Source organism: Coregonus lavaretus (assembly GCF_964263955.1).
Source record: "Coregonus lavaretus genome assembly, chromosome: 32".
NCBI classification, from domain to species: domain Eukaryota; kingdom Metazoa; phylum Chordata; class Actinopteri; order Salmoniformes; family Salmonidae; genus Coregonus; species Coregonus lavaretus.
In genome coordinates this window covers 11,644,039-11,716,127 of record NC_140019.1, presented here as the reverse complement: position 1 = coordinate 11,716,127, position 72,089 = coordinate 11,644,039, and the positions used below count along the sequence as shown (strand labels likewise).

Here is a 72,089-nt window from a genome sequence, read left to right as displayed (position 1 = left end):
CTGATATGAAAACGATAGCTATAGTATTACTTTCATGTCTTTCTGTCAATTTTACATAAGCCATGAAGGCACATACGTAGATAGACACCAATGTAATTTCAGCCATGGTACGATGCTAGTTTTCATTCCAGTTATTTTGTTGTCACAGTGCAGTAGCTAATTATGTGATTCTGAGGCATTGTGGGCATTGTGCCATTGTTTTAAATTTGAGTGAGTGTTGTGTTTGGTTACTCAGTGTGTGACTCTGGTCCCGCCCCTGTCCTACTTACTCCAGAAACGAGGGGAGAGCAGAGCAGATTTGGAAATAAATGATTAAATGCTAGTTGGATTAAATGCTGGGAGCGATTCATCTCTCATAGATGATCTATGTGTGTTGTGTGTGTGTGTGTGTGTGTGTGTGTGTGTGTGTGTGTGTGTGTGTGTGTGTGTGTGTGTGTGTGTGTGTGTGTGTGTGTGTGTGTGTGTGTAGTTCTGCTATCGAGTGTGTGTGTGTTTGCACACGGGCGTGTGGTGTGTGTGTGCACGTGAGGTTTAAGAACTCCTCCAATCTATCTCTGTGAATAATTTGTGGTTCTGAAAAATATATTAAAGGAATAGGCAATTGGCCCTGTAATACTACAAGAGTTCTTGGTTTAGTCTGCATGACTTCCCCTCATACAGGAAGTGTACTGTACATCATTACATATTGCTCACTGCTCACATTTCTCCATCCCCCTCTTCCTCTCCCTTCTTTTCCCCTTTCTGCTCTCTTCCAATTTCTCTCTCTCCCTCACTCCCCCTTTCTCCCTCTGTCGTTTTCTCTCCACCTCTCACATTCTCTCCCTCGCGCCCCTTCCCCTCTCTCTGTCTACTGTATTTCTCCCTCCCCCTTTCTGTCTCATTCTCTCACTTGCCTCCCTCTCTCTCTCCCTCGCTTCCTCCCCTCTCTCTCTCCCTCCCTTTCTCCTCTCTCTCTCCCTCCCTCCCTCCCCTCTCTCTCGCCCATCCCACTGTATCACTGTATCTTCGTCATTAGCGTGATGCTGCAGTAGGGTGGGGTTCTATTGATAGTATTGTTATGTCACAGTCCTGCATAGTCTCTCTATTACACAAGCCTACAGAACGCTGTATCTCTGCTGCTCTGCTCTTACAGCAGGCTGTGGACATAGAGAAGGCATAGAGCTGCGGAAGATGGATCACTATGTGCTACCGAAAGGGTATTTCTTCTGTTGGTCTTGTCCATAAGCGAGGCGTGGTACTAAAGAGAGAAAGGTAGCATATACAGTCAGGTCCAACATTTTTGGCACATTTGATAAAGATGAGGAAAATAATACTGTATAAAATCAATAATACAAATACTGAGCTATATTTATGCTCCAAAAAACTGGAAAATATTATTTTGTACTAATACAATTGCTCAGATAAAAATATTTTGATTAACAAGTAATCCTTTTTTCTTTCAAAAGATACGTGTAAAAAATATTGGTACCCATGTTTTCAATACCTTTCAATACCTCATCTTGCAAGGATAACAGCACTGAGACTTTTTCTAAAATGTTTTATGAGTTGGAGAACACATTGGGAGGGATCTTAGATCATTCCTCCATACAGAATCTTTCCAGATCCTTGATATCCTTAATCTGCACCAATGGACTGACCTCTTCAATTCAACTGGCAGGTTTTCAATGGGGTTCAAGTCCGGAGACTGAGATGGCCATTGCAAAATTTAGATTTTGTGGTAAATTAACAAATTTCTTTGTGGATTTTGATGTGTGCTTGGGGTTATTTTCTTGGTGGAAGATCCACTTGTGGCCAAGTTTCAGCCTCCTGGCAGAGGCAACCAGGTTTTGGACTTAAATGTTCTGGTACTGTGACCTTAGCAAGGACCCCAGGACCAGTGGAATAGTGATGGGGGAAAAATTGATACAGTTACATATCGCAATATTATTTTGGAGAATATTATATCGATACTTTGACTCCAAGTATCGATTTATACAAAAATAAATAAAAAACAATGTTTTTATTTTGCTAGGTAGCGTTAGCCAGTGCTAGTCCGCTGTACCTGCACGAAAACTCCAGTATTTTTTTTTGTATATCTCCATCTTCTTTTTAAATAGTGAGCCAACATGTTTTCAGCACTTTTATTTCCATGACTGATCAAAACAAATTCACAATTCCCAGCCCTACAGTGGAAACAAAACAGCCCCATAACATCAAAGAACCACCACCATATTTTACAGTAGGTACGGGGTTCTTTTCTGCACATGCTTCCTTTTTCAAAGCCAAACCTACCACTGGTGTGCTTGACCAAAGAGCTCTATTTTCATGTCATCTGACCATAGAACTAGTTCCAATCCAAGTGCCAATGCGGTTTAGCAAACTCCAGGTGTTGACATTTTTTGAAAGCTTGGGACTATAAGGTTCTATCTGCATTTTTGGCAAACTTGAGTTATTGACATAACCTTGTTCTGTTAATTGTTTTCTACCTATATAGTACTCTACATACCCCAATTCATGTTGTTCATGCTGGCACCATTCAAACCAATGAGGGTTCAGAACTTTAAAGCCAATTATCTCAAAATCATCTTGTTGCAGATATAATCTTCTAGTCCCAAGCTCTTGAGTTGTTGGATGACAGAAAAATAGAGCTCCCATACCTACTTTAAAATATGGTGGTGGATCTTTGATGTTATGGGGCTATTTTGCTTCCACTGGTCCCGGGGCCCTTGTTAAGGTCAATGGCATCATGAACTGTGCCCAGTACCAGGACATTTTAGCCAAAAACCTGGTTGCCTCTGCCAGGAGGCTGACACTTGGCTGCAAGTTGATTTTCCAGCAAGACAATAACCCCAAGCAAGCACACATCAAAATGCACAAATAAATTGTTAATTGACTACAAAATCAATATTGAAAACCTGTAGTTTGAATTGAAGAGGGCAGTCCATAAGTGCAGACGAAATATATCAATGATCTGGAAAGATTCTGTATCGATGAATGTGTTCTCCAATCTCATACAGTGGGGAAAAAAAGTATTTAGTCAGCCACCAATTGTGTAAGTTCTCCCACTTAAAAAGATGAGAGAGGCCTGTAATTTTCATCATAGGTACACGTCAACTATGACAGACAAATTGAGATTTTATTTCTCCAGAAAATCACATTGTAGGATTTTTAATGAATTTATTTACAAATTATGGTGGAAAATAAGTATTTGGTCACCTACAAACAAGCAAGATTTCTGGCTCTCACAGACCTGTAACTTCTTCTTTAAGAGGCTCCTCTGTCCTCCACTCGTTACCTGTATTAACGGCACCTGTTTGAACTTGTTATCAGTATAAAAGACACCTGTCCACAACCTCAAACAGTCACACTCCAAACTCCACTATGGCCAAGACCAAAGAGCTGTCAAATGACACCAGAAACAAAATTGTAGACCTGCACCAGGCTGGGAAGACTGAATCTGCAATAGCTTGGTTTGAAGAAATCAACTGTGGGAGCAATTATTAGGAAATGGAAGACATACAAGACCACTGATAATCTCCCTCGATCTGGGGCTCCACGCAAGATCTCACCCCGTGGGGTCAAAATGATCACAAGAACGGTGAGCAAAAATCCCAGAACCACACGGGGGACCTAGTGAATGACCTGCAGAGAGCTGGGACCAAAGTAACAAAGCCTACCATCAGTAACACACTACGCCACCAGGGACTCAAATCCTGCAGTGCAAGACGTGTCCCCCTGCTTAAGCCAGTACATGTCCAGGCCCGTCTGAAGTTTGCTAGAGTGCATTTGGATGATCCAGAAGAGGATTGGGAGTATGTCATATGGTCAGATGAAACCAAAATAGAACTTTTTGGTAAAAACTCAACTCGTCGTGTTTGGAGGACAAAGAATGCTGAGTTGCATCCAAAGAACACCATACCTACTGTGACGCATGGGGGTGGAAACATCATGCTTTGGGGCTGTTTTTCTGCAAAGGGACCAGGACGACTGATCCGTGTAAAGGAAAGAATGAATGGGGCCATGTATCGTGAGATTTTGAGTGAAAACCTCCTTCCATCAGCAAGGGCATTGAAGATTAAACATGGCTGGGTCTTTCAGCATGACAATGATCCCAAACACACCCCCCGGGCAACGAAGGAGTGGCTTCGTAAGAAGCATTTCAAGGTCCTGGAGTGGCCTAGCCAGTCTCCAGATCTCAACCCCATAGAAAATCTTTGGAGGGAGTTGAAAGTCCGTGTTGCCCAGCGACAGCCCCAAAACATCACTGCTCTAGAGGATATCTGCATGGAGGAATGGGCCAAAATACCAGCAACAGTGTGTGAAAACCTTGTGAAGACTTACAGAAAACGTTTGACCTGTGCCATTGCCAACAAAGGGTATACAACAAAGTATTGAGAAACTTTTGTTATTGACCAAATACTTATTTTCCACCATAATTTGCAAATAAAATCATAAAAAATCCTACAATGTGATTTTCTGGATTTTTTTTTTTCAATTTGTCTGTCATAGTTGACGTGTACCTATGATGAAAATTACAGGCCTCTCTCATCTTTTTAAGTGGGAGAACTTGCACAATTGGTGGCTGACTAAATACTTTTTTCCCCCACTGTAAAACGTTTTACAGTGACAGTATCCACACAATATTTCTCAGATCAATTGGATCAGTATAAAATAATATAATATTCTATTTGTTTGAGCGTACAATATAGCTCAGTATTTGTATCATTTATTTAATGCAATCATTTTTTACTCATCTTAATTAAGGGTGCCAATAATTTTAGACCTGACTGTATGTGTATATGATATAGCTGCTGCTCCTACATACTGTGATAACCTGGAGAGCAATACACAGACAAAGTGGTGTGTGTCTGTATCAGTATCTGTCCTCATAAAGGGATATGGTTACTGTATGGTCTGTGTTACCACAGATAGGAGGGGGGTCTCTGGAGCCTTGGCCCAGTGAGGGTACAGGAGGCTGGGCAGTCAGAGTGAGAAGGTCAGCCTCTCTGACGGGGTGTGGGGGTGGAGAAGGGAGCTGCTAGCTTCTGCTGCTGCTGAATATGCTGCTGTGGAGCTACATTACCTATGCATGAGAAGGCCCACTGCAGCACATTGTGTGTGTGTGTGTGTGTGTGTGTGTGTGTGTGTGTGTGTGTGTGTGTGTGTGTGTGTATGCAGTACTTTGTATACGGTATCGTTGTTGTGTGTGATTGTGTTAGTTCGAGTGTCACGTCGTGGCGAGTATGCTTTGTGCTCAGAGATGACAGGGCAGTGTGAATGTGAACAGAAGCAGATAGAAATCGCACTCTGAATAGGAGAGCTGTGTAGAAGCGAGGAGGGGATCCAGAAGGAATTGTGTTATCATTCATTCTTTCCGCTGCCTTTGAAAAATAAGCCACCAGCCGTGTATATGTTGCGTTGTCTGTGTGTGTGTGTGTGTGTCAGTGTGTGTGTCTGTGAATGTGTGTGCTCCCTCATGGTGAGATGTGGTTGCCATGGTGACCAGAGAGCTGTGCAGAAGGAGAGAGGAAGAGAGGGGGGAGGGGGACTTGCCTGTGAGTGTGTTCTGCTTACACCCCTCCCCCATCCCACCTTCATGTGCTTACACAGGCACACTCTCACACACAAATGCACACACTAACACACACACTCAAGCACAAACATACATATGCAAAGGAAGAGAAGTGCACACCCATACACCCATGAAACAAAGGATTTTTGTTCACAAAACAATCTACATAAATAGGCTAGTCACCCCCCTTCTCCTCCCAGACACACCCCAATTCCAAGATGCACAGGCACACACACATTAACTCCCCCCTACCAAACCTCTAGCTCTATCTCTCTCTGCCCCCTCCTGGTTATTAAGACAGAGAGACAGACAGAGGCAGAGTTAACCACTAGATTCAACATGCACCACTTGTCTATATTCAGGAAGCAAACATTATGTGTCTTTATTTACCAACTGTTTACTAGTTATTAATAATGTAGTAGAGCATTCAATTATCATACCCTCCGGAAATGTGAAATCTCATCAAAGGAAATGTAATGAGGAATTGGGAATGAAATGTGATTAATAGTTTGGGTGATTCCATGAAGCAGAGTTTCAGTGTCATTGATTTCTTATACAGTAAAGTATGAAAATAGGCTAAAACTGCTTCTCCAATAGAAATCCATGATCACACTTGTAGGTGATGTCATGGCGACGTTGGCTAGCTAAGCTCGTGCTTAGAAACACATCATCGAGTCTAACTGTTGTCTAGCGCCGAACTGCGTATGTGCAGGCCGTCAAATCAAAGGCTCTCCTTCGATATAAGGTTGTTTTTGACTAAAATGAAAACGTGTCAGGTTGTCACTTTCACGAGGTTGGAGTTATAACATGTTCAACTACTTAAGACATTGTCTCGAATCTAGGTTGTGCCTTTAGATTTAGAGAAAATTAACAACTAAGGAATAATTTTTCACTTCTCTCATTAACTTCTCTAAACCAAAACTCCGGCCTGGTCTGTTTGGTCTGTTTCACAACCATTCCCGGAAGTCTCGCGATCTTGTGTCTCTGGGATTAGAAACTCTGTGGTATTACTGTAAGGGTGTTCGTATTTTTACTTGTGTGCACGCCTCAGTTTGAGTTTGTGTGTGTCTCTAATGCTAATTGTTTCATTGACCCCTCTGCGGATCCTCTACCGGCCCAGCCCAGCAGTAGCCAGCAGTGGGAGAGGAAGTGATGTGGTTGGTCTGTGACATCAGCATATTTCACACCTCAGAGGAATTATCAATCTCATATGGCACAACCTTACTGAGCATGCTCTGTTTAACACTGCACTCAGGGTGGGTCAATGGCAGAGATGGATACGGGCCTCCAATGCCATCTATCAGTGGATATGACCGGATATGTGTCAGCTAGCATTTCATGTACTGTAGTGGGTTAATTGAAACATCATTAGTTACATTTTACACTTCTTGAAGAGCAATGGTAGTATGTGCAGCTTGCCATTTAACATCCTTTAGCTAGCATATTGTTTAAACTACGAGACAGGGCTTTAATGTTGATAGATCTCTAAGTGCTGTATAGAGATAAATATGAAACCCCTTTCCCCTGGTAAACTGCTACAACTTCACAATAAGCACTCATTATTGGCTTTCAGGACATACTATTGTTTTGTCCCTCTGAGCATCTGAAAGTGGGATATGAAAGCAGCTCTTCTGCTTTGACTTTCATTTGTTAGAGAGTGTAGTTCAGCTGTGTGTAAGCTGTTCACTTTGGTTTTAGCTGTGTTTGTTAGATAGTGTAGTGATTTTTGTCTTTAGCTCAGCCAGAGTGGGTTAGGGTTCAACAGGATGGTCAGTAGACTTTGACCCATAACGTAAGTCCCAAATCTGTGGATTTTGCGCTGTCTAGGAGAGCAGGTAGTGTGTGTGTTTGTGTGTTTGTGTAAGAGAGAGTGCGTAGGTGTGTGCAAGAATGATTATGTTTTTGCTCTCGTCACCCCTATTGTGACCTAGAAATCCTCTGATCAGAGACCTGCATGCTATTATTGTTATTGGGCATAGGGGGAAGACGATTATGACTCAGAATCTGATGATTATTAATATTTCAAATCATATGTTTCCCACTGAATGGAAATGGGACAGGAGCCCCTGCACACAGGGCCTAATCCTGGGATTACAAACAGCCCAACGTCCATAAGCTCATAACCGCTGTCTCCATGGAGATGCAGGGTAACACCAAAAAAATAAACCAAAATACCCAGAAATCTGTGGGAGTGCAGAGCACAGCCGGCCCTGCATCAATGAACAGAGTAACACAACGCAGGCAGGCCCCCTTTGTGGCCCACTTATGCCCATCAGAGTGTGTGTGTGTGTGTGTGTGCATCTGTGTCTCTAATGCTAATTGTTTCATTGACCCCTCTGCGGATCCTCTACCGGCCCAGCCCAGCAGTAGCCAGCAGTGGTAGAGGAAGTGATGTGGTTGGTCTGTGACATCAGCATATTTCACACCTCAGAGGAATAATCAATCTCACACGGCACAACCCTACTGAGCATGCTCTGTTTAAGGCCTGATGCTACACTCCACTCAGGATTGGTCAATGGCAGAGATGGATATAAGCCTCCAATGCCATCTATCAGTGGCCGGATATGGGTCAGCTAGCATTTAGTTTACAGTAGTGGGTGGATCGAAACATTATTAGTTACTAGTGAGTTCCTGAAAAGCAATGATATATTATTTCCATTCGTTTATCCTATTTCTGTTTGCATAAAAACCACAAGACAGGGCTTTAATGTTGATAGATCACTAAGCACTGCATAGATTTGAATACAGATGTAAGATCTTAATTTGAGCCAATTTGCTACAGCAGGAAGTTAATCCTGCAGCAGCAGGAAATTTGAATTATTATGTGGATTATAATGAATGGAAATATTTGTAGGGGTTGATACATTTTTCTTAAGGGAAATTCAAGCAGAAGCCTTTTTAAATGTCGAATACACTACAAATGTAAAATGTCCTGCACAAAGGGGGCCTGCCTGCGTTGTGTTACTCTGTTCATTGACATGGGGATCACAGTAAGATCCTACATCTGTATGAAATCCCTTTTCTCTGGTGAGCTTCTACAAAGTACTCATTATTATTTTTTTGGACTAACTATTGATTGTCCCTCTGTGCATCTGAAAGCATGGATATAAAAGCAGCTCTTCTGCTTTGAATTTCAGTTGTTAGAGAGTGTAGTTCAGCTGAGTGTAAGTAGTTCATTGGTTCAGTTAGGGCCCGATACTGACTTTCCCACGTACTTTTCAGTAGTTGGTATTCAGATTTACCTTATGAGGGTGCGTAACAGGCTTTGCAGGTGTGTTTCCCTTGTGCGCGCTGAATAAGTCTAATTCAAACGCTGAAAATCCTCCCACTTGCTGGCCAACAGATTTTCTCATGGAGTTTTCATTCAATAGGGGTTTCAGTACATTTATCTTAGTTATCCCTTTAAATATGCTGTACCTTTTAGTTAGAATTTTGTCGACAGGCTCACTAGAATATATCGAGAGAACAGGTTCAGAATATTAGGAATCAATGAAAGAAAGCCATCTAAATATATGCATATTCTTCTCCCTTTCAGCACCAATTGGTAGATTTCAAAATACTCTGATCTTGTTGATTATTTAGTGTTAGGAAAGTATTTATGAATCATAAAAAACAGGTCTGGAGAGCCTTTACGCACTAAAGAAAGAAAACAGTGGTTTAACCAATGGTAATGTTGGAAGATTAGTGTACATATAATTATAATAGGGAGAACAGTGTACAATAGTAGGCTATACCCTCATCTATTGCCTGCACTAACCATGGAACTGTGTGATGACACAGCCAAGTATTGCGCCATGCGTATGGTTCAAACTGTAAGGGCTTAATCTGCGCTCCGCTCCATAGTAATTTCATTAGCCTGTGGTTTTTTTATATTATCAACTGTTACTAATGAACCTCAGCAACAACCACATGACCGTGACGGCGTATAGAGGAAGCAAATGAAGATAAACTAAATAATGTAATTAAATGTAATGGTAATGTAGGCTATATCAACTGAAGGGAACTAACAGTAAATTGGCAGTTTAATATGTGTTGTTATTAGGCCTACTGATGGTCGATACTGATAGTGGCTAATGTTTAACATGATAGAAATAGGAAACAGAGAAAGTCGGGTTATCCTATAATTAAGACATTTTAGATTAAAACAAGTATCATTTATTTTTACAATTCCCTTATCCGAACGGATTACTCATTTACCTAGCTCTTATCAAGTTGTCAATTACAGTGCATAGAGAATGCTGTTACGTTTTTCGGAAAAAAAAATAAAAAATGTCATACACACACACACATGCACACACACATCATTACTTTTGTTTTTCCATGCAGCGTGGCTGAGTTTTTAATTATTATTATTATTATTATTATTATTATTATTATTATTGATTAAACTTCTATAGCACTTTTCATAATAGAAAAAGTTCTCAAAGCACTTCAAAAGTTTTAAAAAAGAACAATAAATACATCATCATGAGTAGCCTAGCAAAAGCTAGCTAGGTCAACAAATAGAGGCCAAGTCTTTGAGTGCATGCAAGGGATATGGTTGATGGAGATGGAGTCTGGTGACAATCATGTAGAGGGTTACTCTGGGAACCAGCCTGAGTGGTGGAGCCACTGGACTTCTCCTTCACAATATATGGCACCCACTTGGGTGATGCCTCAGCAGCTCTGGGCGCCAGAAAGCTCACCACACACAGTTCAGAGTAGTAGCCAGTCCTCCTCACTACGAGCCCTCTGCCTCAGCAATGCATTCCTCTACTGCTTCTCCCATTCCTCTCAAGCCAAGCGACTCCTCAAATAATGTTCTCAAAAGATCAGGAAGCAGCAGCCAGGTGAACCAAATATGTCCAGATGCATCATTCAAACCAAAACATTAGCTGCAGCTAAGCTAGCCAAGCCAAAAAGAGTTGACCTGCCAATCAATCTGTGGGTGAATATATATATATATATATATATATATATATATATATATATATATATATATATATATATATATATATATATATATATAGGTCAGTTAGGATCACCACTTTATTTTAACAAGGTGAAATGTCAGAATAATAGTAGAGAGAATGATTTATATAAGCTTTTATTTCTTTCATCACATTTCCAGTGGGGTCAGAAGTTTACATACACTCAATTAGTATTTGGTAGCATTGCCTTTAAATTGTTTAACTTGGGTCAAACGTTTCGGGTAGCCTTCCACAAGCTTCCCACAATAAGTTGGGTGAATTTTGGCCCATTCCTCCTGACAGAGCTGGTGTAACTGAGTCAGGTTTGTAGTGTATGTAAACTTCAGACTTCAACTGTGTATATATATATATATATATATATAAGAAAGACTCAATGTTATCAAAAACGAAAACAGCTGATTTCAAAACAACAATTAAAAACACTTCAAAAGAACATAATATGTACATTATGTATTTATGTATTTATAGGAGCTCCACTTAAGCTGCCGCTAGGGCGCCATGGCAACTGTATAGGCTACTGGTGCTGTCCATGGTGCTGTAAGCTATTCAATTTCGCCTGGAAAATACACTTCGCTTCCAGATATTCACGTTCATGGTTGTTATTTGTTCAGATTTGATTATTGGATACGTGCTATCTAGAGCTTGAATCATACACCCTATCTGCTGGGTTTTGCAGGCACTTGTACGTCACCTTTTCCACCACTTGTCGTCACTGTTGACCGTTAGTGTGAGAAATGTTCACGGATCTTTCTAGGTCCCTCCCGGTTTCAGAGGGTGAGGAGATATTTTGAGGCTTTGTTACAAAGAGACGCAGGACGTGAGAGAGACTAGTCGGAGGATAGATCAGTCCGTTTATACAGTCTACAGATGCATCCGGATTTGACAAACACCTTATTCAAAACCTTGATTTTTAAAACATAATTTCATCTCTTTGGATCTATGCTTGGCTCACGTTCGATGGAATTATGTCTTTACCGAATAGAAGGAGCTCTATTGTGACGTATGTAGTGCTTGTGCTGTTGGAGTGTTACTGGGAAGCGGTATCCGGGCAGCTCTCCTACTCTGTTTCAGAGGAGGTAAACCCGGGGACTTCTGTGGGAAATGTCGCTAAGGATCTAAACCTCAATATCCAGGATTTGGAGTCCCGTATGTTTCAGATTGTCACCGGGTCCAAGAGAAAGTATTTTGATGTAAATCTAAAGACTGGTGTTCTCTATGTGAATGAGAGAATAGACAGAGAGGAGCTCTGTGCGAAGGCTCCGAAATGTATTGTGGGTGTAGAGGCCGTTATCAACAATCCGTTGAAGCTTTACCGTTTAGAAATTAATATTTTAGATGCAAATGATAATGCACCGTCTTTCAGTGCTAAATCACAAAGTATAGACATTGCAGAGAGCACGTTGTCTGGTGTTAGATTCCCCCTACTATCGGCATATGATGCTGATGTGGGGAAGAATGGTGTCAATACATACAAGCTTAGTTCTAATGAACATTTTTCCTTAGCGGTGCATAAAGGAGGAGGGAGTGTGTCTGCTGACTTAGTGCTGCAGAAAGCTTTAGACCGAGAGAAACAGCCTGTGATCCAGCTCACACTGACCGCTGTAGATGGAGGAAATCCTCCGAAGTCAGGCACCTCGGAAATTACTGTTATTGTTTTGGATAATAACGACAACACTCCAGTATTTACAAAATCGTTGTATAAGACTCGCGTTTTAGAAAATGTTCCGACTGGGACAACATTATTAACTCTTAACGCAACAGATGCAGATGAAGGAGCGAACAGTGAAATAATATATTCTCTGAGCAAAAAAGATCAGGACCATATATTAGATGTCTTCTACATTGACCCAACTACAGGGACATTAACAGTTCAAGGCAAAATAGATTTTGAGGAACACCCTGCCTTTGAGATACGGGCGCAGGCGAGTGATAGAGGCCAGCCCCCGATGGCAGCACATTGTAAAGTGCTGGTCGAAGTGGTGGACCTCAACGACAATGCCCCTGAGATCACTGTGACGTCACTCTTAAACACAGTGAAGGAGGACGCTAAGGAGGGCACTGTCATTGCTCTCGTGTCAGTCCTCGATAAAGATGGTGGAAAAAACGGAGTTGTTCATTGTAAGGTGAAGAATAAGGTCCCTTTTAAGTTAGAGACTAACTATAACAATTATTATTCTTTAGTGGTCGATGGGCCTCTTGACAGAGAGAGCGCTTCTCAGTATAATGTCACCATCACAGCTACGGATGAAGGGACCCCGCCTCTCTCCAGCACCAGCGTTATTACTGTTCACGTTTCTGATGTGAATGACAACGCTCCTCACTTCTCAGAACCCGTGATGAATGTTTATGTGAAAGAGAACAGTCCGGTAGGCGAGATAATCAAAACAGTGTCGGCATTTGATGCTGACGTCAATGAAAATGGTCAGGTGACCTACTCATTCTTAGAGAGTAACAGCAACTCACTACCGCTGTCTACAATGGTCAATATACATTCAGTGACTGGAGATATAGTCAGCCTGCAGTCTTTTAACTATGAGGAGGTAAAAACGTTCAATTTTAAAGTTCAGGCCACAGACTGTGGTGTTCCTCCTCTCAGCAGCAACGTGACTGTGAACGTTTTTATTCTGGATGAGAATGACAACAGTCCTGGGATTCTCGCGCCCTATTCTGAGCACGGCTCCGTTAACACTGAGAACATTCCCTATTCTGCTGAAGCGGGCTACTTTGTGGCCAAGATCAGGGCTGTAGACTCCGATTCTGGCTACAATGCGCTGCTTTCTTATCACGTCTCTGAGCCGAAGGGAACCAACCTCTTCCGAATCGGAACCAGCACCGGGGAACTAAGGACTAAGAGGAGAATGAGTGACAATGACCTGAAGACTCACCCATTGGTCGTGTTAGTTTCTGATAACGGAGAACCCTCACTGTCAGCGACTGTGTCTATTGACGTAGTGGTGGTTGAAAGTACAGGTGAAATCCATACTCAATTCAGAAATGTACCGAGAAAGGAGGAGAGCTTCTCTGATTTAAACCTCTATTTGCTGATCTCCATTGCCTCGGTGTCAGTGATATTTTTACTGAGCCTCATCAGTTTAATAGTTGTGAAATGCCACAGGACAGACGACAGTTTCAGAAGGTACAGCGCCCCAATGATCACCACACACCCTGACGGGAGCTGGTCTTACTCTAAATCTACTCAGCAGTATGACGTGTGTTTCAGCTCAGACACACTGAAGAGTGACGTAGTGGTTTTCCCCGCGCCATATCCACCTGCAGATGCAGAACTGATCAGTATTAATGGAAATGACACCTTTAACCGGACTCAAACATTACCCAACAAAGACAAGGTAAGAAATTACGTTTTCAGTCATACCAGAAATCCGATTTTCTCCTATCCTAAAAATATACATTTGCTTTGGTGTACTTTTCATTGTGTTTGGATGACGTAGTCTTTTGTTTCGCTTTCTCATTGAAATTACTTCAAATGAATAATAGAGCTCTTACTGCCTTTACAAGTTGTAATAACTCCTTGCTTTTCGCTCGCTGTCAAGAGAAACATACTTGCTCTGTCCAAGGTGCTGAAACGTGTCACGGACTTTCACTGCCTGCTTTTGCCAGTTGTTTGAACTAATGTAGTAGATGCGGCTTTTGCCATTACTCCATTTAGAACTTTTCATATTAAAAAGAAGATAGCCCTACATGTGCTCTGATATTATGGTCTTCATTCAGATTTTGTGTTTGTGTGTCATGACATGTAGGCTAATATGTTTTTCTGAGTTAGTGTAAGCTCATACATTCCCCATTTGGCGTCACTGTTGACCGTGGCATTGAGATATTGTATTTGCTGTCTCGAGGCCCCTCCCAGTTTCAGAGGGTGAGGAAATTTCTCCGGGCTTTGTTACAAAGAGACGCAGGATGAAGAGAGGCTGCATCGGCGTTTACCGTGTTGAAATTCAGCTGGATTTGATACATATATTTTTTCGATGATTTGATTGTTTCACGGAAATTCATCTCTTTCGATCTATGCTTGGCTCACATTCGATGGAATTATGTCTTTACCGAATAGGAGCTCTATTGTGACGTATTTAGTGCTTTTGCTGTTGGAGTGTTACTGGGAAGCGGTATCCGGGCAGCTCTCCTACTCTGTTTCAGAGGAGGTAAACCCGGGGACTTCTGTGGGAAATATCGCTAAGGACCTAAACCTCAATGTCCAGGATTTGGAGTCGCGTATGTTTCAGATTGTCACCGGGTCCAAGAGAAAGTATTTCGAGGTAAATCTAAATACTGGTGTTCTCTATGTGAATGAGAGAATAGACCGAGAGGAGCTCTGTGCGAAGTCTTTGAAATGTACAGTCAGTGTAGAGGCCGTTATAAACAATCCGTTGAAGCTTTACCGTTTAGAAATTAATATTTTAGACGTTAATGATAATGATCCGTCTTTTAGAATAAAATCACAATCTTTAGACATTGCTGAGAGCACATTACCTGGACTAAGATTCGCTCTGTCAGAGGCCTCTGATGCTGATGTGGGGAAGAATACTGTTAGTACATACAAGCTTAGTCCGAATGAATACTTCTCGCTTGATACACACAAAGAAGGAGAGAGTGTGTCTGCTGAGTTAGTGCTGCAAAAAGCTTTAGACCGAGAAAAACAGCCTGTGATCCATCTCAGACTGACCGCTGTAGATGGGGGAAACCCTCCGAAGTCTGGTACTTCAAAGATTATTGTTAATGTTTTGGATAACAATGATAATGCTCCAGTTTTTAGCAGTTCATTATATAAGACTCGAATTTTGGAAAATCTACCCCTCGGTACAACAATCATCACTTTGAATGCAACCGATGTCGATGAAGGTACAAATAGTGAAATTGTGTACTCTCTTAGGAGCAAGGAACAGGACCATTTCTTAGATATTTTTCAAATAGACTCTAAAACAGGTATCATTACAGTTAAAGGGAATATTGACTTTGAAGAAATCCCTGCCTTTGAGATCCGTGCTCAGGCGAGTGACAGAGGCCAGCCCCCGATGGCAGCGCATTGTAAAGTGCTGGTAGAAGTGGTGGACCTCAACGACAATGCCCCTGAGATCACTGTGACGTCACTCTTAGACACAGTGAAGGAGGACGCCAAGGTTGGCACTGCAATTGCTATTGTGTCAGTTCTCGATAAAGATGGTGGGAAAAATGGAGTTGTCCATTGTGATGTTCAGAATAAAGTCCCTTTTAAGTTAGAGACTAACTATAAAAACTATTATTCGCTAGTGGTTGATGGGCCTCTTGACAGAGAGAGTGCTTCTCAGTATAATGTCACCATCACAGCTACGGATGAAGGGACCCCGCCTCTCTCCAGCACCAGCGTTATTACTGTTCACGTTTCTGATGTGAATGACAACGCTCCTCGCTTCTCAGAACCCGTGATTAATGTTTATGTGAAAGAGAACAGTCCGGTAGGTGAGATAATCAAAACAGTGTCAGCATTTGATGCTGACGTCAATGAAAATGGTCAGGTGACCTACTCATTCTTAGAGAGTAACAGCAACTCAGTGCTGCAGTCTACAATGGTCAATATAAACTCTGTGACTGGAGATATAGTCAGCCTGCAGTCTTTTAACTATGAGGAGATAAAAACCTTCCAGTTTGAAATACAGGCCACAGATTCTGGTGTTCCTCCTCTCAGCAGCAACGTGACTGTGAACGTTTTTATTCTGGATGAGAATGACAACCGTCCTGGGATTCTCGCGCCCTATTCTGAGCACGGCTCCGTTAACACTGAGAACATTCCCTATTCTGCTGAAGCGGGCTACTTTGTGGCCAAGATCAGGGCTGTAGACTCCGACTCTGGCTACAATGCGCTGCTTTCTTATCACATCTCTGAGCCCAAGGGAACCAACCTCTTCCGAATCGGAACCAGCACCGGGGAACTAAGGACTAAGAGGCGAATGAGTGACATCGATCTGAAAACTCACCCATTGGTCGTGTTGGTTTCTGATAATGGAGAACCCTCACTGTCAGCGACTGTGTCTATTGATGTAGTGGTGGTTGAAAGTACAGGTGAAATCCAGACTCAATTCACAAATGTACCGAGAAAGGAGGATAACTTCTCTGATTTAAACCTGTATTTGCTGATCTCCATTGCCTCGGTGTCAGTGATATTTTTACTGAGCCTCATCAGTTTAATAGCTGTAAAATGCCACAGGACAGACGACAATTTCAGCAGGTACAGCGCCCCAATGATCACCACACATCCTGACGGGAGCTGGTCTTACTCTAAATCTACTCAGCAGTATGACGTATGTTTCAGCTCAGACACAATGAAGAGTGATATAGTAGTTTTCCCCGTGCAGTATCCACCTGCAGATGAAGAACTGATCAGTATTAATGGCAACGACACGTTTAACAGGACTCAAACATTACCCAACAAAGAAAAGGTAAGAAATACAGTTTTCTCTAAACACAGTAATCCTTTTTCTATTTTTTACTAAACATGTTTTCCTTGTTTTATGCTTCTCAATGTTTTGATGACGCTGACATATACTTCACTGTCTCATCTGAATGTTCAGTGAAATAATGGACTTCTTATTTCCTTTACAAGTTGTTAATACGGCTTGGTTTTTACGTGCTGTAAATTCAAACTTGGGTGCGCTGTCCATGGTGCTGAAACCCATCGTGGTCAAACGTTGTTTTTTTACTAGAACGAATAGCTGTTTTGCCCTTTGTAGGCCTGTATTTAGTAGACCCTGGCATTTTGAGCAGAACTTCCATTATGTGCTCAGATATATCATTGTTATCATGCTCAGATTGTGCCTTTGTGTAATAGAATAATGTGTTTTTCTGAATTATTGTAAACTCGTTCCGGTACCACGTGGCGTCACTGTTGACCGTGGCTTTGAGATTATATATTTGAGTCTCGAGGCTCCTCCCAGCTTCAGAGGGTGAGGAGATTTCTCGGGGCTTTGTTATAAAGAGACGATGAACGAGAGAGAGACGGTTGTCGAAGGTCACATCGGTGTTTACCGTGTAGAAATTCAATTGGATTTGATTAATATATTGTTTTATGCTTTGATTGATCTCTTTTGATCTATGCTTGGCTCACGTTCGATGGAATTATGTATTTACTGAATAGAAGGAGCTCTATTGTGCCATATTTTTTGCTTATGCTGCTGGAGTGTTACTGGGAAGCGGTGTCAGGGCAGCTTTCCTACTCCGTCTCAGAGGAGGTAGCCCCGGGGACTTCAGTGGGAAATATCGCTAAGGATCTAAACCTCAATGTCCAGGAGTTGGAGTCGCGTATGTTTCAGATTGTCACCGGGTCCAAGAGAAAGTATTTTGAGGTAAATCTAAAGAGTAGTGTTCTCTATGTGAAAGAGAGAATAGACAGAGAGGAGCTCTGTGCGGAGGATCTGACATGTACAGTCAGTGTAGAGGCCGTTATCAGCAATCCGTTGAAGCTTTATCGAATAGAAATAAATATTCTAGACGTTAATGATAATTCCCCGTCTTTTCCTACGAGGTCACAGTATATAAATATAACAGAAAACACATTAGCCGGTGCTAAAGTCCCCCTAAAATCCTCTCATGATGCGGATGTTGGTAAGAATACTGTTAGTATGTACAAGCTTAGTCCCAATGAATATTTCTCTCTGGCTACACACAAAGGAGGAGAGAGTGTGTCTGCTGAGTTAGTGCTGCAGAAAGCTTTAGACCGAGAGAAACAGCCTGTGATAAAACTCACACTGACCGCTGTAGATGGAGGAAATCCACCGAAGTCTGGCAGCATGGCTGTTATAGTTAATGTGTTGGACATAAACGACAACCCCCCTGTTTTCAGTAAATCGCTATACAAAGCCAGTGTTTATGAAAACGTACCGATTGGAAACTCGATAATAACACTAAATGCTACTGATTTAGATGAAGGACCAAATGGTGAAGTATTCTTTTCATTTAGCGAGTTTGGAAAAGGCAACTTTGCTGATATTTTTGTAGTAGACGCAAAAACTGGGATGGTTACAAACAAAAGAAATATAGATTTTGAAGAAAACAAAGCTTTTGAAATCCGTCTTCAAGCAAATGATGGGGCCAACTCTCCGATGACATCTCACTCCAAATTGTTGATTGAAGTATTAGACATCAACGACAATGCCCCTGAGATCACTGTGGCATCACTCTTAGACACAGTGATGGAGGACGCTAAGGTTGGCACTGCCATTGCCATCGTGTCAGTTCTCGATAAAGATGGTGGACAAAACGGAGTTGTCCATTGTGATGTTCAGAATAAAGTCCCTTTTAAATTGGAAACAAACTATAAAAACTATTATTCATTAGTTGTAGATGGTCCTCTAGACAGAGAGAGCGCTTCTCATTACAATGTTACCATCGCAGCTACGGATGAAGGGACTCCACCTCTCTCCAGCACCAGCGTTATTACTGTACACGTTTCTGATGTGAATGACAACGCTCCTCGCTTCTCAGAACCCGTGATTAATGTTTATGTGAAAGAGAACAGTGAGGTAGGAGATGTCATTAAAACCGTGTCTGCAGTTGATGCTGACGTCAATGAAAATAGTCAGGTGACCTACTCATTCTTAGAGAGTAAAAAAAACTCAGTACCGCTATCTACAATGGTCAATATCAACTCAGTCACTGGAGATATAGTCAGCCTGCAGTCTTTTAACTATGAGGAAATAAAAACTTTCCAGTTTAAAGTTCAGGCCACAGACTCTGGTGTTCCTCCGCTTAGCAGCAACGTGACAGTGAACGTTTTTATCCTGGATGAGAATGACAACCGTCCTGGGATTCTCGCGCCCTATTCTGAGCACGGCTCCGTTAACACTGAGAACATTCCCTATTCTGCTGAAGCGGGCTACTTTGTGGCCAAGATCAGGGCTGTAGACTCCGACTCTGGCTACAATGCGCTGCTTTCTTATCACGTCTCTGAGCCGAAGGGAACCAACCTCTTCCGAATCGGAACCAGCACCGGGGAACTAAGGACTAAGAGGCGAATGAGTGACAATGACCTGAAGACTCACCCGTTGGTCGTGTTGGTTTCTGATAACGGAGAACCCTCACTGTCAGCGACTGTGTCTATTGACGTAGTGGTGGTTGAAAGTGCAGGTGAAATCCAGACTCAATTCAGAAATGTACCGAGAATGGAGGAGAGCTTCTCTGATTTAAACCTGTATTTGCTGATCGCCATTGCCTCGGTGTCAGTGATATTTTTACTGAGCCTCATCAGTTTAATAGCTGTAAAATGCCACAGGACAGACGACAGTTTCAGCAGGTACAGCGCCCCAATGATCACCACACACCCTGACGGGAGCTGGTCTTACTCTAAATCTACTCAGCAGTATGACGTGTGTTTCAGTTCAGACACACTGAAGAGTGACGTAGTGGTTTTCCCCGCGCCATTTGCACCTGCAGATGCAGAACTGATCAGTATTAATGGAAATGACACGTTTAACAGGACTCAAACATTGCCCAACAAAGACAAGGTAAGACATAATGTTTTCAATTAGTACATCAATATTTTGTTCTCCTGTCATTTACTGAGCATTTACTCTGCTTTCTTGTGCATTTTAAGGTATTTTTGATGGTGTGGTCGTTAATGTACATTTTACTGCCTATGTAAGTTGTAAAAATGCCGTTTTATTTACCTGTTGTAAACAGAAACACCAATGTGCTGTCCATGGTGCTGAAACGAAAAATTGTATTTTTCTTGGTGTTTGAACTAATGAAGTGATTGCGCTTAGTACATTTATTAGAACTACTGATATGAACTTACACATGTAATCAGATATTATGATCATTAGCCTTGACTTGTGTCTGGGTTTTCTGGAATGTAATGTCATCTAAGCTCATATATCCATGCGTACATTCCCCACGTGGCGTCACTGTTGACCGTGGCAATGAGATATTGTATTTGGTGTCTCCAGGCCCCTCCCAGTTTCAGAGGGTGAGTACATTTCTCGGGGCTTTGTTACAAAGAGACGCAGGATGAGAGAGAGAGACAGAGACTGGTCGGAGGCCACATCAGTGTTTACCGTTTATAAATTCTGGATTTGAAACGTATTTCTCGAAGCTTTGATTGTTTGACAGATATTCGTATCTTTGGATCTATGCTTTGCTCATGTTCGATGGAATTATGTTTTTACCGAATAGAAGGAGCTCTATTGTGACGTATTTAGTGCTTGTGCTGCTGGAGTGTTACTGGGAAGCGGTATCCGGGCAGCTCTCCTACTCGATCTCAGAGGAGGTAAACCCGGGGACTTCTGTAGGAAATATCGCTAAGGATCTAAATCTCAATGTCCAGGAGTTGGAGTCGCGTATGTTTCAGATTATCACCGGGTCCAAGAGAAAGTATTTCGAGGTAAATCTAAAGACTGGTGTTCTCTATGTGAATGAGAGAATAGACAGGGAGGAGCTCTGTGCAAATGCGCCTAAATGTACAGTCAGTGTAGAGGCCGTTATAAACAATCCGTTGAAACTCTACCGTGTAGAAATTAATATTTTAGATGTTAATGATAATGCTCCATCTTTCCGAGCCAAATCACAAACTATAGACATTGCTGAAAACACTTTTCCAGGGGTACGATTTCCGTTGTTAGACGCATCTGATGTAGATGTTGGAAAGAATGCTCTCAATACATACAAACTTGGCCCTAGCGAGCATTTTTCCTTAGCGGTGCACAAAGGGGGTGAGAGTGTGTCTGCTGAGTTAGTGCTGCAGAATGCTTTAGACCGAGAGAAACAGCATGTGATCCAGCTCACACTGACCGCTTTAGATGGAGGAAATCCAGCAAGGTCAGGTACATTGGAAGTAATAGTTAATGTTCTGGATATTAATGATAACGCTCCAGTTTTCGCTACGTCATTGTATAAGACACTTATTATTGAAAATACACCAATAGGAACAACTGTCATAACTTTAAATGCGACAGACTTAGATGAGGGTACGAATAGTGAAGTTGTTTACTCTATCAGCAAAAATGAGAAGGATCATATCCTCGAGATTTTCGATATTGAGCCAAAAACGGGGACAATTACAGTTAAAGGTAAAATTGACTTTGAAGAACATACTGCATTTGAGATCCGTGCGCAGGCAAGCGATAGAGGCCAGCCCCCAATGGCAGCACACTGTAAAGTGCTGGTCGAAGTGGTGGACCTCAACGACAATGCCCCTGAAATTACTGTGAGGTCACTCTTAGACACAGTGAAAGAGGACGCTAAGTTTGGCACTGTCATTGCTCTCGTGTCAGTCCTCGATAAAGATGGTGGCAAAAACGGGGTGGTACATTGTAAGGTTATGAATAAGGTCCCCTTTAAGTTAGAGACCAACTATAAAAATTATTATTCTTTAGTGGTCGATGGGCATCTTGACAGAGAGAGTGCGTCTCAGTACAATGTCAACATCACAGCTACGGATGATGGGACCCCGCCTCTCTCCAGCACCAGCGTTATTACTGTACACGTTTCTGATGTGAATGACAACGCTCCTCGCTTCTCAGAACCCATGATGAATGTTTATGTGAAAGAGAACAGTCCGGTAGGAGATGTAATTCAAACCGTGTCTGCAGTTGATGCCGATGTCAATGAAAATGGTCAGCTGACCTACTCATTATTAGAGAGCAACAGCAACTCACTTCCGCTGTCTACAATGGTCAATATAAACTCAGTGACTGGAGATATAGTCAGCCTGCAGTCTTTTAACTATGAGGAGATAAAACAATTCCAGTTTAAAGTTCAGGCTACAGATTATGGTGTTCCTCCGCTTAGCAGCAACGTGACTGTGAACGTTTTTATCCTGGATGAGAATGACAACAGTCCTGGGATTCTCGCGCCCTATTCTGAGCACGGCTCCGTTAACACTGAGAACATTCCCTATTCTGCTGAAGCGGGCTACTTTGTGGCCAAGATCAGGGCTGTAGACTCCGACTCTGGCTACAATGCGCTGCTTTCTTATCACATATCTGAGCCCAAGGGAACCAACCTTTTCCGAATCGGAACCAGCACCGGGGAAATACGGACTAAGAGGCGAATGAGTGACAATGACTTGAAAACACACCCGTTGGTCGTGTTGGTTTCTGATAACGGAGGACCCTCACTGTCAGCGACTGTGTCTATTGACGTAGTGGTGGTTGAAAGTACAGGTGAAATCCAGACTCAATACAGAAACGTACCGAGAAAAGAGGAGAGCTTCTCTGATTTAAACCTGTATTTGCTGATCGCCATTGCCTCGGTGTCCGTGATATTTTTACTGAGCCTCATCAGTTTAATAGCTGTAAAATGCCACAGGACAGACGACAGTTTCAGCAGGTACAGCGCCCCAATGATCACCACACACCCTGACGGGAGCTGGTCTTACTCTAAATCTACTCAGCAGTATGACGTGTGTTTCAGCTCAGACACAATGAAGAGTGACGTAATGGTTTTTCCCGCGCCAAATCCACTTGCAGATGCAGAACTGATCAGTATTAATGGAAATGACACGTTTAACAGTACTCAAACATTACCCAACAAAGAGAAGGTAAGAGTAACATGCTTCACGAATGTGTATAAAAAAAATTAAACACAGAAATCAGTTTCCATCCCATCCCTTTGCTAGCAATGTGTATGCTTTGGTGTGCTTCCCAATGTATATCTATGACGTTGTTCTTTGCTTTCTCTGTCTCCTTTAAGTAATCAGTTAAATAATTGGGAACTTACTGCTTTAACAAGTTGCAAAAATGTTCACAAGCCGCCCCCTATCTAGAGGATAATGTGTCCGCTGTCCATGGCTGAAACGCACCAATTTGTGTGCTGTCCGCTTTTGCCAGGTTTTTTATCCAATGGAGGGCTTTGCTTGCCCTAGTATATTTAGTAGACCTTGTTATAGTAAACATAACTTACACAAGTGCACAGATAAACACTGAACAAAAATATAAACGCAACATGTGAAGTGTTGGTCACATGTTTCATGAGCTGAAACAAAAGATCCCAGAAATGTTCCATATGCACAAAAAGCTTATTTCTCAAAAATGTTGTGCACAAATTTGTTTATATCCCTGTTAGTGAGCATTTCTCCTTTGCCAAGATAATCCATCCACCTGACAGGTGTGGCATATCAAGAAGCTGATTAAACAGCATGATCATTACACAGGTGCACCTTGTATTGGGTACAATAAAAGGCAATTTTAAAAATGTGCAATTTTGTCACACAGCACAATGCCACAGATCTCTCAAGTTGTGAGGGAGCGTGCAATTGGCATGCTGACTACATGAATGTCCACCAGATCTGTTGGCAGAGAATTGGGGGGGGGGGGGGGCTTATTGCTGAGGAGTATTTCAGGGAAAAACTAATTCGGAATGGCTGGGCATGGCTCCCAAGTGGGTGGGTCTAGGCCCTCCAAGGCCCACCCATGGCTGCAACCATGCCCAGTCATGTGAAATCCATAGATTAGTGCCTAACACATTTATTTCAATTGACTGATTTCTTTATGTGAACTGTAAGTCAGTAAAATCTTTGAAATTGTTGCATGTTGCGTTTATATTTTTGTTCAGAATAGTATAGTCATCATGCTTAGCTTGTGTTTGGGTGTCATGTAATTTATTGTGATTTTCTGAAGCTCATACATTTACCACTTGGCGTCACTGTTGACCATGACATTGAGATATAATATTTGGTCTCGAGACCCCTCCCAGTTTCAGAGGGAGAAGAGATTTCTCGGGGCTTTGTTACAAAGAGATGCAGGACGAGAGGGAGACTGGTCGGAGCGGAGTACACATAGGTGTTAAGCGTGTTGAAATTAAGCTGAATTTGACACGTACATTTTTTCGATGCTTTGATTGTTTGACGGATATTCTTCTCTTTGTATCTATGATCGGCTCACTTTCGATGGAATTATGCCTTTACTGAATGGAAGGATATCTATTGTGACGTATTTAGTGCTTTTGCTGCTGGAATGTTACTGGGAAGCGGTGTCCGGGCAGCTCTCCTACTCCGTCTCAGAGGAGGTAAACCCGGGGACTTCCGTGGGAAATATCGCTAAGGATCTGAACCTCAATATCCAGGATTTGGAGTCGCGTATGTTTCAGATTGTCACTGGGTCCAAGAGAAAGTATTTCGAGGTAAATCTAAAGACTGGTGTTCTCTATGTGAATGAGAGAATAGACAGAGAGGAGCTCTGTGCAGAGGATCTCAAATGTATAGTCAGTGTAGAGGCCGTAATCAACAATCCGTTGAAGCTTTACCGTTTAGAAATGAATATTGTAGATGTTAATGATAACGCTCCGTCATTTAGTGCGAAATCACAAACTATAAACGTTGCTGAGAGCACTTTACCTGGAGTTAAATTCACTTTATCAGAGGCCTCTGATTTGGATGTTGGTAAGAATACTGTAAGCACATACAAGCTTAGTCCTAATGAATACTTCTCTCTTGACATACACAAAGGAGGAGAGAGTGTGTCTGCTGAGTTAGTGCTGCAGAAAGCTTTAGACCGAGAGAAACAACCTGTGATAAAACTCACACTGACCGCTATAGATGGAGGAAATCCACAGAGGTCTGGCACGTCACAGATTATAATTAATATTTTAGATATTAACGATAACCTTCCGGTATTTAGTAGCTCTTTGTATAAGACTCGAATTTCCGAGAATGTGCTCATAGGAACAACGGTAATCACTGTGAACGCGACGGATGCTGATGAAGGTGCAAATAGTGAGATTGTTTACTCTCTTAGGAATAAAGATCAAGACCGTATTCTAGATATATTTGAAATCGACCCCACCTCTGGCGTTATAACAGTAAAAAGCAATATTGACTTCGAGGAAAGAAAAGCGTTTGAGATCCGTGTAGAGGCAAGCGATAGAGGCCAGCCCCCGATGGCAGCACATTGTAAAGTGCTGGTCGAAGTGGTGGACCTCAACGACAATGTCCCTGAGATCACTGTGACGTCACTCTTAGACAGAGTGAAGGAGGACGCTAAGGTTGGCACTGCCATTGCTCTCGTATCAGTCAGTGATAAAGATGGTGGCAAAAATGGAGTTGTCCATTGTGAAGTTGAGAATAAAGTCCCTTTTAAATTGGAGACAAACTATAAAAATTATTATTCGTTAGTTGTAGATGGGCATCTTGACAGAGAGAGCGCTTCTCAGTATAATGTCACCATCACAGCTACGGATGAAGGGACTCCACCTCTCTCCAGCACCAGCGTTATTACTGTAGACGTTTCTGATGTCAATGACAACGCTCCTCGCTTCTCAGAACCCGTGATTAATGTTTATGTCAAAGAGAACAGTCCAGTAGGTGAGATAATCAAAACAGTGTCGGCAGTTGATGTTGACGTCAATGAAAATGGTCAGGTGACCTACTCATTCTTAGAGAGTAACAGCAACTCAGTACCGCTGTCTACAATGGTCAATATAAATTCAGTGACAGGAGATATAGTCAGCCTGCAGTCTTTTAACTATGAGGAGGTAAAAACGTTCAATTTTAAAGTTCAGGCCACAGACTCTGGTGTTCCTCCGCTCAGCAGCAACGTGACTGTGAACGTTTTTATCCTGGATGAGAATGATAACAGACCTGGGATTCTCGCGCCCTATTCTGAGCACGGCTCCATTAACACTGAGAACATTCCCTATTCTGCTGAAGCGGGCTACTTTGTGGCCAAGATCAGGGCTGTAGACTCCGACTCTGGCTACAATGCGCTGCTTTCTTATCACATCTCTGAGCCCAAGGGAACCAACCTCTTCCGAATCGGAACCAGCACCGGGGAACTGAGGACTAAGAGGCGAATGAGTGACAATGACTTGAAAACACACCCATTGGTCGTGTTGGTTTCTGATAACGGAGAACCCTCACTGTCAGCGACTGTGTCTATTGATGTAGTGGTGGTTGAAAGTACAGGTGAAATCCAGACTCAATTCAGAAATGTACCGAGAAAGGAGGAGAGCTTCTCTGATTTAAACTTGTATTTGCTGATCGCCATTGCCTCGGTGTCAGTGATATTTTTCCTGAGCCTCATCAGTTTAATAGCTGTAAAATGCCACAGGACAGACGACAGTTTCAGCAGGTACAGCGCCCCAATGATCACCACACACCCTGACGGGAGCTGGTCTTACTCTAAATCTACTCAGCAGTATGACGTGTGTTTCAGCTCAGACACACTGAAGAGTGACGTAGTGGTTTTCCCCGCGCCATATCCACCTGCAGATGCAGAACTGATCAGTATTAATGGAAATGACACGTTTAACAGGACTCAGACATTACCCAACAAAGAGAAGGTAAGAGTAACATGCTTCACGAATGTGTAAATGTTTTTTTAAACCCCAGCACGGTTTGGTATTGCAGTTTTGGGGAAAATTACAGACATTTGTCAATTGTAGTTGTATCATGGTTTCAGACTTATAAGCCTACACGTGTTTGCATGGTCAATTTTATTTTTTATGTCGTATGAGAATATGTATTGGCATACTGTACAATGTGCAAAAGAACATCGCTGTGAAAGTACGGACGCTGTCGGTGGTGGTGAAACGGTTAGTGTACTTTGGTTTCGAAGGGCAGTGACCTTTTCGAATCAATGCTTATCATCGTTGAAAGTGGAATGGACTCATTCAAGTGGTAGAACATTTGTTTTATTTTTTGTTTGTTTCTCTCTCTGCTTTGTCTCCCCATTAACTCTCAATCTGGCAGTTTTTATGTGCATTCAAATAAGGACAGCTGTCCTTATGTCTAACCTTTATTACCACTATTTATACGTGACTATAAGAAAAACTCGTTTTAAATGTTCCCAAGTTTGTCATTTCACATTTTGCAGTTCTTATCATGAGCGAGTGTATTCGAATTCGACTCTACGGTGTGGTTGACTCTATCGTGTAGTTCATTCCGATTTGAGACAACATTGGTCGCTGGTTATACACAGTGATCTTTGCTTTTTTGCTTACTACTATCACAATAGGTACATTATATAGTATTTAAATTGAATTAAATCAAAAACGTAACACATGGTGTCGCTATAGACCACGAAAAGCAGAGAAGTCACAGATATTTTAATACTCCTCCTCTGAAGGAAAAAAAGAATAAGGTTGGCAGAGCGCTTTGTGAAGAGAAACAGTCGAGTTGTGATGAGACGGAGAGGGCTGAGCTGTGTACAGAATGTCCAACATATAACGGAATATTTCGGGTTTTGATGGATACATGACCTTACTTTTTGGATTCATTTTTTTTCTATACATGCTACAATGGATCATCGAAGACAAAGAGAAAGCGTTTGGATTCAGTGCGTCGCGTTGCTTTGTTTATTTGACTGGTCTGCAGCGCAGATCTCTTACTCCGTTTCAGAGGAGGTGGACAAAGGCACGTTTGTTGGGAATCTAGCTAAGGATTTAAACCTGAATGTACACGAACTGGAGTCAAGGGGTCTAAAGATTGTTTCCGGACAGAGTAAGAGGTATTTCGAGGCTAATTTGAAAACTGGGACACTGTTCGTTAACGAGAGAATAGACAGAGAGGAGCTTTGTCCGAATACGGTAAAGTGCTCTCTAAATATACAGGCCATATTGAGCCATCCTATGCTTCTCCACCGCATTGAAGTAAATATTATTGATGCAAATGACAATGCACCGTCATTCTTAGAACAATATCATACATTTAACATTTCAGAATCTTCTTCACCCGGTGAGAGATACCCTCTACCTATAGCTATTGACGCAGATACGGGCAGTAACTCAGTAAAGAGCTACAAGCTGAGCCCGAATGAATACTTCTCCCTGGATGTACAGAGCGGTGGAGAGCAGAGTGTGTCTGCTGAGTTAGTGCTGCAGAAAGCTTTAGACCGAGAGAAACAGCCTGTGATCCAGCTCACACTGACCGCTCTAGATGGTGGAAAACCTCCCAGATCTGGGACGTCACAAATCATAGTTCACGTAATAGATGTCAATGATAACTCGCCAACATTTAGCAAATCACTATACAAGGTCCGTGTTAATGAAAATGTATCTTTAGGGACACAAATATTGAAGTTAGAGGCTACAGATTTAGACGAGGGTCCAAACGCTGACATGTTATATAGCTTTATGAAGCGTGGAAATGTCAACTATGCAGACATGTTCTCCATAGATTCACAAAGTGGTGAGATTACTGTAAAGGCGAATTTAGATCACGAGGAAAATGCAGCATATGAGATACGTGTGCAAGCGACAGACCAAGGCCCCTCGGCCCGCAGTGGTTACTCTAAAGTGTTGGTTGAAATTATTGATATCAATGACAATGCTCCCGAAATATCTGTGACGTCACTTATGAGCCCAGTGAAGGAGGATGCTGAGATAGGGACAGTGGTTGCCTTGGTGACAGTTACAGATAAAGATGGAGGTAAAAATGGCTTCAGTAACTGTAAACTCGTAGGGTCTGTTCCTTTCAAACTAAAGTCGAACTACAAAAACGATTATTCTTTACTGGTAGATGGGCATCTGGACAGGGAGAGCGCTTCTCAATATAACGTCACCATCACAGCTACGGATGAAGGCAGCCCGCCTCTTTCCAGCACCAGCTTTATTACTGTTCACGTTTCTGATGTGAATGACAACGCTCCTCGCTTCTCAGAACCCGTGATTAATGTTTATGTCAAAGAGAACAGTCCGGTAGGTGAGGTCATTTATAAGATGTCTGCTTTTGATCCTGATTCAGATGACAATGCAAAGATGACGTATTCGTTATTAGATAAAAGTGTTCCAATATCATCGTCTGTAAATATAAACTCAGATACAGGAGATATAGTCAGTCTGCAGTCTTTTAACTATGAAGATATAAAAACTTTCCAGTTTAAAGTTCAGGCCACAGACTCTGGCGTTCCTCCGCTCAGCAGCAACGTGACTGTGAACGTTTTTATCCTGGATGAGAATGACAACAGACCTGGGATTCTCGCGCCCTATTCTGAGCACGGCTCCGTTAACACTGAGAACATTCCCTATTCTGCTGAAGCGGGCTACTTTGTGGCCAAGATCAGGGCTGTAGACTCCGACTCTGGCTACAATGCGCTGCTTTCTTATCACATCTCTGAGCCCAAGGGAACCAACCTCTTCCGAATCGGAACCAGCACCGGGGAAATAAGGACTAAGAGGCGAATGAGTGACAATGACCTGAAAACTCACCCATTGGTCGTGTTGGTTTCTGATAACGGAGAACCCTCATTGTCAGCGACTGTGTCTATTGATGTAGTGGTGGTTGAAAGTACAGGTGAAATCCAGACTCAATTCAGAAATGTACCGAGAACGGAGGAGAGCTTCTCTGATTTAAACCTGTATTTGCTGATCGCCATTGCCTCGGTGTCAGTGATATTTTTACTGAGCCTCATCAGTTTAATAGCTGTAAAATGCCACAGGACAGACGACAGTTTCAGCAGGTACAGCGCCCCAATGATCACCACACATCCTGACGGGAGCTGGTCTTACTCTAAATCTACTCAGCAGTATGACGTGTGTTTCAGCTCAGACACACTGAAGAGTGACGTAGTGGTTTTCCCCGCACCATATCCACCTGCAGATGCAGAGCTGATCAGTATTAATGGAAATGACACGTTTAACAGGACTCAAACATTACCAAACCAGGAGAAGGTAAGAGTAATACGCTTCAGGAATGTGTGAATGTGTTTTAAACTCCAGCTTCGGTACTGCAGTTTTTGAGATAATGACAGAGATTTATCAAATGGTTTCAGAGTTATCATACATATGTTTGCATGGTACATTTCGTTTTTGATATCTTATGAGAATATTTGTGGGCATAAATTGCTAGGAAATGTGCATAAGAACATAGCCGTGAAAGCACAGACGCTCTCCGTGGTGCTGAAACAGTTAGCTTTCTTTCGTTTCGAAGGGCAGAAGCCTTTTCGGATCGATGCTTTTCATCGTTGAAAGTGGAATTGACTTATTCAAGTGATGTAGAAAGTTGGTTTGAAATCTATTTTTAGCTCTCTGCTTTATCTTCCCCATGAACATTCAATATGGCATTTTTCTATTTTATATGGGCGATCAATAGGGCCTCCTGTATTTGGTTTCCTGAGTCTTCGTCAGCTGTCCTTATTACTACCCTGTATCACCACGACTTTACATGACTATTGATACTCATTTTAATTGTTCCCCAGTGTTTACCGTTTTACACGTCCCAATTTGAGCAACTGTATTCAAACTTGACTCTATCATGTGGTTGATTCATAGTTAGTACAACATTGGCCACTGGCTACGTTTACAGTCATATTTTCTATTTGCTTACTACTATCACAATAAGTTAATGATGTGGTATAAACATATTAATTAAATCAAACAAGTAACACATGGTGTCGCTATAGACCACGAATGGGAGAGGAGTCACTGATATTATATGACTCCTCCTCTCTGAATGAAAAAAGAACACCGTCACATGTCCGGAGCGCTTTGTCAAGAGAAACACTCGAATTGTGATGAGAGGAAGAGGGCTGGGTTGTGTGGATCTCTTACTTGACGGATTTTTGTGGTTTTAATGGACATGCGACTTCGATTTCTGGAATAATACGCTTTGTACAAGCAGCGATGGGTCGTCGAATACAAAGAGAAAGCATTTGGATTCAGTGCGTCGCGTTGTTTTGTTTATTTGACTGGTCTGCAGCGCAGATCTCTTACTCCGTTTCAGAGGAGGTGGACAAAGGCACGTTTGTGGGGAATCTAGCTAAGGATTTAAACCTTAATGTACAGGAACTGGAGTCGAGGGGTTTAAGGATTGTATCGGGACAGAGTAAGCGGTATTTCGATGCCAATTTAAAAACAGGGGTTCTGTACATTAATGAGAGGATAGATCGAGAGGAGCTTTGTTCGAATGCGATGAAGTGTTCGCTAAACATACAGGCCATATTGAGCCATCCTACGCAGCTCCACCGCATTGAGGTTAATATTTTAGACGTAAATGACAATGCACCATCTTTCCTTGAAAAATTCTACTCATTCAACATTTCTGAATCATCATCCACAGGCGAGCGATACCTTTTACCGATAGCAATTGATTCAGACACGGGCAGTAACTCGGTAAAGAGTTACAAGCTGAGCCCGAGTGAACACTTCTCCCTGGATGTACAGAGCGGTGGAGAGCAGAGTGTGTCTGCTGAGTTAGTGCTGCAGAAAGCTTTAGACCGAGAGAAACAACCCGTTATCCAGCTAACACTGACTGCTGTAGATGCAGGAAAACCTCCACGATCTGGGACATTGCTGATAATAGTGAATGTAATTGATGCCAATGATAATTCACCCACGTTCAGTAAGCCGCTGTACAAGGTTCGCGTTAATGAAAATGTTCCGTTCGGAACTAGAGTGATTCAGCTAAATGCCACAGATTTAGATGAGGGAGTCAACGGTAAAGTTGTATTTTCCTTTATCAAACGTGGTAACGTGAACCCCTCTGATATGTTTGATATAAATTCAGACACTGGAGAAATCACAGTTAAGGGAAGTTTGGATTATGAGGAAAGTCCTGCATATGAAATTCGTGTGCAGGCGACTGACCAAGGCTCATCACCCCGTAGTGCACACGGTAAACTATTAGTGGAAGTTATTGATTTGAATGACAATTTCCCAGAAATATATGTGACGTCACTCATGAGCCCAGTGAAAGAGGATGCGGAGATAGGGACAGTGGTCGCCTTGGTGACAGTTACAGATAAAGATGGTGGTAAAAATGGCCTCACTAACAGTAAACTTGTTGGGCCAGTGCCCTTTAAATTGAAATTGAATTATAAAAACGATTATTCACTAGTGGTTGATGGGCCTCTAGACAAAGAGAGTGCTTCTCAGTATAATGTCACCATCACAGCTACGGATGAAGGGACCCCGCCTCTCGCCAGCACCAGCGTTATTACTGTAGACGTTTCTGATGTCAATGACAACGCTCCTCGCTTCTCAGAACCCGTGATTAATGTTTATGTCAAAGAGAACAGTCCGGTAGGTGAGGTCATTTGTAAGATGTCTGCTTTTGATCCTGATTCAGATGACAATGCAAAGATGACATATTCTTTATTAGATAAAAGTGTACCAATATCATCGTCTGTAAATATAAACTCAGATACAGGAGATATAGTCAGTCTGCAGTCTTTTAACTATGAGGAGATAAAAACTTTCCAGTTTAAAGTTCAGGCCACAGACTCTGGTGTTCCTCCGCTCAGCAGCAACGTGACAGTGAACGTTTTTATCCTGGATGAGAATGACAACAGACCTGGGATTCTCGCGCCCTATTCTGAGCACGGCTCCGTTAACACTGAGAACATTCCCTATTCTGCTGAAGCGGGCTACTTTGTGGCCAAGATCAGGGCTGTAGACTCCGACTCTGGCTACAATGCGCTGCTTTCTTATCACATCTCTGAGCCCAAGGGAACCAACCTCTTCCGAATCGGAACCAGCACCGGGGAACTAAGGACTAAGAGGCGAATGAGTGACAATGACCTGAAAACTCACCCGTTGGTCGTGTTGGTGTCTGATAACGGAGAACCCTCACTGTCAGCGACTGTGTCTATTGATGTAGTGGTGGTTGAAAGTACAGGTGAAATCCAGACTCAATTCAGAAATGTACCGAGAATGGAGGAGAGCTTCTCTGATTTAAACCTGTATTTGCTGATCGCCATTGCCTCGGTGTCAGTGATATTTTTACTGAGCCTCATCAGTTTAATAGCTGTAAAATGCCACAGGACAGACGACAATTTCAGCAGGTACAGCGCCCCAATGATCACCACACATCCTGACGGGAGCTGGTCATACTCTAAATCTACTCAGCAGTATGACGTGTGTTTCAGCTCAGACACACTGAAGAGTGACGTAGTGGTTTTCCCCGCGCCATATCCACCTGCAGATGCAGAACTGATCAGTATTAATGGAAATGACACGTTTAATAGGACTCAAACATTACCCAACAAAGAGAAGGTAAGGTCTCTACATAAACCGGCCTATACATTTTCTGTTGAAGCATATTTGTTTTACTCCTTTGAACTCGCAGTCAAAGAATATTGTTTTCAAAGTTGATATTACGTTGAAAACAGCCATCAACTCATGAGTTTTCACATTGGCTTTGTTTTGCACTCTATGTATGGCCTCCTGGCTTCATAAAGCGAGTGTTGCTGTCCATGGTTCTGAATGCGTGTTAAACTTCAGAGCTGAGGGTTCCGCCAAGCGTGCAATGCTCTATGAGGTATAAATTGATTTTTATGAAGCTGTACATTTTTGTTGCGCTTCACGAATGTGTAAATGTGTCAAACCCCAGCAAAGTCATAAGTTTGTAGGGTATTGTGAGAAAATACACAGGAACGTAAACAACATATGGGAAATATACAGATGCATAATTTTTTCAGATTGATGATATAGGCCACACAACTAGTATTGACATTGTCAGCCTAAAGGTGCATATGCCTACTGCATCTGTATCCATCGCATTTTTTTCCAACGGACTATGTTCAGCAAGCGGTGAAAGCTTACCGGGTGCTTTCCGTGGTGCTGAAACAGTTTTTGCTCTCTGCTGATAGGAGCAGTGTTCTCTTTAGATTAATACTTGTCACTGGTGTAATGGAATAGATTCAAGGTGGTAATTCAAGTTTAAGAATTGTTACTTTGCGGTCTAGGGAGCATCACACTGTTAAACCCCCTTGAGCTTTGTATATCAATATCCCATCTGTCTTTTTTTATTTTCCCTTTATTTAACTAGGCAAGTCAGTTAAGAACAAAATCTTCTTTACAATGACGGCCTACACTGGAAGAGGCTTGGCCAATTGTGCGCCGCCCTATGGGACTCCCAATCACGGCCGGTTGTGATGCAGCCTGGAATCGAACCAGGGAGTCTGTAGTGACGCCTCAAGCACTGAGATGAGCTGCAGTGCCTTAGACCACTGCGCCACTCGGGAGCCTTTACTCCCCTTTGATTGTTATAGCTTGTCATTGTTATCAGAACATGACTATCTGAACATTTATTTAATTATATTAGGTTGACTTTTCTTTAGCTAGTTTGTCTGTGTTTTGCATTGAATAGAACGCTTTTCCTTTAAATACATAGGCATTTCGTGTAGTGAATGTTCAACATGAGACCGTCTACTAGAGATTATCTCAATATTCTAACTAGTCAAATAATATACACTTTTATATTACATTAGTAATATAGGCTATATACAACACACGATGTCGCAATAGACCACAGAAATTGATATTCCATGACTCCTCCTCTCTGAATGTAAAAGAGAATAGCGTCACTATTCCCGAGCGCTTTGTGACGAGAAACACTTAAATGGTGGTGGAACGGAGAGGGCTAGGTTGTGTACAGGATCTCTCTAACGGATAATTTTTTTAGGTTTCATGGATATGTGACTATATTCTATTGGATTCATTTATTTTGTACATGCAACAATGGATCATCGAAGACAAAGAGAAAGCGTTTGGATTCAGTGCGTCGCGTTGCTTTGTTTATTTGACTGGTCTGCAGCGCAGATCTCTTACTCCGTTTCAGAGGAGGTGGACAAAGGCACGTTTGTTGGGAATCTAGCTAAGGATTTAAACCTTAATGTACTCGAACTGGAGTCGAGGGGTCTAAGGATTGTATCGGGACATAGTAAGAGGTATTTTGATGTGAATTTGAAAACAGGGGTACTGTTCGTTAACGAGAGAATAGACAGAGAGGAGCTTTGTCCGAATACGGTAAAGTGCTCTCTAAATATAGAGGCCATATTGAGCCATTCTATACTTCTCCACCGCATTGAGGTGAATATTTTAGACATCAATGACAATTCTCCGTCATTCATTAAAAAGGTTGCTACTTTTAACATATCTGAAATTTCATACCCCGGCGAGCGATACCCACTACCAATAGCGAATGACGCAGATACGGGCAGTAACTCGGTAAAGAGCTACAAGCTGAGCCCGAATGAACACTTCTCCCTGGATGTACAGAACGGTGGAGAGCAGAGTGTGTCTGCTGAGTTAGTGCTGCAGAAAGCTTTAGACCGAGAGAAACAGCCTGTGATCCAGCTCACACTGACCGCTGTAGATGGAGGAAAACCTCCAAGATCCGGAACACTGCCTGTGGTTGTAAATGTCATAGATGCTAATGATAATTCACCCACATTTAGCAAGTCGCTATATAAGGTCAGTGTGCCTGAGAATGTACCTTTAGGTTCTACAGTCTTAACACTCAGTGCTACTGATTTAGACGAAGGACTACACAGTAAACTTGTGTATTCATTTATTGAGCGTGGGAATCTGAATCCTGCTGATATGTTTGCCCTAAATGTAGACACTGGTGAAATGACTGTAAAGGCCAATTTGGATCATGAGGCAAATGCTGCGTATGAAATCCGGGTGCAAGCAACGGACCAAGGTCCCTCACCCCGCAGTGGTTATTCTAAAGTGTTGGTAGAAGTCATTGATGTCAATGACAATGCTCCTGAAGTCTCGGTGACGTCACTTATGAGCCCAGTGAAAGAGGATAGTGAAATGGGGACAGTGGTCGCCTTGGTAACTGTGATAGATGAAGATGGAGGGAAAAACGGCCTCACCAAATGTAAACTTGTTGGCTCTGTTCCTTTTAAACTAAAGTCGAACTATAAAAACTATTATTCGTTAGTGGTCGATGGGCCTCTTGACAGAGAGAGTGCTTCTCAGTACAATGTCACTATTACAGCTACGGATGAAGGCAGCCCGCCTCTTTCCAGCACCAGCTTTATTACTGTTCACGTTTCTGATGTGAATGACAACGCTCCTCGCTTCTCAGAACCCGTGATTAATGTTTATGTCAAAGAGAACAGTCCGGTAGCTGAGGTCATTTATAAGATGTTTGCTTTTGATCCTGATTTAGATGACAATGCAAAGATGACGTATTCGTTATTAGATAAAAATATTCCAATATCATCGTCTGTAAATATAAACTCAGATACAGGAGATATAGTCAGTCTGCAGTCTTTTAACTATGAGGAGATAAAAACTTTCCAGTTTAAAGTTCAGGCCACAGACTCTGGTGTTCCTCCGCTCAGCAGCAACGTGACAGTGAACGTTTTTATCCTGGATGAGAATGACAACAGACCTGGGATTCTCGCGCCCTATTCTGAGCACGGCTCCGTTAACACTGAGAACATTCCCTATTCTGCTGAAGCGGGCTACTTTGTGGCCAAGATCAGGGCTGTAGACGCTGACTCTGGCTACAATGCGCTGCTTTCTTATCACATATCTGAGCCCAAGGGAACCAACCTCTTCCGAATCGGAACCAGCACCGGGGAACTAAGGACTAAGAGGCGAATGAGTGACAATGACCTGAAAACTCACCCGTTGGTCGTGTTGGTTTCTGATAACGGAGAACCCTCACTGTCAGCAACTGTGTCTATTGATGTAGTGGTGGTTGAAAGTACAGGTGAAATCCAGACTCAATTCAGAAATGTACCGAGAAAGGAGGAGAGCTTCTCTGATTTAAACCTGTATTTGTTGATCGCCATTGCCTCGGTATCGGTGATATTTTTACTGAGCCTCATCAGTTTAATAGCTGTAAAATGCCACAGGACAGACGACAATTTCAGCAGGTACAGCGCCCCAATGATCACCACACATCCTGACGGGAGCTGGTCTTACTCCAAATCTACTCAGCAGTATGACGTGTGTTTCAGCTCAGACACGCTGAAGAATGACGTAGTGGTTTTCCCCGCGCCATATCCACCTGCAGATGCAGAACTGATCAGTATTAATGGAAATGACACTTTTAATAGGACTCAAACATTACCCAACAAAGAGAAGGTAAGGTCTCTACATAAACCGGCCTATACATTTTCTGTTGAAGCATATTTGTTTTACTCCTTTGAACTCGCAGTCAAAGAATATTGTTTTCAAAGTTGATATTACGTTGAAAACAGCCATCAACTCAAGAGTTTTCACATTGGCTTTGTTTTGCACTGCATGTATGGCCTCCTGGCTTCATAAAGCGAGTGTTGCTGTCCATGGTTCTGAAAGCGTGTTAAACTTCAGAGCTGAGGGTTCCGCCAAGCGTGCAATGCTCTATGACGTATAAATTGATTTTTATGAAGCTGTAAATTTTTGTTGCGCTTCACGAATGTGTAAATGTGTCAAACCCCAGCAAAGTCATAAGTTTGTAGGGTATTGTGAGAAAATACACAGGAACGTAAACAACATATGGGAAATATACAGATGCATAATTTTTCAGATTGATGATATAGGCCACACAACTAGTATTGACATTGTCAGCCTAAAGGTGCATATGCCTACTGTATCTGTATCCATCGCATTTTTTTCCAACGGACTATGTTCAGCAAGCGGTGAAAGCTTACCAGGTACTTTCCATGGTGCTGAAACAGTTTTTGCTCTCTGCTGATAGGAGCAGTGTTCTCTTTAGATTAATACTTGTCACTGGTGTAATGGAATAGATTCAACGTGGTAATTCAAGTTTAAGAATTGTTACTTTGCGGTCTAGGGAACATCACACTGTTAAACCCCCTTGAGCTTTGTATATCAATATCCCATCTTTCTTTTTTTGTTTTTATTTTCCCTTTATTTAACTAGGCAAGTCAGTTAAGAACAAAATCTTCTTTACAATGACGGCCTACACCGGACGAGGCTGGGCCAATTGTGTGCCGCCCTATGTGACTCCAAATCACGGCCGGTTGTGATACAGCCTGGAATCGAACCAGGGAGTCTGTAATGACGCCTCAAGCACTGAGATGAGCTGCAGTGCCTTAGACCACTGCGCCACTCGGGAGCCTTTACTCCCCTTTGATTGTTATAGCTTGTCATTGTTATCAGAACATGACTATCTGAACATTTATTTAATTATATTAGGTTGACTTTTCTTAAGCTAGTTTGTCTGTGTTTTGCATTGAATAGAACGCTTTTCCTTTAAATACATAGGCATTTCATGTAGTGAATGTTCAACATGAGACCGTCTACTAGAGATTATCTCAATATTCTAACTAGTCAAACAATATACACTCTTATATTACATTAGTAATATAGGCTATATACAACACACGATGTCGCAATAGACCACATAAATTGATATTCCATGACTCCTCCTCTCTGAATGTAAAAGAGAATAGCGTCACTATTCCCGAGCGCTTTGTGACGAGAAACACTTAAATGGTGGTGGAACGGAGAGGGCTAGGTTGTGTACAGGATCTCTCTAACGGATAATTTTTTTAGGTTTCATGGATATGTGACTATATTCTATTGGATTCATTTATTTTGTACATGCAACAATGGATCATCGAAGACAAAGAGAAAGCGTTTGGATTCAGTGCGTCGCGTTGCTTTGTTTATTTGACTGGTCTGCAGCGCAGATCTCTTACTCCGTTTCAGAGGAGGTGGACAAAGGCACGTTTGTTGGGAATCTAGCTAAGGATTTAAACCTGAATGTACACGAACTGGAGTCGAGGGGTCTAAGGATTGTATCGGGACATAGTAAGAGGTATTTTGATGCGAATTTGAAAACAGGGGTACTGTTCGTTAACGAGAGAATAGACAGAGAGGAGCTTTGTCCGAATACGGTAAAGTGCTCTCTAAATATAGAGGCCATATTGAGCCATCCTATACTTCTCCACCGCATTGAGGTGAATATTTTAGACATCAACGACAATTCTCCATCATTCATTAAAAAGGTTGCTACTTTTAACATATCTGAATCTTCATACCCCGGCGAGCGATACCCACTACCAATAGCGAATGACGCAGATACGGGAAGTAACTCGGTAAAGAGCTACAAGCTGAGCCCGAATGAACACTTCTCCCTGGATGTACAGAACGGTGGAGAGCAGAGTGTGTCTGCTGAGTTAGTGCTGCAGAAAGCTTTAGACCGAGAGAAACAGCCTGTGATCCAGCTCACACTGACCGCTGTAGATGGAGGAAAACCTCCAAGATCCGGAACGCTGCCTGTGGTTGTAAATGTCATAGATGCTAATGATAATTCACCCACATTTAGCAAGTCGCTATATAAGGTCAGTGTGCCTGAGAATGTACCTTTAGGTTCTACAGTCTTAACACTCAGTGCTACTGATTTAGACGAAGGACTACACAGTAAACTTGTGTATTCATTTATTGAGCGTGGGAATCTGAATCCTGCTGATATGTTTGCCCTAAATGTAGACACTGGTGAAATGACTGTAAAGGCCAATTTGGATCATGAGGCAAATGCTGCGTATGAAATCCGGGTGCAAGCAACGGACCAAGGTCCCTCACCCCGCAGTGGTTATTCTAAAGTGTTGGTAGAAGTCATTGATGTCAATGACAATGCTCCTGAAGTCTCGGTGACGTCACTTATGAGCCCAGTGAAAGAGGATAGTGAAATGGGGACAGTGGTCGCCTTGGTAACTGTGATAGATAAAGATGGAGGGAAAAACGGCCTCACCAAATGTAAACTTGTTGGCTCTGTTCCTTTTAAACTAAAGTCGAACTATAAAAACTATTATTCGTTAGTGGTCGATGGGCCTCTTGACAGAGAGAGAGCTTCTCATTACAATGTCACTATTACAGCTACGGATGAAGGCAGCCCGCCTCTTTCCAGCACCAGCGTTATTACTGTTCACGTTTCTGATGTGAATGACAACGCTCCTCGCTTCTCAGAACCCGTGATTAATGTTTATGTCAAAGAGAACAGTCCGGTAGGAGAGGTCATTTATAAGATGTTTGCTTTTGATCCTGATTCAGATGACAATGCAAAGATGACGTATTCGTTATTAGATAAAAATATTCCTATATCATCGTCTGTAAATATAAACTCAGATACAGGAGATATAGTCAGTCTGCAGTCTTTTAACTATGAAGATATAAAAACTTTCAATTTTAAAGTTCAGGCCACAGACTCTGGTGTTCCTCCGCTCAGCAGCAACGTGACTGTGAACGTTTTTATCCTGGATGAGAATGATAACAGACCTGGGATTCTCGCGCCCTATTCTGAGCATGGCTCCGTTAACACTGAGAACATTCCCTATTCTGCTGAAGCGGGCTACTTTGTGGCCAAGATCAGGGCTGTAGACTCCGACTCCGGCTACAATGCGCTGCTTTCTTATCACATCTCTGAGCCCAAGGGAACCAACCTCTTCCGAATTGGAACCAGCACCGGGGAGCTAAGGACTAAGAGGCGAATGAGTGACAATGACCTGAAAACTCACCCGTTGGTCGTGTTGGTTTCTGATAACGGAGAACCCTCACTGTCAGCGACTGTGTCTATTGATGTAGTGGTGGTTGAAAGTACAGGTGAAATCCAGACTCAATACAGAAACGTACCGAGAAAGGAGGAGAGCTTCTCTGATTTAAACCTGTATTTGCTGATCTCCATTGCCTCGGTGTCAGTGATATTTTTCCTGAGCCTAATCAGTTTAATAGCTGTAAAATGCCACAGGACAGACGACAGTTTCAGCAGGTACAGCGCCCCAATGATCACCACACACCCTGACGGGAGCTGGTCTTACTCTAAATCTACTCAGCAGTATGACGTGTGTTTCAGCTCAGACACACTGAAGAGTGACGTAGTAGTTTTCCCCGCACCGTATCCACCTGCAGATGCAGAACTGATCAGTATTAATGGAAATGACACGTTTGACAGGACTCAGACATTACCCAACAAAGAGAAGGTAAGGTCTCTACATAAACGAGCCTATGTGTCTATTGAATTATAGCTACATGTATTACTCCTTTGAACTCCACCTATTCAAAGATAACTGTTTTAAAAGTTCCTCTTACCTTGAAAACAGCCATCCACTTCAGAGCTATCACATTGGATTTGTTTTGCACTATGCGTTTGGCCTCCTGGCTTCATAAAGCGATATTTGCTGTCCATGGTGCTGAAGTTGCGCTAAACTTCTGAAATGAAGATTCGCGCCAATTGTTCAATGCTCTTTGACGTATGAATGAATGGCTTTCTATGACACTTTTCAATAGTGTTTAAGCTTCACGAATTTGTAAAATTGTCTTACCCTAGCATTTGTATGCGTAGGGTATTGCAAGAAAATAAGCTGGAACGTATGGGAAATATAAAGATGCATTATGTTGCAGATTGATGATATAGGCTACATAATGATCATAGACATTGCCAGCCTGAAGGCGCATACTGTAGTATATTTATCAATTTCAACCGTGTACACCTATATTTGTTGTGTTCAGCAAGCGGTGAAATCTTACCGAGTGCTGTCCATAGTGTTGAAACCGTTTTTGCTCTCTGCAGATGGGGGCAGTGGTCTTTTTAGGTAAAAATTGTCACTAGTGTAATGGAATAGATGCAATTTGGGAATTCACTTTTGAGGATTGTTTCTTTGCAGTCTTGGGAGCGTCACACTGTTTACTTCTTGAGCTTTCCATATCAATATCCCTCTTTATTATGACTTCTGTCATTGTTATCAGAACATGACTATGTGAACATTTATTTTACTATATGAGGTTGATTTTTCTTTAGCTACTTTCCCTGTGTTTTGCATTGAACATAACGTTTGTCCTTTTAAATACATAGCTAGGTATTTCGGGTAGTGAATGTTCAACACGAGTATTCTCAGTTTTCTAACAAAAGTGAAATTCTAACAACAAGTGAAATACTATACGCTCTTATTTTGCATGAGTAATATAGGCAATGTATAACCGTAACACATGGTGTCACTATAGACCACAGAAATGAATGTAGTCGCTGATATTCTATGACTCCTCCTCTCTTAATAAGAAAGAAAATAGCGTTACCACTCCCGAGCGCTTTGTGATCAGAAACGCTCGAACGGTGGTGAGATGGAGAGGGCTTGGCTGTGTACAGGATCTCTTCAATAGATTTTGGGGAATTCATGGATATGTGACTATTCTACTGGAATAATTCATTTTTTACAAGCAGCGATGGGTAGTCAACGGCAAAGAGAAGGCATTTGGATTCAGTACGTCGCGTTGCTTTGTTTATTTGACTGGTCTGCAGCGCAGATCTCTTACTCCGTTTCAGAGGAGGTGGACAAAGGCACGTTTGTGGGGAATCTAGCTAAGGATTTAAACCTGAATGTACACGAACTGGAGTCGAGGGGTCTAAGGATTGTATCGGGACACGGAAGGCCTAAGAGGTATTTCGAGGCGAATTTGAAAACAGGAATTCTATACGTTAAGGAGAGGCTAGACAGAGAGGAGCTTTGTCCCAATACGGTAAAGTGCTCCCTAAACATACAGGCCATATTGAGCCATCCTACGCAGCTCCACCGCATAGAGGTGAATATCTTTGACATAAATGATAATGCACCATCTTTTCGTGAAACCGTGAAATTATTAAATATTTCAGAATCCTCATCTCCCGGTGAGAGATACCTTCTACCGGTAGCTAATGACGCAGATACGGGCAGTAACTCGGTAAAGAGCTACAAACTGAGCCCGAATGAACACTTCTCCCTGGATGTACAGAGTGGTGGAGAGCAGAGTGTTTCTGCTGAGTTAGTGCTGCAGAAAGCTTTAGACCGAGAGAAACAGCCTGTGATCCAGCTCACACTGACCGCTGTAGATGGAGGAAAACCTCCAAGATCCGGAACGTTAGAGATTATTGTTAACGTAATGGATGTGAATGACAATACGCCAGTGTTTAGCCAATCCCTTTACAAGGCACGTGTTTCTGAAAATGTTGCCTTTGCGACATCTTTAATAAGAATCACTGCTACTGATTTAGACGAGGGGGTAAATAGTGATCTAGTTTATTCTTTAATTGAATGGGGACATTTTAACCCTGCCGATACATTTTCCATAAATTCAGACACAGGTGAAATTAAAGTTAAGGGGAAGTTAGATTATGAGGAAAACGCTGCATACGAAATTCGTGTGCAGGTGTCAGATCGTGGCCACTCTCCCCGCAGTGCGCATGGTAAAGTGTTAGTGGAAGTTATTGATGTCAATGACAATACCCCTGAAATATCAGTGACGTCACTTATGAGCCCAGTGAAAGAGGATGCTGATTTAAAGTCTGTGGTCGCCTTGGTCACAGTAACTGATAAAGATGGAGGTAAAAATGGCCTCACCAACTGTAAACTTGTTGGCTCTGTTCCTTTTAAACTAAATTCGAACTACAAAAACGATTATTCTTTAGTGGTAGACGGGCCTCTTGATAGAGAGAGCGCTTCTCAGTACAATGTTACCATCATGGCTACGGATGAAGGGACCCCGCCTCTCTCCAGCACCAGCGTTATTACTGTACACGTTTCTGATGTGAATGACAACGCTCCTCGCTTCTCAGAACCCGTGATTAATGTTTATGTGAAAGAGAACAGTCCGGTAGGTGAGGTAATTTATACAATATCTGCTTTTGATCCTGATTCAGATGAAAATGCACAGATTACGTATTCTTTGTTAGATAAAAGTGTTCCAATATCATCGTCTGTAAATATAAACTCAGAAACAGGAGATATAGTCAGTCTGCAGTCTTTTAACTATGAAGATATAAAAACTTTCCAGTTTAAAGTTCAGGCCACAGACTCTGGTGTTCCTCCTCTCAGCAGCAACGTGACAGTGAACGTTTTTATTCTGGATGAGAATGACAACCGTCCTGGGATTCTCGCGCCCTATTCTGAGCACGGCTCCGTTAACACTGAGAACATTCCCTATTCTGCTGAAGCGGGCTACTTTGTGGCCAAGATCAGGGCTGTAGACTCCGACTCTGGCTACAATGCGCTGCTTTCTTATCACATCTCTGAGCCCAAGGGAACCAACCTCTTCCGAATCGGAACCAGCACCGGGGAACTAAGGACCAAGAGGCGAATGAGTGACAATGACTTGAAAACTCACCCATTGGTCGTGTTAGTTTCTGATAACGGAGAACCCTCATTGTCAGCGACTGTGTCTATTGACGTAGTGGTGGTTGAAAGTACAGGTGAAATCCAGACTCAATTCAGAAATGTACCAAGAAAGGAGGAGAGCTTCTCTGATTTAAACCTGTATTTGCTGATCTCCATTGCCTCGGTGTCAGTGATATTTTTACTGAGCCTCATCAGTTTAATAGCTGTAAAATGCCACAGGACAGACGACAGTTTCAGCAGGTACAGCGCCCCAATGATCACCACACATCCTGACGGGAGCTGGTCTTACTCTAAATCTACTCAGCAGTATGACGTGTGTTTCAGCTCAGACACACTGAAGAGTGACGTAGTGGTTTTCCCCGCACAGTATCCTCCTGCAGATGCAGAACTGATCAGTATTAATGGAAATGACACGTTTAACAGGACTCAAACATTACCAAACCAGGAGAAGGTAAGATCTATAAATAATCCGGCCTATACATTTTATATTGAATTATATATATTTTACTCCTTTGAACTCGCAGTCAAAGAATATTGTTTTCAAAGTTGCTCTTACTGACTTTGTTTTGCACTGTGCGCATGGCCTCCTGGCTTCATAAAGTGAGTGTTGCTGTCCATGGTTCTGAAGGCGCGCTAAACTTCGAAGCTAAAGATTGGTGCCAAGCGTGCAATGCTCTATGACGTGTGAATTGCTTTCCTTGATGCTGTATGCTACAAAAATGTTGCACTTCACAAATGTGTAAATCTTTCAGTCCCCAGCAAAGTGTAATGTATGTATAGGGTGTTGTGTGAAAATAGGCAGGAACGTTTACTACGTATGGGAAATATACAGATACATCATGTTGAGAATGATAATAGGCTACACAATTGCCAATGACTTTGTCACCATGAAGGTGAATTCTTTATCCATTTCAACTGTGGATATTCCTTTCAGAGGTCTATGTTCAGCAAGTGGTTAAATCCTGTAGCACAGTCCATGGCAAGGAAACCGTTTGTGCTCTGTGCTGATTACATGCACAAAATAATGTGATTATTGTGGATAGTCAGATTCATATATTAGTTCGATTAAAACGTTTACATGCTTTGCAAGAATAACGATTTCCCTAATAATATTGTTTACATGAACACATTTAAAATCAGGCTACCTGATGGCACTGATAAATGCAGAAAATCGTCAAGGAAAATAAACGTTCTACCACAGCGAAAAATGTTATTTTTGGGAAGCATATTTGATTCTGAGTTCAGACATATAACGTGTGTATGTTAAAACTACTTCTAAGATGCATACATTCAGTTGTTCTGAACACACTTCACTCGCACTACAGAGGGAGGCTCGCTCGGCTGGTGCTAGCACATGTGCAGATCAAATGCACCACTGGAAGGCCGATTAAGGTGTTTACATGTCCTAATAAATCGAAAGATTGCTCAGGAAACCAGGTGTATTAAACGGCGTATGCTTACTTCCCTACAGAGGGTAGTACGTACGGCCCAATACATCACTGGGGCCAAGCTTCCTGCCATCCAGGACCTCTATACCAGGCGGTGTCAGAGGAAGGACCAAAAAATTGTCAAAGACTCCATTCACCCAAGTCATAGACTGTTCTCTGTGCTACCACACAGCTTCTACCCCCAAGCTATAAGAATGCTGAACAATTAATCAAATGGCCACCTAGACTATTTACATTGACCCCCGTACCTACATGTACAAACTACCTCGACTAACCTCCGCATATTGACTCTGTACCGGTACCCCCTGTATATAGCCTCGTTATTGTTATGTAATTGTATTGTGTTACTTTTTTTAATTTTATTTTTTACTTTCGTTTATTTAGTAAATATTTTCTTAACTCTATTTCTTGAACTGCATTGTTGGTTGAGGGCTTGTAAGTAAGCATTTCACGCTAAGGTCTACACCTGTTGTATTCAGTGCATGTGACAAATACAATTAATTTGATTTGATTTTGACCTTACACTGATTAAGATAAGCAGAGTAGGGTGTTTACATGACTATAGCATAATCTGTCTACTGCCATAATCAGTTTAATATCGAATTATTAGTGTGCATGTAAACGTATTGTTATGTTTCACTGGTGTAATGGAACAGATGCATCGTGGAAATGTGTTCGTGAGTAGTGTGTATTTGCAGTCTTGAGAGCATTACAATGATAGACCCTTGAGCTTTCCGTATCAATGCCTTGTGTCTTTGATTGTTTTAGCTTCTCTCATTGTTATCAGAACATGACTATGTGAAAATGTATTTCATTATATGAGGTTAATTTACTTGAATGTAGCTACGTTCCCTGTGTTTTGCATGTAACAGCACATTTGTCCTTTTTAACACATAAGGGCCTTTCGGTGAGTAAATGTCCAATATGACATTGTCTACTTGAGGTTATCTCAGTATTCTAACAACACGTGAAATGCAAGTGGCACATGGTGTCGCTATAGACCACAGAAGTAAATGAAGTCACCGATATTCTATGACTCCTCCTCTCTGAATTAAAAAAGGAGCCTAGCGTCACCGGTCTCGAGAGCTTTGTGAAGCGAAACACTCGAATGGTGGTGAGACGGAAAGGGCTGGGTGGATCTTTGATATTTTACGGATTTTTAGGTTTCGTGGATATGTGACTATATTCTGTTGGATTAATGTATTTTGTACAAGCAGCGATGGATCATCGAAGACAAAGAGAAGGCGTTTGGATTCAGTGCGTCGCGTTGCTTTGTTTATTTGACTGGTCTGCAGCGCAGATCTCTTACTCCGTTTCAGAGGAGGTGGACAAAGGCACGTTTGTGGGGAATCTAGCTAAGGATTTTAACCTGAATGTACTCGAACTGGAGTCGAGGGGTCTAAAGATTGTATCGGGACATAGTAAGAGGTATTTTGATGTGAATTTGAAAACAGGGGTACTGTTCGTTAACGAGAGAATAGACAGAGAGGAGCTTTGTCCGAATATGGTAAAGTGCTCTCTAAATATAGAGGCCATATTGAGCCATCCTATGCTTCTCCACCGCATTGAGGTGAATATTTTAGACATAAATGACAATTCTCCGTCATTCATTAAAAAGGTTGCTACTTTTAACATATCTGAATCTTCATACCCCGGCGAGCGATACCCACTACCAATAGCGAATGACGCAGATACGGGCAGTAACTCGGTAAAGAGCTACAAGCTGAGCCCAAATGAACACTTCTCCCTGGATGTACAGAACGGTGGAGAGCAGAGTGTGTCTGCTGAGTTAGTGCTGCAGAAAGCTTTAGACCGAGAGAAACAGCCTGTGATCCAGCTCACACTGACCGCTGTAGATGGAGGAAAACCTCCAAGATCCGGAACGCTGCCTATAGTTGTAAATGTCATAGATGCTAATGATAATTCACCCACATTTAGCAAGTCGCTATATAAGGTCAGTGTGCCTGAGAATGTACCTTTAGGTTCTACAGTCTTAACACTCAGTGCTACTGATTTAGACGAAGGAATACACAGTAAACTTGTGTATTCATTTATTGAGCGTGGGAATCTGAATCCTGCTGATATGTTTGCCCTGAATTCAGATACAGGTGAAATGACTGTCAAAGAACATTTGGATAAGGAGAAAAACGCAGCATATGAAATACGTGTTCAAGCGACTGACCAAGGCTCCTCACCTCGTAGTGGTTATTCTAAAGTGTTAGTTGAGGTTGTTGATGTTAATGACAATGCTCCTGAAATATCAGTAACATCATTAATGAGCCCAGTCAAAGAGGATAGTGAAATCGGCACGGTTGTCGCTTTGGTTACAGTGATAGATAAAGACGAAGCGAAAAATGGCCTGACTAACAGTAAACTTGTTGAGTCTGTTCCATTTAAACTAAAGTCTAACTATAAAAACTATTATTCGTTAGTGGTCGACGGGCATCTTGACAGAGAGAGAGCTTCTCATTACAATGTCACCATCATAGCTACGGATGAAGGGACCCCGCCTCTCTCCAGTACCAGCGTTATTACTGTACACGTTTCTGATGTGAATGACAATGCTCCTCACTTTTCAGAACCCGTGATTAATGTTTATGTCAAAGAGAACAGTCCGGTAGGAGACGTCATTTATACGACGTCTGCTTTTGACCCAGATTCAGATGAAAACGCAAAGATGACGTATTCAGTATTAGCTACAAGTGTTTCAATATCATCAGCTGTAAATGTAAACTCGGATACAGGAGATATAGTCAGTCTGCAGTCTTTTAACTATGAGGAGATCAAAACTTTCCAGTTTAATGTTCAGGCTACAGACTCTGGTGTTCCTCCTCTCAGCAGCAACGTGACTGTGAACGTTTTTATCCTGGATGAGAATGACAACCGTCCTGGGATTCTCGCGCCCTATTCTGAGCACGGCTCCGTTAACACTGAGAACATTCCCTATTCTGCTGAAGCGGGCTACTTTGTGGCCAAGATCAGGGCTGTAGACTCCGACTCTGGCTACAATGCGCTGCTTTCTTATCACATCTCTGAGCCCAAGGGAACCAACCTCTTCCGAATCGGAACCAGCACCGGGGAACTAAGGACTAAGAGGAGAATGAGTGACAATGACTTGAAAACACACCCGTTGGTCGTGTTGGTTTCTGATAACGGAGAACCCTCACTGTCAGCGACTGTGTCTATTGATGTGGTGGTGGTTGAAAGTACAGGTGAAATCCAGACTCAATTCACAAATGTGGCGAGAAAAGAGGAGAGCTTCTCCGATTTAAACCTGTATTTGCTGATCGCCATTGCCTCGGTGTCAGTGATATTTTTACTGAGCCTCATCAGTTTAATAGCTGTAAAATGCCACAGGACAGACGACAGTTTCAGCAGGTACAGCGCCCCAATGATCACCACACATCCTGACGGGAGCTGGTCTTACTCTAAATCTACTCAGCAGTATGACGTGTGTTTCAGTTCAGACACACTGAAGAGTGACGTAGTGGTTTTCCCCGCGCCATATCCACCTGCAGATGCAGAACTGATCAGTATTAATGGAAATGACACGTTTAACAGGACTCAAACATTACCCAACAAAGACAAGGTAAGGGTTACAGGTCAGTTGACAATGAAATCCCCCCCCCCCCCCCCCCCCCCCGCGTTTAGGCCTTCCATGTTATCTGCCCTGGGATGCTTAAGCTGGTTATTATGACGTTGTTCGGTTATTTTCTTACTCATTTGAATGATCAGTGATATTTTAGAACGTTGTACCAGTGTGTTACAAGTTGTACCAGTTGTAACATTTGCTTACTATTTGCCTGCATGGTTAAAATGAGAGCGGTCTCGCTGTCCATGGTGCTGAAAAGCATCCCTCCCGCTTGCGAGGCGTTTTTCTGATGAAGTAGTTGAACATTTGGGATCTGGTGTCTATGTTAACTAGGTCGAATCATATTGAGTAGTTTTTATCTCCTCATAGTTAAAAGACTGTAGAACTCACTAATAACATCATATATTATCAGATATTATGGTCATCATGCATAGCTTGTGTGGTTACTGTTGCCTTTTATGTGTTTTGGGAGATTAATTTTTTGGGTCTTCACTTCCACAGAAATCTATAGCCGAGTTGTTCCATTTTCTCTGTAGATATCCACCCGGTGTCGCTATCTGCTCACACAGTGTAAATCCTCGCTAGTTGTTTGAGGCTCCTCCCTTTACAGGAGCAGTGGTCGGTGTCGAAAAAAAAGGCTTTGTTTGCTCGAGCAGCAGAACGTTGTGGATCTCGTCTGGATCTGTTTTGGATTTTTTAAAATTACACAGCTATGCGGACGACAGCCGCTTTTGGTAGCTGAAGGTTTGGTAAACAGAATACTGTCACAATGACTCACAAAGGGTTTCTTTTTCGTTCGTGGATTTACTATCTCCTCCCATTGTTCCATCTTTGGAGTATCGCATCAGCACAGATTGTCTATTCCATATCGGAGGAATCTAACCCAGGCACTGTTGTTGGACATTTCGCGAAGGACTTGCATCTTGACGTGCAGGAACTTGAATATCGTGGGTTTGAGATTTCTGGACTCAATAAGAGGTATTTCGATGTAAATACAAAGACTGGAATTTTGTCCGTGAGGGAGAGAATAGACAGAGACGAGCTCTGTGCTCGGAGCACGAAGTGTTCCTTAGAACTAGAAGCCATTGTGAATTCGCCATTGAACCTATACCGCTTTGAGGTGAATATTTTGGATATAAATGACAACTCACCGTCGTTTAGGTCGCCTAAAACATATTTGAATGTATCGGAATCTGCATTTCCAGGTGAGAGATTTCCTTTGGACAGCGCCTACGACGCAGACATAGGAGCTAACTCTGTAAAGAGCTACAAGCTGAGCACGAATGAACACTTCTCCCTGGATGTACAGAGCGGTGGAGAGCAGAGTGTGTCTGCTGAGTTAGTGCTGCAGAAAGCTTTAGACAGAGAGAAACAGCCTGTGATCCAGCTCACTCTGACCGCTGTAGATGGAGGAAAACCTCCAAGATCCGGGACATCACTTATTATAATAAATGTAGAGGATGTTAACGATAATATTCCTATTTTCTCAAAGCCCCTCTACAAAGCTCGTATTCCTGAGAATATGCCTCCCGGTAGCTCCGTGATTATGGTTCAAGCGAACGATTCAGATGAGGGCTTAAACGGTGAAATAGTGTATAGTTTTATCAACCAAAACAATGATAATAGCATTGACGCATTTGCAATTAATTCCGTTACTGGAGAAATCACTGTGAAAGGCGTGGTGGATCACGAGACAAACAATGCTTTTGAAATCCGCGTCCAAGCTAAAGATAAAGGCCACAAGCCAAGAGCATCTCACTGTAAAGTGCTGGTTGAAATTACCGACGTGAATGACAATCCACCAGAGATATCTGTCACATCTTTAGTTAACGTTGTAAAAGAGGATGCGTCATTAGGGACAATGGTTGGCCTGATAACAATAAAAGACAATGACGCAGGCAAAAATGGCGCTGTACATGTTAAAATACTAGGCTCTGTACCATTTACGATAAAGAGCTCTTATAATAATCATTATTCGTTAGTGGTCGACGGGCCTCTTGATAGAGAGAGTGCTTCTCAGTATAATGTCACCATCACAGCTACGGATGAAGGGACCCCGCCTCTCTATAGCACCAGCGTTATTACTGTACACGTTTCTGATGTGAATGACAACGCTCCTCGCTTCTCAGAACCCGTGATTCATATTTATATGAAAGAGAACAGTCCGGTAGGTGACGTCATTTATACAATTTCTGCTTTTGACCCAGATTCAGATGAAAATGCAAAAGTAACTTATTCTTCATTAGATAAACGTGTTTTCATATCATCGTCTGTAAATATAAACTCAGATACAGGAGATATAGTCAGCCTGAAGTCTTTTAACTATGAAGAGATAAAAACTTTCAATTTTAAAGTTCAGGCCACAGACTCTGGTGTTCCTCCTCTCAGCAGCAACGTGACTGTGAACGTTTTTATTCTGGATGAGAATGACAACCGTCCTGGGATTCTCGCGCCCTATTCTGAGCACGGCTCCGTTAACACTGAGAACATTCCCTATTCTGCTGAAGCGGGCTACTTTGTGGCTAAGATCAGGGCTGTAGACTCCGACTCTGGCTACAATGCGCTGCTTTCTTATCACATCTCTGAGACCAAGGGAACCAACCTCTTCCGAATCGGAACCAGCACCGGGGAGCTAAGGACTAAGAGGCGAATGAGTGACAATGACCTGAAAACACACCCGTTGGTCGTGTTGGTTTCTGATAACGGAGAACCTTCACTGTCAGCGACTGTGTCTATTGATGTAGTGGTGGTTGAAAGTACAGGTGAAATCCAGACTCAATTCACAAATGTACCGAGAAAGGAGGATAACTTCTCTGATTTAAACCTGTATTTACTGATCGCCATTGCCTCGGTGTCAGTGATATTTTTACTGAGCCTCATCAGTTTAATAGCTGTAAAATGCCACAGGACAGACGACAGTTTCAGCAGGTACAGCGCCCCAATGATCACCACACATCCTGACGGGAGCTGGTCTTACTCTAAATCTACTCAGCAGTATGACGTGTGTTTCAGCTCAGACACACTGAAGAGTGACGTAGTGGTTTTCCCTGTGCCATATCCACCTGCAGATGCAGAACTGATCAGTATTAACGGGAATGACACGTTTAACAGGACACAAACGCTTCCGAATAAAGATAAGGTAAGATATAGGCTATACATAAACGGGCCTGTTCTTCTATTGAATTATACATGTATTACTCCTTTGAACTCCTTGCAGTCAAGAATATTGTTTTCAAAGTTTCTCTTACGTTAGAAAACAGCCCTCAACACGAGAGTTGTCACATTTGCTGCATTTTTCATTGCGTTTATAGCCTCGTGTCTTGATAGAGCGAGTGTTGCTGTCCACGGTGCTGAAGGCGCGCTAAGCTTTCAGAACTAAAGTAATCATCTGTGACGTACGAGGCTGTCTTTGACGCTGTGGAAATGTGTTACGAGCTACTATTGTATTTGATTCAATAATCCAATAATTATTTGTTTCAACGGATGATAGAGTTGTAGCCTAATTGAAAAAGGCAAATTGTGATCTTTGTGACGGCAGCAGAATCAGAACGTCAGCTGTTGTTTCATTGATGGATTATTTTTTTTTCTTCATGATTGTGAAACAACCAATACATTATTTCATAGGATGTAGTTTTATTTCCATCTTCTATTTATATCATGTACACTCTTACCCCATGTTTAGAATGCTACAGTGAGGGAAATAAGTATTTGATCCCCTGCTGATTTTGTGCTTGCCTACGGAGCAGCAAGAGGAACTGCCCCTCCCTACCTTTAGGCTATGCTGAAACCCTACACACCAACCCGAGTACTCTGTTCAGCCACCTCTGGTCTCTTGGCCCTCCCACCCTTACGGGAGGGCAACTCCTGCTCAGCTCAGCCCAATCCAAGCTCTTCTCTTTCCTGGCACCCCAATGGTGGAAACAGCTTCCCCCTGAAGCTAGGACAGCAGAGTCCCTGCCCATCTTCCGAAAACGTCTGAAACCCTACTTCTCCAAATAGTATCTTAAATAATCCCACAGCACCTCCCTCTTGCATCCCCTCCTCAAGCCAAAATATATATATATACAGTGAGAGAAAAAAGTATTTGATCCCCTGCTGATTTTTTACGTTTGCCCACTGACAAAGACATGATCAGTCTATAATTTTAATGGTAGGTTTATTTGAACAGTGAGAGACAGAATAACAACAAAAAAATCCAGAAAAACGCATGTCAAAAATGTTATACATTGATTTGCATTTTAATGAGGGAAATAAGTATTTGACCCCTCTGCAAAACATGACTTAGTACTTGGTGGCAAAACCCTTGTTGGCAATCACAGAGGTCAGATATTTCTTGTAGTTGGCCACTAGGTTTGCACACATCTCAGGACGGATTTTGTTCCACTCCTCTTTGCAGATCTTCTCCAAGTCATTAAGGTTTCGAGGCTGACGTTTGGCAACTCGAACCTTCAGCTCCCTCCACATATTTTCTATGGGATTAAGGTCTGGAAACTGGCTAGGCCACTCCAGGACCTTAATGTGCATCTTCTTGAGCCACTCCTTTGTTGTCTTGGCCGTGTGTTTTGGGTCATTGTCATGCTGGAATACCCATCCACGACCCATTTTCAATGCCCTGCCTGAGCGAAGGAGGTTCTCACCCAAGATTTGATGGTACATGGCCCTGTCCATCGTCCCTTTGATGCGGTGAAGTTGTCCTGTCCCCTTAGCAGAAAAACACCCCCAAAGCATAATGTTTCCACCTCCATGTTTGACGGTGGGGATGGTGTTCTTGGGGTCATAGACAGCATTCCTCCTCCTCCAAACACGGCGAGTTGAGTTGATGCCAAAGAGCTCCAGTTTGGTCTCATCTGACCACAACACTTTCACCCAGTTCTCCTCTGAATCATTCAGATGTTCATTGGCAAACTTCAGACGGCCCTGTATATGTGTTTTCTTGAGCAGGGGAACCTTGTGGGCGCTGCAGGATTTCAGTCCTTCACGGCGTAGTGTGCTACCAATTGTTTTCTTGGTGACTATGGTCCCAGCTGCCTTGAGATCATTGACAAGATCCTCCTGTGTAGTTCTGGGCTGATTCCTCACCATTCTCATGATCATTGCAACGCCACAAGGTGAGATCTTGCATGGAGCCCCAGGCCGAGGGAGATTGACAGTTATTTTGTGTTTCTTCCATTTGCGAATAATCGCACCAACTGTTGTCACCTTCTCACCAAGCTGCTTGGCGATGGTCTTGTAGCCCATTCCAGCCTTGTGTAGGTCTAAAATCTTGTCCCTGACATCCTTGGAGAGCTCTTTGGTCTTGGCCATGGTGGAGAGTTTGGAATCTGATTGATGATTGCTTCTGTGAATAGGTGTCTTTTATACAGGTAACAAGCTGAGATTAGGAGCACTCCCTTTAAGAGTGTGCTCCTAATCTCAGCTCGTTACCTGTATAAAAGACACCTGGGAGCCAGAACTCTTTCTGATTGAGAGGGGGTCAAATACTTCTTTCCCTCATTAAAATGCAAATCAATTTATAACATTTTTGACATGCGTTTTTCTGGATTATTTTGTTGTTATTCTGTCTCTCACTGTTCAAATAAACCTACCATTAAAATTATAGACGGATCATTTCTTTGTCAGTGGGCAAATGTACAAAATCAGCAGGGGATCAAATACTTTTTTCCCTCACTGTACTACTCAGTGCATTCTTCAGTCTCTCTCTCTCTCTCTCTCTCTCTCTCTCTCTCTCTCTCTCTCTCTCTCTCTCTCTCTCTCTCTCTCTCTCTCTCTCTCTCTCTCTCTCTCTCTCTCTCTTTCTTTCTCTCTGTGAACATTTTAAATAGGCTCCTCTGTCAGTCAGTCAGGCCTTCCTACCTTGCATCCACAAGATCGATTCATTGATGGTGATTGCATGTTGTTGAATCTTTTACAAACCACAGCTGAGTTTCAGTGACACATTAATCGAAGCAAACAGACAGCCATTTAAATGGAGGAGTATAAATGGAGGAGTATGTGTATCTGTATGTGAGTGAGCTGGCTTGGCACAAGCAGGGACCTGCCTATCTCTGTGAGTCCCCAGGAGGTGTGTGGATGACAGGATACCCCCCCCCCCTCTCTCTCATGCCTTTTATTCTGCTGTTCCCTCAGCTTGCAGGATTACTGCTGTAACAACCTTTTCTTTCACATCTGGGTGCATGAGTAATCCTTCTCTTTCTCTTCCATTCTCTCCCATATCCTTTTTTATCTATCCCTCTGTTTCTCTCCCCTGCTGTTGCTTTCTAAATGTCCCTGACTCACTGTGTATTTCAATCTCATGGTCTCCCTGCTCCTATTGCGTTCCCAACCCTTAATATCGATTTCTCTCTAACTGCCTGCCCTCCCCCCTCAGTTTCTATCCCTGCTTGTCTTTCTCAGTCTATGTTCCCTTGTCTAATTCATCATGTTTCTTTCCTCCAGTCTCACTGTTTCTCTTGCTTTTCCCACCCTTCAATGCCCTCTTTGCCCCTCCCCCGCCTACCTTTCCCTCAGCCCACCGGCCTTGTTCCACCGGCCTTGTTCCATCCCTCTGTATCTCTCTCCCTTTATTTCCCTCCCTATATCTATCTTTCATTCTCTGTCTCACAGTATTCCTCTCGATATCAATTCCTATCTATCTCTTTGTCCCTCTATCTCCCTCTCCCACCCTATCTCCCTCTCCCACCCTCCTTCCCTCAACCCTCCCTCCTTAAGTCCATCAGCCTTGTTTACTTGTGTGTGTGTCTGTGTGTGTGGGTAGCAGCTGAGAGGAGCTGAGAGGAGTAATGGTGAATTAGCAGCAGCTCTCCCCAGACATGCATGCTATCTGCCTGAGCATGCTGTAAACAGGATTCTTCCTATTTTCATTAACATGCACTAAGTGTGTCAGGGCGGCTCGATCCGCTCAGCGTGTAAGCTGCTCAGCCCCTTTTGTTGGACTAAAGACTGTGTATATCAACAGCAAACGCTATCTCCTCATGTGGATTGAGCATTCTGTTGGCCATTTAAAGTAGTGCTGTTTGTAACCAGTGGCACTCAAGTGGTTTTGTAAATATTTTATAGTCTAGGCTCTGTCCTCCTTGGTCTCTGTATCGCATAAAGCTCTATGATGTACTACTCTTTGATAATACATTCTTTAATACTCTTTCATAATACACTGACCTCATTTTAGTGAGTGGTCAGTAAGTAAAAACAACTAAATAAAATACAAGCTCAGAGCCACTGTATGATCATTTGGTTGGTTCAGAATGTGGTCTTATCTATGTGGTCTGCTTTGGGGCTCTCTATGATCACACAGGGGTTCTGAATATTACAGTGCATGTGTAAGTGGGTCAGTGTGTGTTTTGAAGATTGCAGTGCCCTCCGAGCTCAATACGAGTCAGTATGTGTTTACTAGGTGTCTGAGAGTCACATAAAATATATTCTCTATATTGTCATGTTCTCTCTCTGTGCTGCGTTTGGCCCAGTATGGCTCCAGTAACAATGCCTGAAGCTATCTCTTTGCATTTGAGTGGTTCAGAATGCGCTCTGTAGGCTGCAGTTCTGTGTGTGTGTGTGTGAGAGAGAGAGAGAGAGAGAGAGAGAGAGGGAGGAGGGGGAGGGGCTGTGGTAATTTTCCGCTCTGTGCTGCAGCAGCAAGGCTCTCTCAGAGCCTTGGTGTCTCTGCGAGCTGCAGCCTGGGTTGTTCTGGGCTGGGCGGGGCTGACGTTACCGGCAGCAACTCAGCTGTCAATCACAGCTAAATCGGGGAGGCGGGACAAAAGGTTAGGGGAATGAGGTCGCAGGGCTTATTCATCCAGCTCTCAGGTCACCACCGTGTCTGTGTGTGGGTGGGTGTTTGTCAGTGTGTTCTCTGTGTAGGTGTGTTTATTTTAGTGTGTGTAATTGCCTAATATCATCAGATTCATGTTGATGTATTAAATAGTATTGCTCTTGGTGTATGTGTTTCTTTGTGGGAGCAGCAGTGTGTGTAGTCGTATATTTAGCTGAGTGTGTGTTATTCAATAACATGTGTATTACATTGGCTGTGTTTTAAGTGTGTGTTGGCTAAAAGCCTCATTCTCTGCTCTGCTGGCTCCAGTTTTGCAAAAGGCATTACATTATTGATTATCTAAGTACATTATCCTGGGTGAGGTAGCCAGCTAAGTGCTTCACATGTTTACTGGATTGTATTTCTACAGCAGGGGCATTCATTCACCTACTGTAAGTAATTTAGGTTCCGTAACCATCCAGATGGGATCAACAATTGTGACCCAAAAACACCCTTACCCCCAGCTCTCTGGTTAAGATTTTGGTTGCATCATTGTTGATGTGATTGAGCTAATGATAATGCGGCTCCTTGAAACGCCTGCTCTTTGTCCTGGCTTTGTTCCAGCATCCTTTGTTTAACACACATGCACACATGGACACTCATTTGTTAACACGTCACTTCCTGTTTTCCTCCCTCCTGGGTGTGGCTCTTGGCAAGGAGATGGGAGCTCAGCTAAGGTTGCCATGGAGGTTGCCATGGAGATGATCCTCATTACTGATATGCACCAGTCGGTTTCTCAGAGAGAGAGAGAGAGAGAGAGAGAGAGAGAACTGCAAATGTACTCAGCTATCCTCTCCTTTATCACATTCAAAGATGGAAAAAGAGAGAGTGGAAATGCAGAGTGAGGGAGAAAGATGTGAGAATAGAGAGAGAATAATAGAATGAGAGAAAGAGGGAGGGAGATGAAGACAGCAATAAGGTGACAGATTAGAACAGGGTAGGTGAGTGTGAAATCATGTGAAAGGGAGAGAAGGAGAGACAGCCTGGATGAGGCAGACGAAAATAAATTAAATATGTGTCTTGCAGCTAAGTGGAAATACTAGGGGCTGAGAATTGGTCACAGATAAAGACTACACACACACACACACACACACACACACACACACACACACACACACACACACACACACACACACTTTATGGCATTAGGCTGTTGTTGCAGTCATTAGATTAGCTTTGTCATGCTCAGAACCACAGGGTTCTTCCACATCCATCCATCCCCGTCCATCCAGTGTGGATACTAAGCCAGGGGTCCTGAGTGGAGGAATAGAGGGGATCGGCGCCTGCCTGCTGTCTCAGATAGCTTTGTTTAACACGACATGAATCTGTTTGATTTTAATGTTCAGGCAGAACGGGGACAGCCCACACGCTGTTTAACCCCTCCAGGACCCCGGAGGAGTGATTTACTTCACCTTTCGCACTGTCATTCCCGTTACACGAAAAGGAGGATACACTGGCGAAGACATAACCAAACGCACCCAGCACAGTCTCTCCATCCAACCCTTTAGAAAGGGAGGTACACTTGGGAAGGCATAGCCAAACGCAGCCAGAACAGCCTTTCCACCTCAGCCTTTATACATGGGACGGGATCATCATCTCTATTGAAATCAAAATGTGATATCTGAGATGAAAAGGTTCTAAAGCATGTTATTAATTAGTTAAATATACAGGGGTAAACCCGCACACCACTTTCAAATAGGCCCTTCGATTTATGAATCTTTAGATGGAGATTCTTGGTAGAAAGATATGCAGTCTTTAATAATACAAGATGTTGCAAAGTTAGTGCTGATGCTGCTAGAGTATTAGCATGTTATTAATCAGACATGATGCAATGCAGTTAAGAGTTTTGCCGCATAGTAGTCTTTGATCTCTGTGCGCTGGAAGGTCTTTAAGATATCATGGTTCTGTTCTGGATTTCTTAATAGGGAAAGGGAGATACCTAGTCAGTTGCACAACTGAATGCATTCAACCAAAATGTTTCTTCCGCATTTAACCCAACTCCTCTGAATAAGAGAGGTGCGGGGGGCTGCCTTAATCAACATCCATGTCATCGGCACACTGGGAGCAGTTGTTGTTGGGGGTTAACTGCCTTGCTCAAGGGCAGAATGGCAGATTTTTCCACCTTGCTGTCTCAGGGATTCAAACCAGTGACCTTTCTGTTACTGGCCCAATTCTCTTAACCACTAGGCTACCTGCCAGAAATGGGAGATATGTTATCTCTTTGTTATATCTGGTTTTGTGCTTATGGGTGTGGTTGATCATGTTTACCTCAGAGTGCTCTGATCAATCTGTGAGATCTGGCTTGTGTGATTAGTAATGCCTTGTTGCAGACAGATACTCTCTTGCAGGCTGAGGGTGTTGTCATTGGAAACATTGGAAACAGATTCTCTCATCAGCATCTTTAGTTTCCTTCTCTCTCCTCTGGAGGGGGCCTGGCACTGTCCTTCACAACCACACTGTCAGACACTGGAGGATAGGAAAGGAGGGGAGCTGCGGATTGAGACACACACACACACACACACACACACACACACACACACACACACACACACACATTGTGGAGACTTTGTGAGTCCACTGTCCCTGCAGTACCCTCTTACACCAATAGAGGTCCCAATACTACTGTTTCTCCCTCTCATCCTGTCCTGGCTGCAAGCTGCAGTGCTCTTGGCACTGAGACAGAACACTGCCCCTTTTATACTATTTTTCTCTCTCTCTGTGGCACAAATCTTAATATGCTTAGTTCCTGAAAAAAATCTCTCTCCCTCCTGTTCCACACAATATGGCAGATATTGTAGCTATCAATTGAAATAGATGAATCTCCATTGTTGAGCACATCTCTCCAATATGTGGTGCAGCCTGATGCATGGACTCTGTCAATATTTTGTTTTCTCCTTGATGATATGAGTAATCCCCAAAATAATTTGTGATAATGTGGATGATAAGCGCATTTTCTCTATTTATGTTATGGTTTATCAGGCTTCGTTCTATAGCCTATATATCATTCTCTCTGAGCAAATGGATGAATAGTACTTTTCTGTCTGTAGATGCACATTTTCTATCACTCTGGCCTTTTATCCTGGCAACACAGACACTGTGATTACTGCCCTCCTACTCAACAGCCTGCAGGAATTGTCATTTGTTGAGAGAATGAGAGACGGAAAGAGAAAAAGAGAGAAAGAGAAAGCTATTTTTTATTTCTTCATTATTATTTTTAATGGATTTCCTAAAAGCAAAAGTCCTAGAAAGGCAGGTGGCCATTTTGTGTGTTGTATCCTATTTTGGCAGTGTAATACAGTAACAAGATTTGTGCAATGCAATAGTTCTATGTAAGTGGTCTAAACCCTATGTATTAACAATGTAGTTACGTAGGCATAGTGTAATTACACATAATGTATGTGTGTCTTCATGATGAACAGTAGGTGGTTCAAAGCTCTGACTCCATCTTGTGTGGCGCGGGGAAGGGGGGACATGTATGAGGTCATCACTCCTTGCCCTGAGCACACCAGACCAGACAGCAGCTGACGATGACAAAAGAGACACTCTCAGAGAGAGAGAGGCTTCAGCCCAGAAACTCATTCAGTCTCTTCACCAAGCCCTAGGCCTAGAGTCAGTTCTGCTCCCAGTCCCTGTGTGTGTGTGTGTGTGTGTGTGTGTGTGTGTGTGTGTGTGTGTGCATGTGTGCTTGTGTGTGTGCATGTGTGATTGTGTGTGTGTGTGTGTGTGTGTGTGTGTGTGACAGAGAGACAGAGGCTTGATTCACCCAGTACCGGCCATGACCCATCTCTCTGCGGAGCTCTCCTCTAGCCGGGACATCTGACTCAGAAACGGAGGGCTTCCACATGGCATAACAGATGCTTAGGGGGGCTGGACGAATGGCTTTTAAACCGGGACAATTACTGTGTATTAATAGAGAGACTGTTACTGGAGAGCCTGTTATTAATATGTCCGCCATCTTGCATAATGGATGGAGAGGGTCATTAATATTCTGGCTCGTCTAGTTCCAAAAAGAGAGCACAGGAAGTGCACTCAGAGCTCTGTACCTTTTTCACTTTCCCATTCTCTGCTCCATCTCTCTGCCTGTCAGTCTCTCTCCATGCTCTCTCCACCTCCCCGCTCATCTGTTTCTCATCTCTCCCCTCCCTCTCTCTCTTCTGCTCCCCTTCTCTCTCTGGGGTGGTTTTAAGAGAGGACATGACAGTGTAGAGGGAGAGGCGGCAGCAGCAGCAGAGACATTAACTCCTGTGTTTCCACTTCAGACATTCTGGTGGCCCTGGGCCACAGCTCTCCCAGCTGGAGCAACGGATGTCACAGACACACAGCACAGCTGGACCGGAGAGGAGAGGGAGAGGGAGGCCGGGAGGGAGGAAGCGAGAAGGAGAGGTGAAACAGGAGAGAGGGGGGATGGAGGCACTAAGGGGGGAAAGTGTGAGGCAGTTGGGAGGGGGTGGTGAGAGTGAGGTGAGAGGGGGGAAGAGAGGGGGGGGGTGAGAGTGAGGTGAGAGGGGTGAGAGGGGGGAAGAGAGGGGGTGGTGAGAGGGGTGAGAGGGGGGAAGAGAGGGGGTGGTGAGAGTGAGAGAGGGGAAGAGAGGGGGTGGTGAGAGGGGTGAGAGGGGGGAAGAGAGGGGGTGGTGAGAGTGAGAGAGGGGAAGAGAGGGGGTGGTGAGAGGGGGGAAGGGGAAGAGTAGGGGAGGATTGCAAGAAGAGAGGAAAGAGACAGTAAAGGTTGGTGAGGAGAGAGATGGGATAGAGGGAGACAGAGAGGCAGAATATATGTTTTCACCCTTCAGTCAGTGGTGAAAGGACGAAAGCAGAGAGAGGGAGCCATTTAAGAGAATTGGGACATGTACTGTGTTTGTTCTGGCGAGACAGACGTCTGTTCGTCTAGCGGAGGAGGAATTGAGATACTTAATCTCGAGCCCCTTGAGTGAAATGAAATAAACCACAGATCTGTGGCGTGCAATTAACGGCGGAACAGATGGGCGGATTCTAACAGGTACAGTGAGAGAGATGTCAGTTACCTGCCCATGTACAAACATCCAATAGACAGATAGAGAGAGAAGAGCAGAACACGAAAGAGAGCAAGGCAGACAAGGGAGCGAGGTGGAAAAAGGCCAGGTGGAAATCCCGTGGTGTGTGTAATTGACGAGATAACAGTCGCCTCTTTTCATCCCTGTCTCAAATTGCCGTAAACATGGAGCTTGGGCGCCCCACTGGGAGAATCTGCTAAATGTCAGGGGTAGCGCTGCTGCTCGCATGCCTCTGAGACTCACGAGTACGGACCGACACGAAACCCCTGCTGTGTCATCTCCACAGCTCAGTTAAATTGGGCGTTGAAAAAAAGAAAGGAGAGCGGATGTGTAAAATAGAAACGTCCAACTCTGTCCAAAGAAAAACGTTCCTCTCGGTCCATCCAACCTACAGTTGAAGTCGGAAGTTTACATACACTTAGGTTGGAGTCATTAAAACTAGTTTCTCAACCACTCCACAAATTTCTTGTTAACAAACTATAGTTTTGGCAAGTCGGTTAGGACATCTACTTTGTGAATGACACAAGTAATTTTTCCAACAATTGTTTACAGACAGATTATTTCACTTATAATTCACTGTATCACAATTCCAGTGGGTCAGAAGTTTACATACACTAAGTTGACTGTGCCTATAAACAGCTTGGAAAATTCCAGAAAATGATGTAATGACTTTAGAAGCTTCTGATAGGCTAATTGACATAATTTGAGTCAATTGGAGGTGTACCTGTGGATGTATTTCAAGGCCTACCTTCAAACTCAGTGCCTCTTTGCTTGACATCATGGGAAAATCAAAAGAAACAGCCAAGACCTCAGAAAAGAAATTGTAGACCTCCACAAATCTGGTTCATCGTTGGGAGCAATTTCCAAATGCCTGAAGGTACCACGTTCAGTTGTACAAACAATAGTATGCAAGTATAAACACCATGGGATCACGCAGTCGTCATACCGCTCAGGAAGGAGATGCATTCTGTCTCCTAGAGATGAACGTACTTTGGTGTGAAAAGTGCAAATCAATCCCAGAACAACAGCAAAGGACCTTGTGAAGATGCAGGAGGAAACAGGTACAAAAGTATCTATATCACAGTAAAACGAGGTCTATATCGACATAACCTGAAAGGCCACACAGCAAGGAAGAAGCCACTGCTCCAAAACCGCCATAAAAAAGCCAGACTACGGTTTGCAACTGCACATTGGGACAAAGATCGTACTTTTTGGATAAATGTCTTCTGGTCTGATGAATCAAAAATAGAACTGTTTGGCCATAATGACCATCATTATGTTTGGAAGAAAAAGGGGGTCTCTTGCAAGCCGAAGAACACCATCCCAACCATGAAGCACGGGGGTGACAGCATCATGCTGGGGGGGTGCTTTGCTGCAGGAGGGACTGGTGCACTTCACAAAATAGATGGCATCATGAGGAAGGAAAATTATGTGGATATATTGAATCAACATCTCAAGACATCAGTCAGGAAGTTAAAGCTTGGTCGTAAATGGGTATTGGAGTGGCCATCACAAAGCTCTGACCTCAATCCTATAGAAAATGTGTGGGCAGAACTGAAAAAGCGTCTGCAAGCAAGGAGGCCTACAAACCTGACTCAGTTACACCAGCTCTGTCAGGAGGAATGGGCCAAAATTCACCCAACTTATTGTGGGAAGCTTGTGGAAGGCTACCCGAAATGTTTGACCCAAGTTAAACCCCATGGACCCATGGGGCGGCGCACAATTGGCCCAGCTTCGTCCAGGGTAGGGGAGGGAATGGCCGGCAGGGATGTAGCTCAGTTGGTCGAGCATGGCGTTTGCAACGCCAGGGTTGTGGGTTTGATTCCCATGGGGGGCCAGTATGAAAAATACAAAAAATAATGTATGCACTAACTGTAAGTCGCTCTGGATAAGAGTGTCTGCTAAATGACTAAAAAAAAAAAAAAAAAAATTTAAAGGCAATGCTACCAAATACTAATTGAGTGTATGTAAACTTCTGACCCACTGGGAACGTGATGAAAGAAATAAAAGCTGGAATAAATCATTCTCTTTACTATTATTCTGACATTTCACATTCTTAAAATAAAGTGGTGATCCTAACTGACCTTAAACAGGGACTTTTTACTCTGATTAAATGTCAGGAATTGTGAAAAACAGAGTTTAAATGTATTTGGCTAAGGTGTATGTAAACTTCCGACTTCAACTGTAACTCAAGTTCCGTTGCACCTCCATCTCTGCTCTCTTCCATTGCATCTCTCCAGCTCTCCAGTTCGCCACCTCCTCAGCCTCGCTTTGGAGTGTGAAGAAGAGTCACTCAGCTATCTATCCATCCACTTGTAGCATCAGAGTGACTCACTGCTCAGCGGCCGTCTTGCGGGCTGCGAGCGCATGTCATTGCCGTGGGCAGAGGGGTCAGTGGAGGAGAGCTGGAGCCGCACCGGGAGAGGGGAGGGTTGTGTGGGCGTGTTGCGTGCAAGGGTGAATCAGACTGGCACTAGGGCTCTCTGAGGTCACACGGTCCCAAACAAACACAGCACAACATCTTGATGCTCAGTCTACCATACGGATATAGGCCTATAACTAAGGCTGTGCTTACTAACCTGAATGTGTGATTTACCCAGAAATAGACATACACACCAATGAATGACAACTGGCTGAACCAATTTTGTAACTGATGAAAACAAAATTTAGTTTGAATCATTTTTAAAAGTAAATGAGCTCCAGGTTATGCTAGTAGTTTCCCAGACAGTTTCCTTTGTGATTGAATAAATCAATAGGATGAGATCAGCATTCAATGACATCACCGTTTAGGCAGGCCCAGCTCCAGGAAGACATGTCTGAGGGGGCATTTTAAATCCATGGTAGTAGTATTGCTTTAGAGCCCTAATAACACAAGGTAGATTGGTCTTACTACTTTTCAAATGTACAAATATACATCTGAAATGTAGCCGTAAACATGAACAACCGTCGCTTTATATAATAGCACACATGTCGTAGTGGGGAGCACATCTTTCTTGTATCTGAAATGCAGCCCTAGCTGCGGTAGGCCTACCAACACGCTCAGATCAACTCGACAGGATGAGCACCCCTATGCTATCAAAGATTCTTACAGGCTTCATAGCTTAAAATTCAATAATTAGAACTATAGGCTACATTTCTGTCGAATATGTGACAATATGCTATGAGCGTAACCAAGCCGCCACTTCTCCATGTGCGCAATATTTTCTGTGTGGGACAGTTTCAGAAAAGCAAACATAATCAAACTAAGTGCATATTCCTTAGGCATTTCTGATGTGAAATGTCCTACCTGCCGTAGCCAATGTGAATCTGCCACGAATAAGATGAAATGCCCATTCCGAGAGCAATACACACACACACACACACACACACACACACACACACACACACAACACACACACACACACACACACATTATAGCAAGAAAGCAGGGAGGGGGCGAAAAATTAGGCTATGTGTCGTTCTCATAGTATTGACATCACTTTTACAATAGCTTAGTGGGTAAGAGCGTTGTGCCAGTAACCAAAAGGTTGCTGGTTCTAATCCCCGAGCCGACTAGGTGAAAAATCTGTCGATGTGCCCTTGAGCAAGGCACTTAACCCTAATTGCTCCTGTAAGTCGCTCTGGATAAGAGCGTCTGCTAAATGACTTAAATGTAAATGTAAATGTAAAAACTAATGTGTAATGCATAGACCCATGGGGCGGCGCACAATTGGCCCAGGGTAGTGGAGGGAATGGCCGGCAGGGATGTAGCTCAGTTGGTAGAGCATGGCATTTGCAACGCCAGGGTTTGCAACGCCAGGGTTGTGGGTTCGATTCCCACAGGGGGCCATGAAAAATAAATAAAAATAATGTATGCACTCACTAACTGTAAGTCGCTTTGGATAAGAGCGTCTGCTAAATGACTAAAATGTAAATGTAATGATAACAGAGTGAACGTTTGCCTACTCACTTTACCAGGCTACACACCGTATTGGTCCTACTACTGCGACATACAACATTTACAAAAATGTAGGCCTATCTAAAATGCAGCCATCTACACAACTGTCATTTTGCAAACAAGAAAGCACGCGATGTTGAGGAGAAGCCCCACGAAGACTGGTAGCCCAAGATGCGCTCATTAAAACAGCACACAGAAGGCTACAGCCAGTCAGCGCGATGAAAGCATAACATTAGATGTACTGCCAATTTCATCACCACCGGAGTGGACAGCCGGACAACAGGAACACCGCGACAGGGCTCACCTCGGAGCACAACCAATAGGTTACATTGATCATTGTCCCTATACCCATCAAATAACGCAAACCTGTATGTATACAGTATATATCAATTGCACCCATAAAAGCAGGCAATGACATTAAGAATCACAGATAAATCTAAAAGATGCATTGAAGTAAAAAGCAAAGACCTAAACTATACATTACATTCAAAAATCTGCCAAAACAACCAGTAGACTTACATGAGGGAAAACCATTGAATTAATTATTCTGGCAAGGGAAGTGTTGCAGCCTCCTCCATGCTGCGTTGAACCTTATGACAAGTTTCTGATTCCATTGTCCTTCCTGGCGAAATGTACTTACATTTACATTTTAGTCATTTAGCAGACGCTCTTATCCAGAGCGACGTACAGTTAGTTAGTGCATACATTATTTTTTCATACTGGCCCCCTGTGGGAATCAAACCCACAACCCTGGCGTTGCAAACGCCATGCTCTACCAACGCCATGCTCTACCACAGGGGGCCAACCCCTCCCCTAGACGACGCTGGGCCAATTGTGCGCCGCCCCATGGGTCTCCTGGTCGCGGCCGGCTACGACAGAGCCTGGATTCGAACCAGGATCTCTAGCGGCACAGCTAGCACTGCGATGCAGAGCCTTAGACCACTGCGCCACTCGGGAGTCTACTTGTCAGGTCCCTCTCAAATGCCAGCAGGACGAGCTGGGCTTTTTGTTGATCTGATGTAACACGCTGTGTCTGTGTTCACTGAATATGTTCTTCAGGGTGTAGAAGGAATTTTCGCACATTGCTGTAGATGTCCCAAATGTTAATCAGGCCGGCTCCAGGATGACATGCCTGAGGGAGCATTTTAAATCCATGTTTCAGTGCCAACAGCACAGTCGACATTGCTGACAAAGGCCTGCCGTATCTTTGAAGAACACTGAGTGGGGTCCATTTGTTGTTGCTGGCTGTGATTGTGATTTCACTTTGTAAAAATGTGCGAACTACAATACACTCTGCTTCCACTGGTTCAGTTTTGGTTCGATCCAACAGGTCGTCAAGCGCTAGTGGCTGGGGTAACGGAGGTGCAGGTGCTTGTTGTGATGTTACCCTCGTGCTGCTGGTGCTAGGCCCTGGCTCTTCTCGATCTTGTTGGTCAGTGGGTATTACATTTGCTGCTATAGGCTTCTCAACTTCGGTGGTCAACAGGCTACTAGATGAGTTCGGCATCGCTCTCGACATGGTCCTCCGCCATTTTCGGATATCCATGATGATCAAAGCTTAGCCAGCTATAATTATTCAGTGCGCTGCTACCAACACTTAACGAAGTTAGTGGATACTAGCTAGCTTATTATTAGCTGTAGCTGTCTGCAAAATTTGACCCCGCCCTGGGTGGGATCCAATGAGCTTCCTAAACAAGGTAATGATGGCGTTACCTTATGACATTGCATGACTAGGTGCCCAATCAGAATGCATTTTTGGATTTTAACTACTACATATTAAATTATTACACCCCCCCCCTTTCTCCACCCTCCTCAGATCCCAAGCGCACACCTGGCATATCAGCCTGGTCTCATAGGCTAGACATAACATAGCAAATGTAAATCCGGGACAGAAAATTAGTATGATATGTTATGTATGGTATGGTTACATAAGACAGATGGTTATGTCTAGCAACCCAAAGGTTGGGAGTTTGAATCTCATCACAGACAACTTTAACATTTTCACTAATTAGCAACTTTTCAACTACTTACTACTTTTTAGCTACTTTGCAACTACTTAGCATGTTAGCTAACCCTAACCTTAACCCTTTAACCTAACTCCTAAACTTAACCCTAACCCCTAACCCTAACCCCTAGCCTAGCTAACATTAGCCAGCTAGCTAACGTTAGCCTCCTAGCCACCTAGCTAGAATTCGTAACATATCATATGTTTTGCCAATTCGTAACATACTGTAGTTTTTGCAAATTCATTTACATTTACATTTACGTCATTTAGCAGACGCTCTTATCCAGAGCGACTTACAAATTGGTGCATTCACCTTATAAAATTGATGCATTCACATATTGTATGTTTTTATAATTCGTGACATATAATATGATTAGTAATTCCTAACATATCATATGAAATGGGTGATGGACATCCACAAATTAATAAATACCATACGAAACGTAACATATCGTACTAAAAGGGGTATCTCGGATTTCCGTACAGAATAATACGAAATGCTCTGAGACCAGGTTGAGGAGGCATATAGCCTCTGTCCATGTCTGCGCTAAGGGCATTGTAATGCATATACCATATGTTATAATTATGGGGAAACAAAACCTGGGGGGCACAAATTCTATCTGGGGTGTCTATGCCCGGCTTTGCCACCCAGTAGAGCCGGCCCTGCGTTTAGGTCACAATGGACTGTTTGTCCCAGTGGTGCTTTGAATGGCACTGCACTCACTGTATGACTCAATTAATTTGACTGTTATAAAAGCCGATTGTCTAGCAAACTGGTGCCTGTCTGAGTGTTATCCAACTATTGAGAGCTCTTCAAGAGGTAAAAGGATCGAAGATGAGACTAGAGCAGCGATTCAATTCATTTTGAACCGCTGCATGCCTTCGGTATAGAAAATAAATTAGGCAGTGTCGAAAGATCCTCCCCCTCACTTTGTCGTACTGATTGCTTTAGTAGTAGAGGCCCCTCTTAATTGAATTGAATCCGATTTAAATTGGATTCTAATAGGGGTACATGGGTTCAGACTGTACTAATTAGGAGGAAAGTCTGAGAGGGATGATGTGGGTATTTAACGCCACTACCAGACCACCTGCGGCTGACATGCGCAGTAAGCCACCTCGGGCCCATGGCCAGATGTTTGAGGTGTTTGAGATATGGAGTCGAATTTATATGAGGAACCAGCTAAAGCTTAACCCCAACTCAACCGTAGATGTAGGCCTACCGTTGGTTGTGGAATTATATGCATTCTACATTTGAAATATAGTCTATTTAATATAGCCAGACAATGTGTCCAGTGTAATAATCCAGAAGCGGCAGTGGCGCATGATTTTCAATACATGAACACACCTCACAATCGTCTATAAAGCTGAGGTCCACTTTTTAATAGATCAATGAAAGTATATCAAGTCGCCAGGAGCCACGGCAGTGTGTATATATTAATGTCTGCCAGGCTATTAAATGACCATTGCTGGTGTAAACTGCCCCCAAAGCTATTTCTAAAACTGACAGGAGTTAGCCTATTTGTGTGTAAAATAAATAAATTAAAATTAATTAACAAAATGATGTTGGGCTTCTACATCAGGTGGAATATTACATTATTTTGATTTTAATAGGATATAGCTACGTTAAATGTTTGGGGAAAGTGAGACTGTCGAAAGGAAATGCAGAGTAACTTGTCAAGGGATCGAAATTTGTCTTAATTCTTCGTGCCCACGCTTTCCACATCTGCAATGTGCACACGCTCTATACTATTTCAGCAATTTGGGTCTGACAGTAGAGGGCATGCTAGTTTGTTTTGACAGATGTGGGGAGGGGGCAAGTCTCGACCATCTTGTTGACGACCTGGTTCGTTTCGCTCGCTCACCCGGAGTGAACATGCTTCATATGACAACATATTGGCCTAAAGGGGGGGATCCTGTGTGCTGCGAGGAATATGATGTGAATCTGGAGCGGCAGCCAAGTACCCCTGTAATCTTAATATACTGTATGATCAACCCAGCTGTCACTCTCCGGGCAATAAGTGAGAGGAGATCGCGAGCAGCCAATGACGTCTGAATTGTCTTTCAGCACTAGGGCTCGTTGACAGCGACAGAGCGCTGGACACAGCTCACTTTGCTTTGAGAGCTGCTGAACGAGTTCAAATAGAGGAGAGGAGAACGAGGGGGAAAGGCTTTGAATAATATCCTATAACGCATTCTTAGTTAGCATTCAGCTTTTATTTATTTCGTTTTGTGTTGTTTTGCTCGTTCTATTGTCTCTGCACTCTTAGAAAAAAAGGTTCCTTATAGAACCAAAAAGGGTTCAGTCGCTTGCTAAATATATATGGAACCCCTAAAAGTTATATATAGAACCCTTTGATAGGGTTCTTTGGTCAGAACCCTAGAGGTTCTTCTTCACTGAACCAAAATGGTTCCATATAGAACCCTGCATGGTGCCATTTATGAATTATGGCTATTAAATAGTAATATTTATAGCTAAGAATATAATTCAATGAACAATTAAATAATGGACAAAAGAATACCAGCATAGTTTTTCAAATGTATTGTCATTATATGCTAACATAGTTTGGAAATATGCACTGGTGGCCAGGCATCTCTTTATTTGAATGATGGCCCACGTCAACTCTGGCTGACTTGTTTACAATACAACTTTGTCCATTAGTTACAGCGAACAAAAAAAAATTGTATTCTGCTTCCTTCTATGCATTGGGACAGGTAGCGTTCTCCTGGCATCCGCCAAACCCAGATTTGTCCGTCGGACTGCCAGATGGTGAAGCGTGATTCATCACTCCAGAGAACGCGTTTTCACCGCTCCAGAGTCCAATGGTGGCAAGCTTTACACCACTCCAGCCAACGCTTGACATTGCACATGGTGATCTTAGGCTTGTGTGTGGATGCTCGGCCATGGAAACACATTTCATGAAGCTCCCAACTAACAGTTCTTGTGCTAACATTGCTTCCAGAGAAAGTTTGGAACTCGGTAGTGAGTGTTGCAACCGAGGACAGACGATTTTTATGCGTTACGCGCTTCAGCACTCGACGGTCCCGTTCTGTGAGCTTGTGTTGCCTACCACTTCGTGGCGGAGCCGTTGTTGCTCCTAGACCTTTCCACTTCACAATAACAGCACTTACAGTTGACAGGGGCAGCTCTAGCAGGGCAGACATTTGACAAACTGACTTGTTGGAAAGGTGGCATCCTATGACGGTGCCACGTTGAAAGTCACTGAGCTGTTCAGTAAGGCCATTCTGCTGCCAATGTTTTCTATCGAGATTGCATGGCTGTGTGCTCGATTTTATACACCTGTCAGCAACGGGTGTGGTTGAAATAGCCAAATCCAATCATTTGAAGAGGTGTCCACATACTTTTGTATATATTGAGGATATAGCACCTTTTTAGTAAACTAAAGGGTTCTTTAATCTCGTCCAGAGAACCAAAACGTTATAGGTAGCCTATGTAGAGCCAAAAATAAATAAAAATTTCTAGGAGTGTGTGTTGTTAACTCCATCTTTTAATGCTCAGCCCTGACTCGATTTGCATTGCCCTGTTGAATCCATCGATGCATTTCAAGGACAGATCCCCTCATTACTAGAATGATGTAGCCTAAATGTTTCCAAAGCTGCTGTGCTTATACTTACAATTAAATGATTCATTTTATGATGATAATTGCTGCACAAATACAATGAAACATATATATTTATATATTTTAGTTAAGGGGTTTATTAACCCTATTTCCATAGCCTTTTTATTCGATTCAATATCCGTTACTCGTTTTATTTCTATTTCTTCGAGCTTTGGCGTAATTGCTGGTTTGGATCAATGAAAAGAGAGAAGTAATCGCCTGGGCGTACTAAACAGATCGGCAATGTATCACAGCACACAATGAAAAGGGCGGTGGCACTCGCTCGCTCTCTCTCCCTCGGATATAAAAAAAAACTACGAGTCCGCTCAAATGCATTCTCTTAGAAATATCAAAAACGATCGACGGTTGAAAATAATGATGCATTG

The 72,089-nt window shown here is 42.9% G+C and overlaps 6 protein-coding genes and 1 pseudogene across 7 annotated transcripts; all 7 read left to right on the top strand.

Annotated features, from left to right (window-relative positions):
- Positions 1 to 11,486: 11,486 nt before the first annotated feature.
- On the top strand, positions 11,487 to 14,279 carry LOC311107688 (protocadherin alpha-4-like; the record flags this gene model as incomplete). The annotated part of the gene is made up of 2 exons (XM_084150208.1): positions 11,487 to 13,887; positions 14,251 to 14,279. The coding sequence occupies 2 exons, from the start codon at positions 11,487 to 11,489 to the stop codon at positions 14,277 to 14,279; spliced, it is 2,430 nt and encodes an 809-aa protein (XP_084006334.1).
- Positions 14,280 to 14,570: 291 nt separating this feature from the next.
- On the top strand, positions 14,571 to 17,003 carry LOC311107687 (protocadherin alpha-8-like; the record flags this gene model as incomplete). Its single annotated transcript, XM_084150207.1, has 1 exon — positions 14,571 to 17,003. One exon carries the CDS (start codon positions 14,571 to 14,573, stop codon positions 17,001 to 17,003), a length of 2,433 nt encoding a protein of 810 aa, XP_084006333.1.
- A 672-nt stretch (positions 17,004 to 17,675) lies between these two features.
- On the top strand, positions 17,676 to 20,033 carry LOC311107685 (protocadherin alpha-4-like; the record flags this gene model as incomplete). Its single annotated transcript, XM_084150205.1, has 1 exon — positions 17,676 to 20,033. One exon carries the CDS (start codon positions 17,676 to 17,678, stop codon positions 20,031 to 20,033), a length of 2,358 nt encoding a protein of 785 aa, XP_084006331.1.
- Positions 20,034 to 21,640: 1,607 nt separating this feature from the next.
- LOC311107684 (protocadherin alpha-4-like) lies at positions 21,641 to 33,525 on the top strand (the record flags this gene model as incomplete). Its single annotated transcript, XM_084150204.1, has 3 exons — positions 21,641 to 23,041; positions 24,484 to 24,637; positions 31,292 to 33,525. The coding sequence occupies 3 exons, from the start codon at positions 21,641 to 21,643 to the stop codon at positions 33,523 to 33,525; spliced, it is 3,789 nt and encodes a 1,262-aa protein (XP_084006330.1).
- Positions 33,526 to 34,893: 1,368 nt separating this feature from the next.
- LOC311107683 (protocadherin alpha-3-like) lies at positions 34,894 to 37,362 on the top strand (the record flags this gene model as incomplete). The annotated part of the gene is made up of 1 exon (XM_084150203.1): positions 34,894 to 37,362. One exon carries the CDS (start codon positions 34,894 to 34,896, stop codon positions 37,360 to 37,362), a length of 2,469 nt encoding a protein of 822 aa, XP_084006329.1.
- A 1,373-nt stretch (positions 37,363 to 38,735) lies between these two features.
- Positions 38,736 to 48,306, top strand: LOC311107682 (protocadherin alpha-2-like; the record flags this gene model as incomplete). The annotated part of the gene is made up of 4 exons (XM_084150202.1): positions 38,736 to 39,269; positions 42,892 to 44,742; positions 47,337 to 47,570; positions 48,298 to 48,306. 4 exons carry the CDS (start codon positions 38,736 to 38,738, stop codon positions 48,304 to 48,306), a joined length of 2,628 nt encoding a protein of 875 aa, XP_084006328.1.
- Positions 48,307 to 48,395: 89 nt separating this feature from the next.
- Positions 48,396 to 52,675, top strand: LOC311107681 (protocadherin alpha-8-like; annotated as a pseudogene). Its single transcript has 3 exons — positions 48,396 to 49,096; positions 50,148 to 52,526; positions 52,622 to 52,675. The product of its transcript is annotated as a protocadherin alpha-8-like (transcript).
- Positions 52,676 to 72,089: the final 19,414 nt, after the last annotated feature.